The following is a 72,089-nucleotide window of genomic DNA, read 5'->3' as shown; positions in this document are numbered from 1 at the left end:
ACAATAACATTAAAATGTTTTTATATTCTTTAAACTCCTGACAGTAGAATAACTTATGTAAATGGAAGGGGCAAATACCGAGATATACCATGAAACCACCAGAATCCTGGAACACAGGATCTCAGGAACCTTAAAGCTTCCACTAAGAAAGAATTTTAGTTTTACCATTTTGACTTTGAGTTTTGTGTTGTTTTTATCTCAAGTGTTGTCTCGAGTAAGGGATATAGAAGTCCCAAATAGAAGAAGAAAATTATGAAATGTGATGAAGTACAGTGTGGTTATTTTAAACCACTTCTCATTTGAATTTACAGAACAATATCTGTATCATGATATAAACAGTTACCATGATATAAAATCACATATACTGTGATAGAGGATTCTGTCCATATCTCCCACATCTACCTAAATATTAGGGAAAAGGTCTGTTTGTTTGTTTTAACATGCTCTTTAGATAAGCTGTTTATGGTGATTCTGTTAAAGTAAGTCTGGTGAGTTAACCAGCCAAGGATCAGATGGTAAACTTCCCTAAAGGCATTTCCAAAATAAAGTCTTGGAATAATTGTGTACTTGTTTTTGTTTTTGCTGTTTAACCAAAGAGAGAAACGGTGTGACCCAAAGAACCAAGATTCACTTCCCGTCTCCAACTGAAGAATTGATAGTGGTTTCTTTTCAAAATTTTTACCATTTATTTTTAGTTGCCTAATCACAGACATAAGGCACTGTAACGGTTAAAGTTACATTAAACCTATGTCACCCACATGGTTTAAGTTTAAAGTATGACCTTGGGGGAAACAAAGGTTGTTTTAAAAAGCACTGACAGCAATCTATTTTGTGACTTAGCTAGGACGACTTGCTGTCATAGGAGGTGATGCAGCTTTTCCACTCTCCGTCATAGAACAAGATGAAGGCCGTCCCAGCTGAATCTTGGGTAATCCTTTGTTTTTCCACCTGTCTCAATGGAAGTAGTAAATGTAGCACTCCTCGGAGAGTGAGCTCTTCAGCTGAGCCCTGTTCATTACCCTGCTACTGTGCAGGGAGCTGTCTGGTAAATGGCTTTATAATGGCTCTTTGCTTCCACTGTGATGTCCCTGCACATTTCTCTGAATTCTGATGCTTCTTGGTGCAAAGAACCGTGTGACTCAAAACTACTATTAATCTACCAATAACACACTGAACCTTTTATACTAACATCAAACCTTCTGCTCCATTTAACTGCACCTATTTTCAGCGCAGAGCTGGCTAGGACTATCTGAATATTCATATTAATTTGTTGCATTGGTATTGGGAGTCAGTTGCCAAAGCTTTTTTTTCTGCAAAAGTAACCTAACAGAGTGTGATCTTACATTAGCAACTCAATATTAACACTGATCATTTTGTCCATGACTCATTTTACACACACACGTACTATTTTGCAGCAGCATCATTCTACTGCCATCTACCTCCAACTCTCCATCATTTCCTCATCCACCCACACAGGTGAGCCACTGAACCCCTTTATTTGATGTGCATAACCTGAGATCAGCCAGGTGATTATCACTGGCTATTTATGAATCTGTGCTGCATGGGAAATATGCAAAACACATAGTAGTCACAAAGAGGTCAAAATGATGCAGCCTGACCACTTCAAACGCTCACATAAAATAAACAGGCAGTTCAATATTTCTGGCTTTAAAAAGGCACGCTGCTCTATGATGATAAGTCATAACACAAAGGCAAACCAGAATAACCGCCTCACAGTTGTACGCCTCTGCGAACCAGTCAAGTTGCAGTTATCCTTCACATCCATGTCTGTCCAGACTCATATGTAGCCATGACAGTTGACAGTGCTTCAAATATGGATGTTGCCGCATGAATGAAACATGAATGCTTCACACATCTTCAACCTGGCAGCACAGAAGATCTATACAATCAGCACAGCTTCAAGGTGTGCTCCCAAGAGTAGTGTCAACAATTCAGTATCTGACCAAATGTCTCCCCTTCTGTTCCTGAGTTATTGCGTTGAGTAATGGCCAGAAACATTATTTCACAGAGAAGTTGACCTTTGGTCTTTTGGATATAAAATGTCATCACTTCATCATTTTATTCCATTAGATATTTGTGCATAATTTTGTCATAATTAGTGTATTAATTTTCATATTATGGCCAAAAATGTGTTTTATGAGACCAAAATCTTATCAGTTTATTATTAAGTACAAGAGTATGTTTGCGCCATACTTGAAGAAATTCCTTCAAGGTGTTCTTGTGATGTCGCATTCACAAAAATGAGAAGGACAAGGTCATAATGAGCCTGACTTTGACCTTCGACCACTAGAATCTGATCAGTTTACCCTTGAGTCCAGGTGCAAGTTTGTTCCAAATACCCTCATGGGACATAAGGACAGACAACCCAAAAACATTATGCCTCTGGCCATGGCTGTCGCCAGTGCGGAGGCATAAAAATTGAGGCAACATAGATGCATTTCTTTTATTTATTATTTAAACCCACTAACGGAGCATCAGTATTTCCTTTTTACTTACTTATGTATTCCAACACATAAGAGGTTGGTGTGATGGGCCAAAAATACATAGATTCCCAAACATTCATTAATTATTGGCAGGCGGCCATGATAAAAACATCCCCAGCCACGTTTAGATTTTTTATTTCTGGAACTGGACCGTTTATTTGGTGCACCGCTAGATATATAGGTTTTGTTATTATTTGCTCCACAGACGGAGCAGCAGAATGGCAGGCACAGTGAAAGTGAAACTTAACCTTCAGTGTGTTGGGTCTAAAGTTCGCTTTTGATTGAAAACAGCTGCTCGATCCATCCATCAATGTGATCTAATCAGCTCTAACTGGATCAACTGATCAATTACCCACCCTGTGACTCAAAACTCCACAAACTGCTGCCGAAAAAAATGAAAAACAGAAGAGTTCTGCCTGTTCTGTGTTCATGGACCTGCAAAAACTTCACAGGCAAGATAAAAAAGAACAAAATAAAAAACAAAAACAGCTACCACATATAAAGTGTTATTCTGTGGGAAACACTGAAATATGTATTTGGCCTCTTACAACTTGTGTGATGGACATTTGCAACTAATAGAGTTGTGCACATTTAAACTAAATTAAATTTAAACTAACTTAAATGATAATTGTTGGTCTTTTATGGTTTTCTGCCTTACAGTGTTCCTCATGAATGTGGAATAAATTTAGGACCAGCACGAGCTTCACAGTAAGCTGTTTTTTTGTTTTTTTTTTAAGTTTTGAAGACTTTGAAGTAAGCAACGGGATGGTGCTGCAGGCTGAATTCCTGATTGACTTGTTATCATTCAGAGGTTATTGTATAGGGCTTAATGCGGTCTCAGGCTGGCTTGCAATTTGTGTTTGTTGAAAGCTGAGGTAGTCATGCCTTTTCTCACAGTGTCAAAATGACAGTTTGACAGTTAAAGTACTGCATTCATTCATGAACATTTGAAAAGAAGATAAATTTGACTGGAATACTTTTGATGTCATGGCATAACACGTCTACATTGTCCTGGGGGCTTCAATCTTGGGGATTACCGAGGCCATTCATTTACTGCTGATAGTTGTTCTCTTATATGTACATGTTTATTATTAGCAGTAGTATTAGTATTATATAGTAATGCCTTAAAAACACATGGTTACTGTAATTAGTGAAATGTTTCAATCACAAATATAGGCCTTTATGTGTTGTTCTGTCAATTATTAGTGATTAAGATCATTTTTCAGTGTCAGAGTTTCTCATAATGATATGCTTACACTATAACAAGGAAGAGTCTACAGTTATGCCAGCAGCTCCATAAGGTTGTTATTTCTGATTTACGTCATTTATTCTATTGATAGTTTTCATACCCTTATGTACTAAGCCGAAACATTGTACATTATGAAACAAACACTTTCTGCAGAATGTTTGACTTGACAGACATCCAAAGACGACAGCATGGCCATGGGTGTTTTTTATTTCCCCCGTACTGTAAACTGCTTGTCTCAATACAGTCTAGACAAAAACAAATTCTATAGAAGAACTTTTCAAATATAGCCATAGCCAAAGCCAATATCTACCATTCTCCTTTAGGTTCAACTTTCCTTTTACTGTAATGAAGTCGGATCATGGTGTTTTATATCCCAAAGCCATAAGAGAGCCCATTTCAAAGGCCTTGATTTATTCTACTGTTGTTTTCTGTCTTTTCCAGACGATCAATAGACGCTATCAGGTAAACAGATATTACTGGCATGTGTCTAAACTGAATTATAAGGGTTTTGTAGCTCATTGATTTCAGACAAATGGCATTTTGAATAATGCTGAAGAAATCAAAACATTTCGTTTTTATCTCAAACCAGTCTTTGTGTGTTGTAAAATGCTTTGTATTGGCACATTAAATTCCATTCTACTTTTCCTCGGTATGGATTACAGAGTCCTACATCCTCACAATACAAAACATGCACAATTTGATTGCAATTAATTTATATGAAACTAAATACAACACGTTTATACTGTGATTATGCTCTCGATCAACACCACAACCACATTGGTTCTGTCTTACACAATGTCCTCTTTGCAATCGAGAGTGTAGTCGCTTTTATTCAAAGTTTTTTACATCCTGCCTCTCATTCACCCTCATTCACACTCACACAGTAAATAAAGCTTGTCTCTATGCAAGGCACTGGCTTGGCCATTGGGACGATTTTATCAGATAGTGATAGTAGAGATTAGGGTTGTCACGATACTAAAATTTCAAACTTGATATCGATACCCAGGAAAATATTCAATACTCGATACCATTTTCGATACAGCAGCAAAAAATTAAGAGGCATGTAATTTTTTAAATAAAGATCAGAACAGTAACATCAATGATAGATAAATAAATAAATAAATAAATAAATAACAACCAGAAACAATATCTGTCCATACAAATGTATTTATCTACAGCCCTGTTTATTTTCTGTGCTTCTGGTGAACTGGCACCATATTTTCGTTGCTGATCAAATGGAGTTGGTAGTTTAGGCTCAGGATGCTCCTGTTTCTACCTCACTATGTGATCAGAGAACCAGGGGTTACGGGAAAAACCAAACGTTTTTTCAGCTTCAATCTGTGACTTTACAGTTAACAGAACTTTTCAGACACACATAATTGTGTTGTCCTGTTAAACTAACATTGTCTATTAATGTTACAGACGAGCATGACTGACAAAGTTTTCTGCTTAGCTCCCACATTAACGTTAGAAGTTATATTTTAGTTTGATGCTAGCGACACCACCTGCTCAGCTGCTAGTGAGGGGAGGGGCTGTACCTGCAGTCTGCAGCATGCTGTGTTCACTTCACTAAATATTTCCAAAGAGCGCTTTTTCCTTGACCAAAACTGGCTGCTCTGATCCTCCTTCAGCCGCGCTGGCCACAGAAATGTGTGCATGCATGCACAGCGACGACAACAAGCCGGGTTGCAGTGAGGGCTCTGTGCCTGCCAGACGCTGCCTGCACAGCGTATGTCTGTCGGACCTGTCACACGCACCCGACAGGCGCTGAGGTGGCGTGCACTGTTAGTATCGATACTTTTGTAAATTAGTATTGTATCCGGATACAGCGTTTGATTAGATACTTTTCAGAGTATCGATACTTTTGAAAACCCTAGTAGAGATAGGACAGGAAATGAGGGCGAGAGAGATGCAACAAATGTCTAGATAGCAATTAAATGGGCTGCTCTGAAATTTGGCCCACAGATTCAAGTTCCCTCAGGATGAACTGAATTCACTTTGGTGAATTCTTGAATTATGTTATTTTGCACCATCATTAGTAGGGCTGGATATCATTTGGTTTTCCAACATCTGTAACACTGTACATCAACTGTACACACATTGCGCTGCTACGTTAACTTCATGCTCTTCCACACAATCTGACACCAGTCGTACAGTGATCTTAATCGTCAGGTCGAAATTTTAATGATTCAAATACTGTAAAACTAATAACAATCCCATCAGCCTCAGCTGCTTTGGTGCTTACACCGTGTCCTAACTAGATGCAGCAAGCCTAAGCGACCAAATCAGTTTGATAGCATTGTTTTCGATTGGACTGTCCCAGCTGGCACCCCATTTTGAGCAAAACATTTGTCGGACCTCCTGTTTCCATTTTATTCTTGACACTCGTGATGAAAGTGCCACAGTGAACAAGGTTTGGCTGATTCACGAGGTTGAAATGAGGAGTTATCTATACAATACCTTTTTATTTCACAACAAAAACCCTAAATATATGGGCACCTGGCTGGCGGGAGATCGCCAGGGAGCTGAACGTTTCTGGTAAGTATTGTGTGTGATGCTCAGCGGAGCTTACTAGCAAGCTAGCTTGTTTCACAAAGTGGAGATGGTAGTATGATATAGTATGGTAGCTACAACAATGATATCCTTAACTTACCCGTGATATTACTGTGGTGAATATGAATAATAAGGCAGTACATACTAACACATCTTTTCAGTGGTTAATCTGAGACTACAACTGCTAGGTAAGTGGATATTAACAGATCCAGTGTGGACAGAGAGCGTCCCACGGAGCACAATGTGGCACAGTAGTCAAATGCTCGCATGCCTTTATGACAGTGGTTCCAAACTGGTGGGTCTCGATCCAAAAGTGGGTTGCGGGTCCATCCTGAATGGACCACAAGTGACTTGGTGATGTGTCAAGTTTGTAAACTTTGCTTTGAAGTACAATATCTGGTACAGAGCTTTTATTTTGAAGTGCCATTTCCTGCTAAAGAATGAGTGACTAACAGACAGCTACTTGACAAAGACAGCAAACTAGGTCGAAGACATGGCCAAATGCAAAGATGATGCTGAATATCTTAAACTGTGTGGACCTTGAAGTCATGACTACGGACAAATCTGGATCCCATGGCTGGACCAGATGGGAACCACTGCTTTTGGACACTGTGTTAGACCTAATTAGCAAATGTTAGCATGCTCACCAGTAAAGTAAGATTGTGGACATTACACTTGAATCATATGTCTCAGGATCATATGCAACTACAGGGGTAAACTTTAGGTTTTATCTGGGTTTTGTTGTTTAAAAAAAAAAAAAAAAAAAAAACTTCTGGACATATGCAAAAATACAACCCATTCTTAACTGAAGGATGTGTTGGTTTTGAAGCAGCAGCCTAGCCCCCTTTGCATAATGGAATTGGCAAGTTATTGATGCGCTATTTTTACTTTTTTAAGTACACATTCAATATTCTGGTTGCACTGTACAATTTATGTTACTTGGTGAGCTGCAAGGATTTACTCCTGCCTCATATTTGGATTTTCCGTGCAAGCTCATAGGCATCATTGGCTTTAATGAAATATAGGCCCGAGCTCTTTGTGTAGGCAGAGGAAGAAAGTTTCCAATTTATAATGATTCCACACTGATGCATATTTCCTTATAATAGTCACAGAGAAGAGTGCAGAGAAAGGGAAGTGACAGCAGAAGATAACTCAGATTAAAACCACTACAACTGCAGCTTTATTTGAGGGTAAAGGCACATAAACACGATTTACCCACCACTCAAAATCTGAAATGCTGCTTGCTTACAGGCATCAACCCCAGAACATTTATGCATAGCTTACAGGGGTAACTTATGCTCGTTTCCACTGGATCATGGTATTCCCAGTGACCACAGAGAAGCCTATGGTGGAAATAAAAAACAAACTCTCCTCTGCATTTGAGCTGGCAATGGGTCATGTCGGCCTTAACTGTTAATTTGAAATCAGGATCATTTCATTAGAAAGCATTGTACTCATTTCAGAGGATGTCTTTTTGTAACATAGAAGCTGACGCATGTTAATTAAGTCCTAAAAATATTTTTGTTGCTTCTTTTGCAAACTGCAGTTCATCTAAGTGTCTGCTTCTGCTTCATGGTCACAAGTTGTCATCTCTCACTTTTGATGTCCAGCAGAAGGCATTTAGTGTATATGGCCTATTGATACAATGATAGCCTGCCTTGTAATTTTTTACAGTTTTACAGATTTGTTGCTCACTGTAAACACAACATTGCTAAACGAGAGAGAGCAACAGTGGTCAAGCGAGCTAGAGAGTGAGGAGAGAGAGGGAGAAGCATCTATGAGAACAAAGCAGTGAATCAGAGAAATAAAATGTTAACTGATTGGTTGCATCCAAATGTCAACCCTCTGGATTTACCGTACGTACTGTGTATGTGCGCACTGTGCCGAGTTCACCCTCATCATGGTAAGTTTGCGAGGGCAGAAACCGCAAGTCACTGATACACAGCCCTCTAGACTGTTTTAATCATTGCCATGGAAACGTTATTATTACAATAGTCATCGCAGTCATATTCTGTCTGCTCATCTTTCCCTGGAGATTAAAAGATAAAAATCTCATAGGGTTGATTTGTGAGTGAACAAAATAAATTTCTGTATGACATATAGACTACAGACATTCAAATACAGAGATGTTTGTGAATAAGGACCATGCTATAACTAAATGAACTGGATAGGCCTATGAGTTACAACAAAAGATCTTTTTTTTGCATGTCATTTCTGTCTACATGGTCACGCATTTACAATTCTCCTCTGCTCTCTGTTTCTCCCATGAGTTCAGGTCTAATGCGCACACACATACACTAGGGATGGGCAGCACAAGCAAAAACACGATTCGAAAATCATGGCAACTATTCGACAATTTTTTGAATATTTTGCTTTGCTCTGCTTCAGCCCACTGCTCTATTTCCAGCACGGCCAGTGCTCATGGCGGCGCTGCGAGAAAAGCCTTTTATGTACGTCTCATCTCGCAGGATCAACTCCGGTTGTTTCAAATTTTTAATAAGACAACTTTGATAAGAAACTCACCCGTGAAATTCAAGTTGTTGCTGCCTCAAAGTTTTTCCTCTTCCTTCTTCTGTTATTAGCAGTTGGCAACCGTTGGCAACTAGTGTAGGTACAGCCACCTAGCGGGCTGGGGTGGGAAATACATGTTGACGGTGCCGCTGTGCGCCGCTGCCAGTGTGTGTTGGGGGGCGGCCCTTGACGGCCACAGCGCTGCGCCGGCGGCGGTGTGTGTTGCACTTAATAGTCGCATTAAAAAAAACAATTTTTCAAAAATAAAACGACTATTCGAAATTCGAAAATCGTGACCCATCCCTAACACACACACACACACACGCACACACACACAGACAGACAAACACATGCGTATGTACTTTTCAAATAATTGTACAGTTCTTATATTGACTGCTGTCATTAAAAGAAACACAGTGAACACCATGATTCCTTTAAATGTTTGTGTCGGTGTCCGTCTGCCCCACCCCAAAAGCTGTAAACCTAATGGAAACACTGAACCGTCTCATTGTGCATTTTGCTGACGTTTATGGTGTGTGGTGTTTTGCCGTGAACAGGGCTCAGCTCTTGCACACACAAGGGAGCTGGAGGAGAGACAGACGACGGAGAGTTAAAGAGCTGACGACCCTACACTACACTACACTCTGCGTTGCTGTGCACAAAGCCTTCGCAAGTAAAAACACCTCTGTGACAGCTACGGTAAAACAAAGGACTGGATCAGGCTCTATGTAGCTCAATATAGCCTATCCCCATTTGCTATAGGCCCCAAAAAAGATTTTTAAGAATGGTTCTGGGCTGTCCTACTGGGAATAGTGCAGGCGTTGTATGTCTTGACAGCAACTTACTGTAATTTTTTTTTTACTACTGTAATTTACTGTTAACACAATAGCTGTAGTGCTACTGTAGATTAATGACCTCAATGTGTTCCCAGTATGAGGACATAGAGTAAAAATACTATTTGCAAGCACTGAAAGCTATTGTAAGAGCAACATTTGTTTACTGTTCTGCCATGAAAAGACTCAACACATTAGTATGTCAAAACATCATTTTGAGTACACAATTAGAGACAGACTGATTTAGTGTGAAAGACTATTTAACTAACGGTGCTAATTAAAATGCTACATGTTGTTAAAATCATGTATAGTGTTATTTGTTGATCCCTGTTGCACCAGTATTCTGAAACTATTTTTTGGCTTACAAGCCTTGGCGGTCTACTGAATGTGACACTGTAATATACAGTATAATGTACAGCACTGCATTTGACTATTTATGAACTGGAGATAACAAATTGTGTTTTGTATATTGCTTGACTTCTCATCTGGGATAATTTAAATGTTTTTCAACTATCTTCAAATGAAATCATGGAGCCGGAACAAAAAACTACAGATTTACCATAACCACACTCTGCCCCCCCCCCATCTGTAGGACAGACACAAAGGTGCTGACGCATCTTAATGCCTCCTCGGCTCCCCTTTTCAGGTCAGTCATTATCATATTGAATTTGCATCAACTTCTCGCTGTCCCAGAGCAGGAGCAGCAACTTTCTTGCCATTCCATGCATGTTCTCTCTCAAAAGCAAATCCTTGCATTAATCTTTGCCCACTAACTCAGAGGTTCTGTCACTCTTTGCCTTTGTCAGTGGAGGATCTGCTATTCCCATGAACTTTTAGTGTATACAGCAGACAGCATTCATGAATGAAAATATTTATGAACGATAACAATACAACTAAATAATTTATGTCATTTTTTTTATATGTGTGTGTGTGTGAGAGAGATGTGTGACGTGTGGTAATGCAGACACAATTCACATATTTTTTGACTCAGGGTGAATTTCACTCGAGGATATGATAATTTCTCTGTGTAAACATCCATACATCTGCGTATAAAACTCACTAAAAATCACATTTTAAAGTTTTCTTCAGCATCAAATTGATCTAGTGATAGTTACCCTCTGCATCCATGATTACACAGCAAACAGGAACTGCTAATAGCTAATTCTGCATCATTCATTGGTGTCAATGGTGCATTTGAAAACCCTGATCACAGTCCCCATCACTTGCTCCTGTACTGTTTCCCCCTATACTTGCATTACCTACATTTATATCCAGAGTAATGTATAGTTACTGTTAACTGATTTGTTCAACACTGCTTTCTTTTAATACAGATCTTGTTCACCATAAATCCACCTGTCTTGTTTGTAGGCCAATATATTGGCAGAGGGATACTGGCTCACACAGTATGTTGATAGAAAATAGTATGTAAATAGAAACTGCAGTAGTTAGGTGTTAATTTCTATGTAGTTTATGATATTTTTTCTTCAGTTAAATATTTTTCTTCAGTTGATGTATTTGTTTTATCTATTTTAGATCATCTATTATCACTGTGTGTCAGCTTTACTGTTAATGTCACCTTTAAATAATTAAGTTTATTTTTGCACTGTACAAATATTGTAACAATAGTAATCAAGTGTAAAGTCAAAACCCAAAGCCAAATGTTAATCTTGAGTAATTTGTAAAAATTGCCTCTTCATGAATGCGTTCAGCCGAATCACAAATATAAAAAAAAAAAAGAAAAAAAAAAAGGAAGGACTAAATTATCTTATCATACATTATGCTTGGGAGAATAGTAGTGGGGCTTAGAGTTTTGGATAAATTTAAAAATTATTCACCTGTTCTTAGCAGATTTTTTTCATTGGCTACATGTAGCTACTGTTAATAACTGTGTTGCAAGTACAAATGTTGCAATCAGGGGTGCAAGTATCATAGCTATTTAAGTGTTTCCCCTTGGAATTTTTCCAGCAGCAGTGCTGAAGTGCGTTGAAGTGTGTGAGTTTTATTTCACACCACTGGAAGATATTTAGCACATCTGCTGACATGAGCAGGGCTTTAGGTGCACACTTGAACACAGATGTAGGTGTTGATTTAGCTCCTAAATAAAATGTGCTGTTAAAATTACTCCTCCACATGAGAGCAGAAATAAGATTTGACATCTAGTGTTTCAATCAATGTTTTGACTCTGCTTGTTAAAAACAAAATAACAGTTACTGACTGTTTACAAGGAAAACACAGATACAATTTACTTACATGAAAAATGTATCCACATAGTTCCAGAAGTATGAGAGTAATGACATCGAAACCAAAAACTGTTACAATTGCCCCTGGTCTCCCCTAATTAACCCTGCATTTCCAGTCCCAGAGACAAAATGAATCAAATTCTGGAGGAACGCATGTCCTGAATAAGACCTGGTAAACATCAAGATGCCATATCGGTAGTGTGGGCTTAATACAGGACAAAACAAAGCTTAATGTAAACATTGTCCAAAAACAGTGGAGTGTACCGCAGCCTCTAAAGAACTGGTCAGTGTGGTGTGTGTGTGTAGTGAGCAAGAAGAGAGAGACAGTGTACTGTATTTGCACATCAGGATAGGCAGGTGAGCTGGACATCATATTAGCAGTAAACCATGAATGTAACATTGAATGTTCAGTGGGAGCTACAGGTTGTTACAACTGCCAGAGCAGTGAAGGTATTTTAGGGGCACAAAAAGAAACGGTCTCCCTGCTCTTCTGATTGGCCTTCAAACTATTTAGAATGATTACAGGCCAATTACGATTGCTGATCAATCTGAACACCATTATGTGGGGGTGTTCATTTATAATCCTCGCTCATCCTCGACTGTGGCTGCTTAAAGGCATAGTGCACCCAAAAATGAAAATTCAGCCATTATCTACTCACCCATATGCCGGCAGAGGCCCTGGTGAAGTTTTAGAGTCCTCACATCCCTTGCGGAGATCGGCGAGGCCAGCGGCTAGCACAACTAATGGCTGACGACGCCCCAGACTAACGTCCAAGAACACAAAATTGAAACCACAAAATATCTCCAACATGCTCATCCGTAGTGATACAAGTGTCCTGAAGCCCCGACATAAAAAGTTGTTTCGAAAAACGTCATCTGAACTGTGTTTTTAGCCTCACTGTAGCCTGTAGCTCTGACTGCTTCTCTGTGCTCCGCGCTCACGTGCGCGAGACCAGCGAAAGCATGAGCTTTGCTTACCTGTGTTTACATCACGTGACACGCGCACCGCAGGGGGAGACAACAGTAACCACAGTAGCTAAAAGATAATTTGCACTACGGTCTTTTAGCAAAGGACAGGCCAACATGTCTGAAGACTTTGAAACTGAGGAGGAACAGCATTTCTTTGTTGAGCCGTATTTGTTTGAGCCCGAGTATACGGACGCGGAACTCAGGCTACTGGACGAAGCAGCCGCCGCAGCTCATGAGCCTAACCCTCAACCAGCCGCAGAATACCCAAGTCGAGCACCTGGTGGTGTAGTTATTTCAAATGCAAAGCAATGCCAATGGATGAGGAAAGTCTTTGCTGCTCAGACTGAGAATTGGCGATGCCTGCACTTGAGAATATGGACATCAGTACTGACAAGACTGCTGCTCTTCAGAGACCCTGCATCACCGATCACCCTGAGCACGAACACGTGAGCGCGGAGCACAGAGAAACAGTCAGAGCTACAGGCTACAATGAGGCTAAAAACAGAGTTTAAATGACGTTTTTCCAAACAACTTCTTATGTTGGGGCTTCACGACACTTGGATCACTACGGATGGGCATGTTGGAGATATTTTGTGGTTTCAATTTTGTGTTCTTGGACGTTAGTCTGGGGCACCGTCAGCCATTGGGTGTGCTAGCCGCTGCCCCCGCCGATCTCCACAAGGGATGTGAGGACTCTAAAACTTCATCAGGGCCTCCGTCGGCATATGAGTGAGTAGATAATGGTTGAATTTTCATTTTTGGGTACACTATCCCTTTAAAGTAGAGACTGTGACTTAATTGCATATGGGGAGATTTTTTTGCAGCGGGGCTAATTATGTAGCAGTGGCAGAGCACTGGTGCAACATGCATATGGGGGAAAGACTTTAGGTCCACCATGGTCATCGCCTTATTGCTTTTCTCAGTTGCCAATGATAACAAGCTGCATTTATTGTTGTTACACTTGACACCTGGGGTCGTATTCACAAAGCTTCGTTGTACAAAGTGGCAAAATTCTGAGAAAATTCTCTGAGTTCTTCCTTTTTCTTAGAATTTACCATTAAAGTTAAGACTAGGTCCTTGTAAAAGTTAAAAGTTATTTACAAGGCATCTTAGCCTTTAAAAGATCCTACGGTGAAGAAGAAGGAAGGAAGACTTTTAAGAGGTTAAAGAGTTTCTTAATCAGAGGAGAAAATGGTGGAAACACAAAGAGGTCAGAAACATTCTCCAACGCTGGATGTGAGTGACTAAATGAAATGCTACAGATTCAGTCGTGCAGGGATAATATGTGTGGTTGATCTCATTAGGGATACTCACACATCTACCACCTAACGCTATAGTGCTAGAAATAAAATTATCACAATACTAAGATGTTTGAAAACTGAAAAAATGCAACAGTGCAGCATTGTTGACTTGGTTCTGTCTCAACCTTCCATCAGCAGAGTGATCACACTAACAATAACAACGCTTTCACAGTCAGCAGTTCATTTCATTTCCACTGGGTATCCTCACACTTTGCGGGCTGATAAAGGGGTGTGTCTGTGACAACCAGTCACATATTTTAAAAGAATACATCATACTTAGCAATGGAGTTGACCGCAACTCCTCACTAAGGTAAAAGTTTCTGTCCCTTCCTCGTTCACAGTTGCTCTGAGAACTTTCCTAAATCACTCCTAAGCTACTCCTTACTTTAAATTTTTAGTCTAAGTTAGGAGCTCTCTGAGAGTGAATGTTTGTGATTATGCCCCTGGTGCCTAACATCACCTATTTACCATGTTTTGCCACATGGGGAGGCACTAAAGAGCACTTGAGTTGTCCTGGAAAAGAGTGCTTGGCTCTCACAGAATTGCTCTCAAGAGATGAAGACTGAAAGCAAAAATTAGGCTATATCACACCATCAAGATGCATCACATACCATTTGGGATGATGACATAATGCCCACGTCGGCTGATTTGAAAATGCAAATAGAAGTACAGTACATTTTAAATGTTGTGTCAATAGCATTTTCATTTTCACTAATCTTGCATTCGCACATGGGAAAATAACAAACATATTGATTATTGAATTTTAGCTTTGATGTCCTGCATTATGTACACACAGATAATATTTCAGGTTAATTTAGGGATTTCTATTAATATAGTCAACCTTGGATTTCCATATTTTAGTGGTTACTGCTTAACAATAAAATGCCACAGTCAGCTATATATCAGCCAATGTTTAATGTATTGCTCTCAAACAACAAACAGTATTCTTTTAAAATATTGTTTGGAAAAACTGTACAGATTTTCACTCCATTTCTGGATAAAATGATGAGTTACTGGAATAAAGAAATGGGAAGATGGTGTATAAAGCTTTCTTTGCTGTCGATTCAGTCCAGTCTTGTTCCAGGACGATAGCTGTCATTAACTTCCTAAAATGGCTTTGGGCTGCTTTCCCTAATATTGTTGATAACATTCATTCGTATTCTTTTGCATTACCCCTTTTACTCTTTGATTAGTTTAATAATTGTTCACAGAAGCTTACAAGCCAACTATCTTCTCAGTGGTGTTTTTCATAATGGACTGCAATGTACCTTTTTTACCGCTGATACAGACAAGGAGAAAATACAGACTCACAGCCCAACAGGAAGACATCACAGTCAGGTCTAAGCAAAGTTTCATCTGTCCCTTCAGATGGTGCTTTCATGGGGATTTTCAGAGTAACCAACCATCAACAACTTAATCCAAACAAACCACAACTGAGTCTATTTCTGTGACTATGATCAACAATCCACTCAAACCAAACTGTTCCAACACGCACACATTCACAGTAAATATAGGCCACAGCATAGCATATTCATAGCACAAGCACAGCACAATGCATATCATAAAATAAATAATTACTTACTTAGTTTAGCTGTCACTCCCTCTCAGGTGTTGGCACAAGAGGTCAGGGGGGAACAATAACGTTACCAAAATGTCTCCAGTGTCAGGTCTCCTGGCTTGACAGTCAAACCGCTACATTCATCTGACCGTGGAAAGTCTTATGTTATAATAACCGATAAATGACTCTGGAACAGCTTCCCACCTTCTGTCCTCAAACAGAGTAAAATAATCATTTTTTTTACTCCGCAACATGCGGTTGGTCCCGAGTTTCCACCTGTAGTTGTAGTGGCTTAGCTTTCTGTGGTTGTAGCAGCATGCTAACGCCGTTAGCCTGCTTTTGGCTAGCAGCAGGTGTCGCTGTCCCGGTTGCTGCTGTCTTTGTATCTGTAGCGGCCACTTTTTTCTTTCCCAAGTCGTAAACTGAGGTTCTTTTTTCATTTTAAACTCCCTAAAGTACTTTACACAGCCGCAATTGGCGGAGGACGCCAGGTGTTTTACAAATACAGGTGTATCCATCTTAATTGAGAAATCCAAGATGGCGCGGATTATCTTCCTTACTTGCTGCCTCTAACGGCCGGAAGCCACACTGCAGTTAACTGTGCTCTTACGTCAGCCTGTTGCTATGGAGTGTGGGTGTAAAGGACACTGGTTGCTCTCAGTTTCCCAGAGACTATTTGGAAGACACCAACCAATTTTTTATATATTAAACTTACATGTGTCTGCTAATTACACATACTATTTAAAAATGATTACATATAAAATATTGGTCATGATATTTATTTGAATGGAGTAAGTCAGATGTAGCAGCTGACCTCAACCCTGGAGAAGTTGCAACATGATGGAGGGAAGGTTGCAACATGTTTAGAAATACATTCAGTTTAATTATTTAGCCCTTCTTTTTGTCTCCATATGCATAGTATCCTCTGGGATACTATCCTCATAGTATCCCAGCTGACCTGGCCTCTCGTCCAGTGTCAGCTGGGATAGACTCCAGCCCCCTGTCATCTTGTACCAGGATAAGCGGTTAAGGAATGAATGTAGCTATTCATTTATTTAGTGGTAGTTATTGAATTGTGTTTGTGGGGAACCCCTCTGTTACTAACCCTCCTCCTCACTCTTCGTATACTGAAAACAAACATTAAAAGTTCTACTTCTAGATGATTTATTCAGTATATGATAAAAAATAACGGCTGACTTGTTACTAATGGACCATTACAATGGTAAGGTTACTGTATATTACATCACTACATTAACTCCAATGATTATATAACTCACAGAGAGTTAATGTAATTTTATTTTTATTTTTTGTATGGGCAACAACATGCAGATGTAGCAGACAACAGCTGACAATTTTATTATTTGGGTAAACTAGTCTTTCATGTAATCACAATGACTTGTGCAAGTTGGAAAATACTGTTGTATGGTCTGTTTTTATATGGCTGCTTAGCTTGAGGACAGTTGCAGCAACTTATTACAATCATCCCCACCCTATCAGCCTTGACAGAACATTATGTCCTAACTAGACACACCAAGCTAGACACATGCTGATTATGTCACCTAGAAGTCAACAAAACAGTGACTCAAACTAATTAAGTTTTGATTAATTCATGTAAAAGGCAAGGACAGTATGTATGACAAAATTACAGCTCCTGAAAAAATGACTTTCATACCTCCAAAACAGTCTTTTACAAATTATTTTGGCTGTCATTCTGAAACAGCTGATGTCATTTGAATACACAAATAATGAGGAAAAACAAAAGTTTACTTTGTGTAAATATGTCATTTTGGCAACAGTCATTGTTGTGTTGTTGTGATGGAGAGCCAAATGATGATGGAAATGACAATTTCATTGTTATATTACTCAAAATATTGTAGCAATACATTTCTACAAAAATGTGTTTTTCTAATTTCTAATTTCTGATTTTCTAAAAGTTTCCATACCAAAATGGCCAAAAAAATGAATGAATTAATAAAGAGGACTGGGCTACGTTTAACCTCAACTGTTTTTTAATACAGTGAACATGTTTTGATAAATGTCTCAAATGCAGTGCTTGTTAGTATGATTGGCACATTGGCATATACCAGGGGTCCTCAACGTTTTTCATGCCAAGGACTCCTTAGTTGAAAGAGAAATGGAGCAGAGACCACCTACTATATATATGTACAAAATTCAGCTGCGTATTAAACTAAGCGGTTGGAGGCTGGAGGTCATATCAACCCCCAGGCTGCAGTCTTGACCTGTAATTGTTTTGCAGGGAGGTGGAGGAAGAAACTCCACTTTCACAAAGATAAGTTGTTGCAAAATGCAAAACATGTTGGATTCATGTTAATGTGCATTTTCAGACATATTTTGATTTCTGAAAAGAAAAATGCTCAAATAATTATCAAATGATAATTTGGCACCTCCCCCTGCAGTAACTCTGAGGACCCCCTGGGAGTTGCAGACCCCCTGTTGAAGACCCAGGGTCCATACTACTGCAATTAAAACAAAAAAAAAAGTGACAGAGGAAGCTGTTGACTTTCAGTGGACCTCTACACAAACTAAGAATAAAATAAATATCAAAAATTTAATTGTTAAGATGAAATATACTAAATACAAACAATAAAAACACAAGCTGAGCAATGCAGCAGCTACCAGCTTACAATAATTATGTATACATAATACAGAAAAACAATATGACTAACTCATACTGCAGGATATAGTCTCTCTCTGTCTCTATCTGTCTTTGACCCTTTGCAATGAGGTTATTTGTGGTTAGAATGAGAAGAAAAATAACAAGATTTTAAAGTTACGGCCTTGGAAATGTTCTGGCACAGTAGCACCTTGAGTATGCAAACAGTCTACAGTCAAAATGCAACATGTCAGGATGAAACATCACACATCAAAGCAGACAGTAGCAAGAGTATGAGTCATCATTTGTTACAGTCGTATTTATTTTGGCTGGTACTTTCCTTAAAGCAGGCTGTACCTGCTGCATTTTCTAAAGGCTTTAAAGCTAATTTTCTTCCAAAGGTCTTTCAAGGTAAACACCTCCCAAAACACTGTTGTACCTGTGGTCAAACGAATAAACACCTGATTCAACTTCGTCATGCATCAGCAGCAAATATGCTGTTCTAGAGATAAGAGTACATTTTCCCGTTCAGAACAAAAGCAATAAAAAGTTTAATTTGCTATAAAACTATACAGAAATGATGTGGACATCAACAAAAGTGGTCGTACATTCAGTTCAGCTTCAGAGAGAACAATTTTGAGGCTAATGGCACACACTCCCACATGGCTAGATGATAACTTGAAATGTGTAATTTATGCTTTTATTTCGCAATTACGTAACAACCCTGTCATCATTTAAATGTCTTGAATAATAATAATAAGTAACTCTAACTGGGCCTCGGACGGCAATGCAGGCCTTCATGTGTTGATTGGATTCAACAGCAGTTTATAATATTTTCATGCATTAGCTGAGAGTACTATCCCTTACATTTGAAAAGGCACTACAACAAAACCACTTTAAAGGCAATCAGAAAGGCAAAACACAATCAGTTCAGATTTTTCCCACAAGTCTAATGCCCATGTTGCCCCCTCTCTTTGGCTCCTTTGAGTTGCAGTGCAGCTCAGACTCAGAAGTTACATTAAAATGCAATAATTGAAGAATCTCCCAGGTGACTGGCACTGCAGAGGAAGCACTCTCAGTGTTATCCCAGCCCACATCCTGTTGTGATAATGTTTCAGACCTTGGCAGGGACAACACACACCAGGCACTGGGAAGGAGAGGGCAGAGGAGGTGAAGAAGCTGAACTATGAGCTGTGAGGCTGAGGGAACGATTAAAGAAAAATGTATTGTTTCTTTCCTTTTTGAAATTTAATGACATGCCTGTAACGTAATGTGTCCTTTGCTTTATCCTGTAAATTCATGGTTGAGTTCACATCATGGAGGAGAACTGAAATGTTCCAGTGGCATGCTGACTTTAAGTCCCTGAGAGATGAAAATTGCAGCTTTAAACCCGTTGTGTTTAAGTGAGAATCTTTGATACGTTATCTATAAAAGGATGACAGCAGGAAAGCAGTTCTTAACAGCCAATAAATGCCCCAATTGTTGCTGCAGTTGCTGCCTTCAATTTTCACCTTTTGTATTCCACTTCATGCATGCACATATTGGTAGTTACGGTCATAATCACGCACCCTGATGACAGGATGATAACATTTTAGCTATGTGGAGCTCATCACTGTCTCCATCCTTCAACACAGAGAAAGTCCTGGACTCACTCGCCTCAGCATGGCGCAGTAATATAAAATTATAGAGCAGCATACTTTTATTTTCCTGTTGTTTTAAGCATAGAAAAGACAGGCAACAGGTAGGTAAATAAGAGTGCGCATATACCTGCATACTGTCCATATCTTCATGCATCCTGCAAGACTAAACAAACATAAGTAGATGCTATTTTTTTTGTGTGTTAACATGCTTATTATTCGGATAAAGTATGTAAACACTGGCCACCACAGCTTCTTCTATAGCGTAAGGGGAGACCTCTGTGTCCACCCTATGTGCAGTTCACAGAAGAGCACTGTAGGCAAACCCTCCAGCTAATGATCTCAGATTTAAGAAGCATGACCCTAATGATTCACTAATGCAGTCTCTGCACCGAGTATAGCATTACTACATACAGTAGCTCTCACTCATTGTGTAAAATAGCTAATATAATATAGTACAGAGAGTACTTTGGCTATGTGGACAGACATATCGGGTTGATGCCACAGTGAAGGGGGTTGGGGTGAGACTGAGGCTAGTTGTGCAGTATACTGCAGACTGTTAATTGTTGGAGAACATACATTGTTCATTTAAGATGCAACTTATGAGGAATTAAATGTTGAAAATGTGCAGCGTGTTTAAAAATCTTCATTTAACACAGCTTTAAAGTAACCCAAACCCAATAAGAGATGACTTATATTAATGCTATATTTCATTATTATGCTTAAATACTATAAAAGCAACCATTATTTAATACAAAGACTGTGTGTATGGACATATTGTGCAGCAACACAAGTGGTGACAGAACTGTTTTGGCTGTCACTGCGGTCAAGATAAGTAAATTGAGTGAAAATATTCAAAAAATGTATCTTGTGTTAAGAGTTTTAGTTGGAAGCTTTTCAATTCAAATTATATCTGGGAAATAATGGAAAGGAGATTAGCTGTTGATGTTGCTGCTGTTGATAACAGTAATGATAGTGGATGTAATTGAAAACTGGGTATTCGACGCAGCATCACATCACTCTTCTCACACTGGACTAGACCCCGGGGAACAGACAAATGGGAAATATGGGAAACAACTGCTTCATGTGAAGGCAAATCAGATTGTCGTCACTGTCCATTTCACTCAGTCTACCATCCCCACTCTCCTAACCCAATGCCGAGCCATAAAAAAAAAAACCCTCACGCACCCCCACCCACCCTCTTGCAAATGATGCATGCACATGCAGAGTTACAGCAGCACCTACTGGCGGTCATAAATAAATGCAATAGATAATTTCCTCAGCTCTGATAAGGTGATGTATTCATGGGAAAGCTTGCCACAAATGAAATGAAATGCATTTCATCTCTGTGCTGTTATGTTTTCTGTTACATTCCTCTCTTCCTCTTTTTTTTGCTGTTCATGCTCATTGTCAGACCTGGTCCTTCTCTGAGATAAGATAATGCAAACTTTGACAGCTGCAAGAATGGAAATGACAGACATGGCACTCTGCATAGTAAATGTGATGCAAAATGAAAGAAAATTAGCAAACTTTTTCAAAATTTAGAATAACAATTGCAAACCAGCAGTGTATACGGACTATTTATCGATTACAGTATGTCGTTTTAACTCTAGATTATTGCATCAAAGCCTTATGCCTCTTTTCAATATTAATTTAATGTAGCCGCAACCCAGTGTCCATTCTGTATGTACTAGAGTTTAGGAGTATGGCACTGTGCATTACAGGTAGGCTGCTCTTAAACAAACATAATAATCATTAAGAACACATATCAACTTACATTATATATAGAATTTGAATGAACTGTCACAGGACAATAGCATAGAAGTGTTTTCTTGTTCTTTATTGTTCATATAAATATGTGGGTAACTATGTGTCCATGTTTGGGGACACACATATTCATGGGTGCGAGCAGGTATGATTAGGCATGTGGGTATCATGTGTATTGATCTCTGCGTGTACCTAGTTGTTATATAATGTATTCTTGAACTTAGATTTAAATGTATGGGTTTATTTATCTACATCCTATGAAACAATGTATAAGTAATTTGCTGATTTAATAAATTACTTTTATCTTATCTTTTTTGGTCCCTTCATATGTTAAATAATACAAAAATACAAAGAAAAAAATGAATAAATAAAATTGTCACAGAATCAGTATAGATGTCAATTTTGGGGGTGGGGGGTTGTGTCCCCCTCAATATTTAGATATTTTTAATATTTATGTGCAATATATTGTTTGTTAGGTTGTTTCCTTTTTTCCCTTCTAGAATTACTTGTTATTTTATTTTATTTTATTTTATTTTATTTTTATTCAATTTAATTTAATGTATCTTATTTTGTTTTATGTTATGCACCGGAGTCCATCTCCATATTATAAAAATATGTGCCTTGTATTCATGTATGCCCAGAAAATAATATATGTGTGCCATTTACCAAGCCTTCAAAAATAATAAAAACTTGAATTAAAAACATGAAGGTAGCAGAGGACTTTAATTTTGACAAAATGAAAGTCATCTCCACCATAAATTTATGCCAAAAAGGCACAAATTAGTGCAGAAAAATGTGCCAGGCGGCAGGAAACAATGCATTTGATGCTCAATCTTCCTGGGGGAGGACCCCAACTCCCCTCCTACATATGTGTGGAAACAAAACTTACGCCCTCTGGGACCTATTTGCATCATTACAGTCTATATGAGCTGATCATACTTTGGCTGATGCTTGCTTATCTCCCTCCTCATCTAATCAGCAACATCAGTATGTGCAACAAACCCTCATTCCTGTAATAAAGATGATGAGCATCAATCTGTTTTCTCAAGTGCGCCACTCTTCAGTTTTCAAGATCAATTAGCATCACATGTGCAGGGACGGTGGAGTACTGTTTCCTTCCGTTTGGAGAGAGCATGCTGCTGACACAGAACACTGAGCTGCGGTCACGATCTCACATGAAGACGCTGACATGAATATAGCAGAGATTTAACAAGCTGAGATAATTCCAGCTAATATCAAGCACAACAAACGGATAAACAAAACCCTTTGCTCTTTGATAGAGCAGTAAATCCTCAGATGTGTTTCTTCTATCACAACTGCTTCTGAGTGTCCACCCGTTGTGTTCAGAACTAAATGGAAAAGAATTAAAGCATCACAGTGGAGGTGTCCTTGGATGGATGTATAAAGATGTTTTGTACACGTTGTGGCGAAGTGCTTCGATAAAATTTCAGAGCACTGAGGACACTCTCATTCTTAATACTTGCAGAAGTGAGCCAGAGGATTTAGGATTGAAGCAAAAAAAAAGTTAACCCCTATTGTTCTGGTGGTGTAATAATACTACCAGATGGCGCAGGATTATCCTTTAATTTCCCCGATTAAGATAATAACTTGAAAGTCTGTGAAGTTTATGCCTCACATAATGTTCCCCGTGCTCTTAATAGGCATCTCATTAAATCCTCGACTGTGTCCTACACCTCTGCACCTAATTTAACTTTTAGATTTTGTGATTCCATCACCGCCCTTGTTCCGCATATAGTGCACCTCTTTGGGCATTTGGCAGGAAATTGGATTGGAGTGAGCATGTGCTGTAATACGAGATGAGGCCTACACGCCAGCTTCTTATTATGCTTTGCTTTCAAATGTGGGAAAAGAATACAAAAGAAAAACAATTTTCTATTCATATATGCAGCTCATGTGTGAAAATTAAATTGTCACAGGCCATCCTTCATCACTTCAATACAAAAGGCAAGAGAGTGAAGAGACCTGCCCTTGAAACACAGTCATATTTTGCATTTGTATCAGGCGGCTGTGGCTGCTGCTGCTATCTTTACAGGAGAGGACAGGGGGATGAAAGAAATGAAGAGCAGACAGAAGCAGACTGTTTCTATATCTGTTACATTTTATTTCACACATTTGCCATTTAAATGCTCGTCATCCCGTTGAGTTAATGGCTTACACATGACTTTTTACATTTCACATACCATAGCTGTGAAATCAAACCAGATGTCTGCCTCCCAGCAGGGCAGGTACACTGAGTGGCAACCGACAGCACAATAACTAAATTTACCTGTACCTTAAAAAGATTTACAGCTCACCTGTGTGTGTGAATTTGTGTGTGTGTGTACACCTTAGACACAGCTTCTGATGCTTTTTTAGAGCCTTTCTTTAGGACTTTGGGGCTCTGTTATTGACATGAATGCAAGGGTGCAGGTTTCCTTTCGAGATTGAAGGGGAAACACACAAAACTCTAGGTCTAGGGGTCCTCTGCCAGAAAATTTTGAGCGTCTCACAATTAATTTCCTGAATTTTGGTGAAAATGTATGCACTAATTCCTGCCTTTTCTGCATCCACTTGTGGTGTAAATGTCATTAATTTGTTCAAAATAAATTCCTCTGCTACTGTCATACTTTTATGGGGGGGTAAAGGGACAAATGCACACGCTCTACATATTGAAGGAGATGTGTTCCCTGCATCCCCCTTGAAAAACAAACCTATGCATGAATGACAAAGCCGTTTGACAGTGTGACAAAAGTACAAGGTCAATAGCAGCAACTTCACAGAGAGGCTTTGGCTTCGAGGCCCCCTGAATCCTTTGGCCCCTGGGCCTGTGCTGGGCCCATTTAGTCATCAATGCAACTGAGGACCCAAGGTCGTGTCCTCTGTATTGTTTGTGGGAACTGGGAGGGTTTTAGCAACTTTTATTTTGCAATAAATAAATACACAAATACATAAAGCAGCATTTAAGACACAATTTATTCAAATTTGACCCTTCAAGGTCAAGATCCAGATCGGTCTTGGTCTCGAGGCTGGTTTTAAGACCTCTTTTTGGAGGTCTTGGTCTCAGACAAAGAGGTATCTGGATGTAACTGCTTGACCAATCAAGACCATGACAGCACAGATATCACTAAATTGCATGTGCAAAAAGAAGTGTTGAATAAAGATGGTTAAGCTGACGTCAGCTCCCTGGTGTTTGTTTGCTCACAGAAAACAAAGGAAAATTAAAATTAAATTCACCTCTGCAATGCATTTTAATTATTTTATCAAGACATTTCTCATGATGCACTTAAACATTCACACATATATACAGTACAGCAATAAAAGAGATGAATGAAGATGAATCTTAATTTGTTTTCTGTGGGTGTTTTTATTAGAATGTGGCTCTTTCAGATCAATTTGAAGAGTGCCTGGTTTGCATGTTTCATATTTTATTGTAAGTGTGTCATGCAGTGGAACTGGCACTAGTCTCGACTCTGTCTCAACCCCTCAAAGTCTTGGTCTTATCTGGGTCTTGATACAACCTGGTCTTGGTCATGGCTTAATTTCAACACAACACAATAACTAAAGATGTTTTGAGACTTGGTCCTTTTCAGCCCTCTAAACAGACTCAGAGCGGTGACTCAGCATCGTCTATGCATATGTGAACACTCCAAAAGAACTCAGACCCCTCTGAAGTGAACCGTACTCAGACCACCTGGCTTCAAGTCCATGGTGTGGTTCACTTGACCTGTACATTGTGAACACAAAGCCCTCCATGTTGGCTTTGCTCTTTGCCATTGTATTTAGCCCTTTGGATCACATGGTGTTGCACTGGAGAAACAGACGCAACCCCGTCGGCCTGTAACGCTTGCAAGGCTACAGGACGAGAAGTAGTTTGGTCCAAGTTTACCACACGTCTCCAGATGTGGAATGTAGAATACATCAAACTGCAACAGTCTACAGCACAGAAACATGAACGGTTTCCTCCAGTTTGAAGATCATCTGAAAACGAGGGGCTTCATAACCACACTGCAGAGCCATGTCAAAGGAAAAAAGTAAACTGCGTCATTAAACATTATATATAGTGAGAACAGAAAGAGGACTGAGGCTCCATCAGAGAAAGAGAACTGAGTCCTCTTTCAAATGAACTGACAATGTGGACACAAAAAGAACTGAGCCCCATTTCTGTTGGTCCGGGTTTTGGTGCACTTTAAGAGGACTGAGTTTGGTCTGTTTAATAGGGACTATATGTGAAAACACCCTCAGTAAGTGAGTATCTAAATAAGTAAATAAAGTATTCAGCATTTCTCCTCTAGAGTGTTGTTCCTGGGAGTTTGAACAACTCTTTAAAAACACCATCTGGATAATACTTGGAAAGTATTATAAAGTCGACAGAAAATCTAATAGCACAGGCATCTAATGTCTGAGTGCCTCTAATGTGTCTATTGAACTTTTATTTCATCTTTTTTTCTATCTTTATACCAACTTATGTTATTTTTTTATGTGTTCTTATGGTCTTCACCTTGTTTAAAGGTTTTAATTGCCTGTGTGTGTTTGAAAAAGTGCTCAAATAAGCTTGTCTTGCCTTCATGTGCTGCCCTGTGCACAGTGTCACAGTGTCACACATCATCAGGCCACCAGAGGGTCGATGAGACTCTGCAGATCTTCCACTCGGTTTCACTTCAGCTCAGAAAAGTTTGCCTGCAGTTTGGCAGTGGGCGGAGACCTTCCTCTCCACTTTGACCAATAAGCGGAACTCGTCAGTGATGGAAGGTCGGTTGCAGAAGTGTGCAGGGTCCGGTGATAAACTGGGTGTCAATTAGAGGAGAACTTTCACCGGTGAGCAGCTGCAGTCAGCACAAGGTGACTCAACAAGGAGGAGACTAAATATGTCTTTTTAAAAATCAGATTGCATGAGTTTTCCGCATGTTTGTTGACTTTAATTGAACTTAATTGGTGATCTCGGTGGTGTGGCTGCATGATTAACACCTTTAACTAAATGTGAGCTCTTGTGCTGTTTCATTAGAGTCGTGCCTTTGGCTTGCTGAGAGGAGAGACGATGGAGTGGCGCCAGCAGACCAGTGTCAGCTGTGCAGACGCGTTCAACGAGGCTCAACGCTGGATTGAGGTACACAGTTCAATTTCATCCCTGCTTTATTTCTTTATTTGTCTTAGAGCCTATTTGTGCTCCTCTTCACTCACTCCTGTGCAAACAGCCATGAAGATTTGGCCAGGCAGTCAGTTAACCCCTGGTGGAGACAGGAAATGTTTTAGACAGTGAGACAGTGGCAGACATCTCAGCCATGAAATAACCACTTGTGCATTGTTTGTATATTGGGACTTTAGCTCACTTTAAAACACTTGGTGCTCTCGTGTTTTAAATGACTCTGACTCAGCGCTCATAAAGTCAAATTTACAGACTAATCTGTGTGTTGAAATGCAAAAAATACCCTGATAAGACCCAGGTAAGCCACCTGACGCAGAGAGCTCAGTGTGAGAATTGTGTGTGGTTGCACAGATAAAAAATGATTTGACTGCAGGAGCCTCAGAGGGGAATGCACATGGAGGGAAGGCAGATAATTAGGTAATGCTGTTTGTTCTTTAGTGCCCGTCCACAGAGATGTGGTGTAGGCAGGTCTTTGCCATGCGCACATTGTGGAGGATGTGGTTTTATAGCAGTGCATTTTCTAGGTTGTTACAGGCTGCTCCTGTCCAAACACTGTTGGAGTTGTAATCCTTAAATCATAACCAATGAATACAACTTGTAGACTGTGGGCACTGAGTGTTGACCAACTCTAAATGGGACCATTAATGTCAATTGTGTCTGAGAGGATCATTATGAGAATTCTGTCCAGAGCGCTCTTGGCAGTAAGCCCATGCCAATTTTACCCATCTATTTCCCTGCACTGATGGATGAAAGGATGGATGAGCAGAGATGTGTGTGTGTGTGTGTGTGGGAGACAGGAGGAGAGCAAAGCACGCTGCTTTTAAGGAAATGGTATTGTAAATGGTGTCATAATCGCTCCCTCGTGCTAAACAACATTGGGAATGTGTGAGCACTAATATTCAGTGTTACAGATTGCAGGATAATACGCTTCCATGTATTCAAGTGTCCAGAAATTGTTGCTGTTTGTCATTAGCACAGTACCAGCGGCAATTACGCCTAACTGTTTTTTGCTCAGTACCTACTGAACTCCAGAAGAAACAAGGATGGATTGGCCTCTTCTACATTATGTAAACAGGCCATTTAGACTGTGGTGAAACAGGAGCAGGTGTTGCGTGTGGAAGTGTGGTTTTAATTTCTTAAAAGCCCAAGATAACATCTTCAGATGTCTTGTTTTATTCAATTAACAATCCGAAATCCAAAGATATTCAGTTTTCTTTTAAATATGACACAGAAAAGCTTCATATCCTCACATTATGATGCTAGAGCCATGAGCAGAATATGAGACAGTGGGCCTCTGGGCACAGATATGCAAAAAGGCCCCACCACCTCTCTTACATAGGAGCGAGCCACAGACTTTGTGGTGGTTTTTGCGTCTCTTTGTGGTAATTTTGTGGCTCTTCAAGTTGGTTTTGTGCTGGATTGGGGTTTTTTTGTGTCTATTGTTAGTCTTTTGTGTCTCTTTGTGCTAATTTCTCATCTTATTTTGGTTGTTTTGTGTCTCTTTGAGGTTATTTTGTGTCTCTGAGTTGATTTTGTGCCTGATTGGTTTTTTCGTGCCTCTTTGTAGTCGGTTTGTATCTTGTTGTGGTAATTTTGTGTATTTCTGGAGTTCATTTTGGTTTATGTCTCTTTGTGGTGAATTTTTGTTTGTTTGTGGTAATTTGTGTCTCTTTTGGTTGGTTTTGTGCTGGATTGTTTTTTTTTTTTGTCTTTTTGTGTCTCTCTGTGGTAATTTTGTCTATCTTTGAGTCAATTTTGTTCCCGTTTTGGTTGTTTTTTGTCTCTTTTGTGGAAATTCTGTCTGTCTTTGAGTTGATTTTGGGCCTGATTGGGCTTTTTTGTGTCTGTTTGTAGTCTGTTTGTGGTAATTTTGTGTGTTTTTGAATTCATTTTACATCTGTTTTGGTTGTTTTTTTGTCTCTTTGTAGTAATTTTTCATCTCTTTTTTTGGCTGTTTTGTGTCTCTTTTGTGGTCATTTTGTCTGTCTTTGTGTTGATTTTGCGCCTGAAAGGACTTCTTTGTAGTCTGTATGTGTCTCTTTGTGGTTATCGTTCATCTTTTTCTGGCTGTTTTGTGTCTGTTTGTGGTAATTTTGTGTGTCTTTGTGTTGATTTTGTGCCTGATTGGGCTTTTTTGTGTCTGTTTGTGGTAATTTTTTGGCTGTTGGGTGCTTCTGTGGTAAGTTTTTATCTCTTGAGTTAATTTTGTATCTGTTTTGTGTCTGTTTGTAGTCATTTTGTGTCTCTTACTGGTTGCTGCTTGTGAAGTTGTGTGACTCTTTGCAGGTGAAGGCCAGGGGGCCCCTGACACTATGGGCCCCTGTGCCTGGTAGGCTGGCAAAGTAATCCATCCATGGATGGAACTAAAAAACGTTTTTTTGTTAAAAAGATAAGATCATCATTCCATTTTTTAAACTAGAAAAGCACTCGGAGAGCGCAGACCTCCGCCAAGCAGCTTGGATTTCCGGCCATTTTATTATTTTATCCACTTCACTTCAACCGATCCCCACCAAAATTTTATCATCAGTTCCTTGTCCCATTATCAACCTTTCCTGAAAATGTCATCAAAATCCCTTCAGAACTTTTTGAGTTATTTTGCAGACAAACAAACAGACCAACGCCGGAAAACATGACCTCCTTGGTGGAGGTAAAAATACTTGCAGCTGTAAATGTGACATTATTCTATAGGCGATATGATCGTACTGGATCACACACAGATTCAGTGATGATGCCTTTAACAAATGAGGCTTTATAGAGAGTTTGGAAGTCACACTTAAGAGCACATGGTTGAAATCCATTGTATCTGTGGTTTCATAGGGGCAGTTATTTATTGAAATCACCAATTAAAGTTCTGGTGCTGTAGAACAGACAGTATCTTGACCACATGATTGTGTTTTATTGTGTTAACCTGGCACTGCATTGTCTGTCTGATTCCACAGAGAAGCCTCCGCTCCGTGCCCGCTGCCCAGTTCTACCAGAAATGAATTGTGATTGTGGATTCCTGGGGGGACTAATTAGTGAGAAGAATAGCCTTTTGGGGCCCTCTGTTAGTTATGGAGCCGAACCTTAATAGCCCCATTTTTATGTCCTCATTACAAAGCCCTCTTTGCCTTGTGCTTGCCTCTGCCATGTAAAATCATTTAGGTTATGTTGTATTCTTTGTTCTGATCAAAAGCATATTTGCTATTTTTTTGTAGAATGCTTGTCCATATACATTATTCTTTTATAGCCCGCTTTTTGGCTCGGTAGATTTTCTGTGATTATTTGTACAGAGCTTTGCTTGTGTGGAGTAGTTGGAAGATTTTTCAGCTTAATCTTAACAGCACCACGCTCACTTAATACACTTTATTTTACTGTCGAGAACAACTCCAGAAACTTGGGAATGCTTGCACTGTGGACTAAAAAATTACTTTAATTAACTTCAACCAGGACCTTGTTTTTCTAATTCTTGCCATACCTTTTTTCCTAACAGCCACTGAACAGCTTTATGTGTATTTTACCAGGAGTGTATAAAAGACCAGCTCGTTTCTCAACAGTTGTACCAAACAGTTTAATTAAAATACGTTTAACGCTGTAGAAAAACCACACTGGAGTTTATGAACTGAGTTGCTTTAAATCTAATTTTCATGGTTTTGTTTTTTCTCCAGTTCAGTACTGCTATATACTATGGCACAAGTACTTATGTCCACACTAAAGTGCTGTTAGGGACATACTGGAGCAGGTGTTAGGTATAGCAGGGCAGGATTTTTGAGAGTGATGTCAATATTTAAGACTTTAACAAATCTGATAGATTGTCCATATTCTTTTTTCTCCTGAGAAATATATAGCATAAACATTTTGATAATGTAACCTCATTGTTTTGTTTTTTTTTGTTTTTTTTTTTTGGTAAGAGTTGTGATGATACCTACAGAGATGGATATTTTACACTACAATAAATTTGTCAGCAGTGGGTCCCTCAGAAATTTTTCGTAAGGGTGGACGCCTGGGGCTTCAGAAAACCCTAGGGTGGCACACCAAAAGCTAAAGCCGTGACTGAATTTAAGTAATTCGGTTATGCTGAAGAAGTATATAGACGAGTTGAAAACTATGTCAAAAAGAAGAGTTAAAGGAATGGCACACTGTTATGCTTTGGTTTCTCATTTTACAGTTAAATATTGACAATTATTTGATGTACGTAGACCAATATTGGCACAGTTAACACTGTGAGTTCCAGAACAGTACTGTTTTTAGGTGTTAGGTGATTAATTGTTCTTCTTCCGTCTGTCCTTTACAAAGACAAATACGCAGCTTTAATTTAATAATAATACACTGGATTTATATACCGCTTCTTTGGATGCTCCAACACGCTTTACAGAGAACAAGAACAACAAAACAAAACAAGAATGAAATGATCCATAAGAAGGGAAACGATGCACAGAGGGAGAAGAAGAACACAGTTTTTAGAGGTTGTAGGCAGTTTTAAAGAGGTGTGTTTGTGTTTTGAGGGATTTTTTGAAGGTGGAGAGGGAGGAGGAGTCTCTGATGTATTTAGGGAGAGAGTTCCAGAGGGTGAGAGCAGCAATGGAGAAGACCCTGCCCCCCCAGGTGTGGTGGTTAGTCCTGGTAGGGGGACAGGACGTTGGCATCAGCAGACCTGAGAGCGTGGGAGGGAGTGTGCTAGCGGAGGAGCTCAGACAGGTAGGGGGGTCGCCAGGTGGTGGAGGGTTATAGGTGATGAGGAGTTTGAAGTGGATTGCTGGGGGATGGGGAGCTAGTGGAGGTTATGAAGGATGGGGTTGCGGTGGTGGTCATGGGTGCGAGAGTGTGTGAGAAGACGAGCAGCTGAATTCTGGATATATTGTAGTTTCTTGAGAGTTTTGGATGATGAACTGTAGAGGAGACTATTGCAGTAGTCCAGTCTGGTAGTGATGAATGCATGAATGAGAGTCTCTGCAGCTGAAAATGAGAGGGACGAACATATTCAGGTTATATTTGAAGGAGTACATTGATTGGAAAGGACAAAACCTTTACTGGGAACAAGTCTTGTTAAGTTTAGGAGAGACTTGTGGGTACCCATAGAGCCCATTTTCATTCAGATATCTTGAGATGAGAGTTCAAGAGACCCCTTTAAAAATGGCAATGCCTGTTGTTCCCTCGCAAAAATGTGTCCTCAGTTTTGAGTGTTATTTAGCCGTTTTCCTGATGAGCTATGGTGACATGGTTGGTACCAAAGGCTGCCTTAGGCTGTCTAGTTTCACAAGATACCACTACCATCACGCTAGCTCAAAAATGAGCACAACACAGCCTCTGAAAGACAGTAATGGTGGACAAAGTCTGACAATTGTTCCTAAAAACATATCTTTGGCATTTCTGTATTTCTTGACTGTCGTGTATGCCAATACCATGCTAAGAGATGTAATGCTAATACGAAAAGCTAATATCGGTCAATATTTCAGGCTCTAGTAAAGGATATTTTTGATGTTAATTGCTGTTTGTATTTACATGCCCATTCACTGAAATGTCAGTGGATTATTTCTAACCATACCGGTGTTTTTCAGGAAGTGACCGGAAAATCGTTTGGTTGCAACGACTTCCGTGCGGCCTTAGAGAATGGAGTCCTGCTTTGCGAGTGAGTAATGATGCACCGACCTTTTTATGATGTCACATTTTAATTTCAGATGATTAAATTCAAGGTAAATGACCATGCACACCTCTGGTTAGAGTGTAGTCAGGATAATTTGCTGTCTTAGTTCCAGCAGCAGCAGCAGCCCTGGACCCACTTTAGAAGATCCTAAGATCATCTTACATTAACATACTTTCAACTTAAGGTACATGCGGAAAAAAAGCACAGGCCAGTCACCAGACCTTCAGATAAGATTATTTTTTCTTCTACACAAACGTTCCCTCCAAAGCACACTCCAAATAACTACTGACTCTTATAACATCAGCTTGTGGCTACAGAAGCTCAATGAGGCCAACAAATAAGGCATTGTGGAAGCAAGTCTAGGCTGGCAGGTTAGCCCTGACGTCTGATGATGGAAGTTAGCTGAAAGCTCTTGTTTTTTGTCTAAGATGCAATCAGACTGGTTCATAAGCAAGTTTTTGTTGCATTTTTTTCTTAATGTAATTTCTTTGTTGGAAGTTGAAATCAATGTTAATTAGCTCAGCCCTATTTAGCTTCTGTTGTGAAATGGGACCCTGATGATTCAGTATATATTTGTTCTCAAATATGTGCAACATAAAGCTGTAATATTTGTATAATGCTGATTATTTCCCCCCTCCTTTATAGCTTGATCAACCAGTTGAAACCTGGTATCATTAAGAGAGTAAACAGGCTTTCTACTCCCATTGCTGGCCTGGTGAGTATTAGATTTTAGCGCTCTGACTGTGTGTGTTTATGTGTGTGACAGGCAGCCTGGCTGTGTAGCACAGGCGACATGGTGTCGAGCAAGAAAATAAGAAGGCACCTGCTAGCCAGGAAGTTTGACACATTGTGTGGTTTCCTGTTTAAGGCACTGCGAGACAGTGTTGCTGCAGTCTGAATGATCCTGAAACTGCATTTCAGTGCAACAACCCAGCTGCTCAAAGTTTGTTTTATATATATTTTTTTTAGTCTGCATAAATATAAATGCAGATTTGTATTTTGGCTCCAGGCTGTGTTTCGATGACTTTATACAAGTATAATTGCCAAAACTGCCCAAAGCAAGGGCAGGGAAAATCAGTTACAACTTCCCATCAGGGGCCAATAGATAGACAAACAAGCATTCCACTACTGAGCTGTGAAGGTGGTGATGGTGGGGTGTGAGACGCAGATGCAGCAGAGAATCAGCACTTAACATCCTGAAGGACCACACTTGTGGTTTTGCATGTTTTAACTCAAATTAATTAGACTTTACATTACTGCTGACATTTTCCATAACATGGCTGTCTATTGATGTTTTTAAACCCCCAAGTAGCCATTTAAAGAAGTACATTCATTTAAACTCCTTAACTGACATTGGTAATTAATCACAGTAAACATGTAGCTTCCTTTTTATTTACGGTAGATTTATTTTCTTTACAAGGTTATCTGAACTCAGAATATATGTAATAAAACAATGTACATATTGGAAAATGTAATTAATCATTAGGGATATCCTTATTTTAATAATGGTGTGTGTATCGGGTGTATCAATTCAGATACTCCTAAGATTTTGACTGCAGCTTCCTAGGTAGTGTTGTCGTTTGGGATCAGATGTAGTGGATGAAATGGTCTCAATTTAGGCGACTCAAGCCAGGCTCAAACTACAGGACTTTGGGCAGATTTATCCCAGATTTACCCCTCTTGACAGTCAGAGGCAAAATCAGGTCTGGGACCTTGGTCAGCACTGATGTTCGGGCCAGATTGTCTGGTAATGTGACAGGTTTACAGATGCAGTCTTAAATCTCCTAAACTGCTCGCAGGCTCATCGGGGCTGCCCTGATCTGACTGATTATGGTTACGATTTCATCAGTACAGAGCAGCTGACGGTGTTGCCAAACACAAGTAAACATTCTAGCCCTGAGGCTCATGTTAGCTAGCATACTACTGTTGATGGATAAAACTGAAAAATTAAAATCTCACCTCCAGTTCTTGCTGAACAACAGACAACCATGTTGACTGCATCTCCCCAACTGGTTTCTCATCAAGAGTTGTTTAGCCTTCTGCTTTTGTTTGTCGCACTACATCGGTCTTGGTCACATGAGGTGGTGCATTCATGCACCTTCTGGCAGGATAATTTTAATAATATCCTGTAGTGTGTGAGGCACCATTATTTTCAAGTCTTGCTGTGTGTTCATGTTTGAGATTAGAGAGAAGAATGTCTGAAGTTTCTCCTTTGTGCCTGATGCAACTTGATTTTTAAAACTGATTTAGGATTTAGAGGCTGTTCTCCCATATAGTCCTTTTAAAACAAACTGAACTCAGTCCTCTCTCCGTTCACACTATATATATTGACGCAGTTATTTTTTTACTTTGACGTGGCACTGCAGTGCGGATATGAAGCCCCTCACTTCCAGATAAACTTAAAATTGGAGGAAACCCTTCATGTTTCTGTGCTGTAGACTGTTGCCGTTTGATGTATTCTACATTCCACATCTGGAGACGTGCAGTATCTTCCGTGGACCAAACTACTCCTCGTCCTGCGGCCTTGCAAGCGTTACAAGCCGACATGGTTTTGTCTGTGTTTTCAGGCGTCCCAGTGCAATAGCATATGATCTGGAGGGCTAAATACAATGGCTAAGAGCGTAATGCTGTCGTGTTTCTGTGTCCTAAAGTTTCTTAAAGGTAAACTTATTTTGTAATATGGTGTTTTTATTAGAGACTGTTTAACCAACCCTTCTAACCTCACCGCAATGTTTTGCTGCTGCTACTTTTAGATACCCAATGAAACCAAAAAACCATGTGAGGTTGGTGGTGGCATTTAGCCAGCTCACCTGTCCTCATTTGATGCTAAACCACACCAACAACCTCCTCTGACTCTCTACCAGTTTTCTACCTGCTCTCATTTTGCTGTCTCTGTAATTTTGCTCTCCAGGATAATGTGAATGTATTCCTGAAAGCCTGTGGGAAACTGGGACTGAACGTGTCTCAGCTGTTTCATCCCGGAGACCTGCAGGACCTCTCCACTCGCGCAAACCTCAGGTACAGTTGTCATACTGAAGCAGTGTCATGTCAGGTTAAGTGTATGTGTACAGCTTTCCAAAGCTGCATGAGCTCATGGCAGCACAGAGGAGAACACTTTTGCTTCTGAAGGTCAGCTAACATGAGTAATGTGACAGTGTCTGCTCATTTCTAAAGCTTGCTGTATCAGCTGTGTTGAGCACATTTAACACTGAGGTATTTTTATAGTAATACCTGTGCTGATAAAGGTTTACAGTTTGAGTCTCACAGCTGCTTTGCATTCCTAAAGGTATGAGCTTTGCCTGATGACAAGCTACTGCTTTATAAGAGATGATAGCCTGTCTAAATTCTGATAAGTACTTTATTAGTAGAGCATTCAAATGAGAAGGCTTAAGAGATGTCACTTTCTTTTTTCCCCTAGCAGCTCTTGTCTTGTTTACAGTGCAAGTGATGTAACTATATGAGCAGCATTAGGAGCATCTCTCCTCTATAGAGATATTTATTTCATTTTTTCCTTTCGTTTCAGGCGAGATGAAAGCAACAGAAGACTCAAAAATGTAAGTTTAACCAGAATTGTGCTGTTTCAATTTTATAACACTACCACTGAATTTACCTACCATAAAACTTCAATTAAAAGAATAGTCCTAATTAAACACCCAGTCCCTTCTACTAGCCTGGTGTGGCTACATATTTTGGCAAATAAAGGCCTGTCTCAGTTTGACGCCAGGTCTGGTTGCCAAGCAGTTTATTTTTACAGAAGTTCTTTGGATGTATAAAACCGTCTTTTTGGCTACCCACTTGAGCTAACATTAGTTAGCTGTTTAGATCACATATACAAATATAAATGTTTAAACTACTGTCAATATAGAGATGCTACATATTGTTAGCTTGGTTAGAGTCTCCATAATTTCAATCATTCAGTTCATTTTACTGAAACCATGAGGAACATAGAATGATTCAGAGACAACTCTCCACTGCTGAAGGGGCCATAAAGTCAAAATTATGTGTCCAATTTTTAGTTATTCATATTTCTTTAGTCCATAAAGGTCCTCAGATGAAAAGAATTAAGAGTTTTTCGTAAAAATTAATGTAAGTTGTGAGTATAGTTTAATCAGGATGTCGAGTGCAATAATCCTCAGGCGCTGTAACTCTCTATTTCTGATGCGCTGTCTTCTTGGAGCTAGATAAATGAATGATTTATTATTAATATGTTGTTGATATATTACCTGAAGCCTAATTTCTATTCAAGTAATATTCATATTGGTTTAAATTAGGGTTGGGGGGAAAACAGCATAGTATCGCAATATTATTTTTGTGTGGCAATATTGTATCGTCACACAGTGCCAAGTATCGATTTTTTTTATTATAGAAATCATTAATTTTAAAAATGCAAATTAAACTTAAGGTGGCCTACTAGAATAATAGAATAATTTGCTTTTTCAGTTCACTAGATACATTTTTGCTGCTGCAAAAAAATAGCTGAGGTGAGAGGAACAGACTGAAAACTTTATCTTATTAGATAAAACAGATTGTAAAGTTTACCTTGGGGGACATAATTTATAGCTGAAAAAAGGTAATAAATTGCTATATATTACAATATATTTTATTGCAATACTCAGCATATTGCAACATATTTAAAATCACCATAATATTGTATCGTGATAATAAGCCTCTGGTGAGTCCCACCCCAAGTTTAAATAAACCCCATGTTTGCTGAGCAACAGTTCTGTGTAAAATGAATTAAAGGCCTGTCCCAAATATCAGCCCGTTGAGTTCAGTGATGTAAGCAAATAATAGCCTGGGCTATAAATTGAAGGTTTATGGTATAAATGAGATGGTAAGTAGTCAACATCCTGTTTATCAACCCAGACACCACTAGCTTAAGCACACAGGTTCCAGCTCCTGATGCTGCCAGCATGAAGAATCAGGGTGATGACGGTCAAGAGGGTTGTTTTGATTTATTAAGTTTCAGGCTGATCCCCAAAAACCTGGCATTAAACCCAGATAGTCTGCACTAAAATGTAGACTTATATTTCATCACCGTGCCTTTTAAACTGTATCTGTAGTCTTGTCTCTCCTGCACAAGCATGTGTGTTTTATATGTGTGGAACGTGTGAGTGCTGTACGTGTGCACGCTTGTGTGCACTGCTGGTATTTTACATGTTTCCTAAGCTTATGAGGTTGTTTGGTTATCTGGGAAACCTCATTTGAGTCGCACAATAGCCGACAACTCGGACCCAGTAATGAGGCTGTTTGTCAGAGCACTCTTTCTTTTGAAATGGGTGTAGCATTTTTCTTTGAATTAACCAATTAGGGTCAATTTGGGGCCATTGAAATCCATGTTTCCATGTAGGTTTCCGAGCACATAGACAAATAATTGAAGCTAGGTTGTTTCTAACAGTAAATTTTAATGCTGAGCCTCACTGTTTTTACATACAGCAGTGATGCAATGGAGAATAATGTTGACATGAACTGTTGCACCCTAAACATTCAGATTAAGTGAGAATTGGTTGCTTTATTTGGAGGGATGTTTTATAAGCCTGTTTTATTGTTACAGTTTCTAAAGCTAATCCAATATAAGTCATGTTCTGTGAAAGTGTCTGCCAGAATCATAGACTGTAAAAATGATGGATGTAGCCACTGTAATGTCACCCCTTCTTTTGCGGACTCTAATTTTGAAGCCTTGAGTTTGGCATTTTGGCCGTCGCCATCTTGGGATTTTGTTTTGGAGCCAGAAGCGACTATATTTGGATGAGCGGTTGGAGCTGTGGAGGAGCGAGAGGTGGATCTGACTCAGACTGTAGCAATGCCTCGCAGACAGCTTGACACTCAAGCAGCCCCGCCTTTAATTTTGTGTAAGTTTAAGCCTTAATAAAATGGAAACAGTTAAGATTAACCTCGTGAATGTTAAAGAGACCAAAAATGTTTTTTGTACCAGGATGTAAACATGTTAATTTTTTCTGTAAAGTTGGGCATATTAACATGTGGTACCATGGGCATTTACTCTAGCCTCTTTTACACTGCCTCTTTAAGGTGGGAATTAAACGCAGTTATGCCACATCGTCATTCTGTATAAAAGGTACAGTCACAGAATGGGGGGGACAGAGTTGTCTCACCTTTAAGCCCACATTGGAGGTAGTAACAGCTCTAAAACGATGTCTGTATAAACAGGAACCTGGGAAGAGGTCATCATGGGTGGCATGAGTGTGACAATGTGTTAGGTGTGTAATCCACCGTGGGAGATTTAAAATGTAGCTGTTAGCAGCTAACTCAAAGAAGAACAGCGGCAAAAAAATGTCTGAATTGGGAGCTCCTTACCTTCCGATCAGAGGACAAGATCAGCTGCCATGCAACAGTCCATAAATGATTGTTATTGCCATGTTATGCCATTGGTATTGTTTATAAAGCGCTGTCAATGCATATGTTGTATGTCGCACAGAGGCTGACACTGTTGTGGTGCATGTCACGCCTGTCACGTCTCTCTGTGTAGAAAGGGTTTCTGTTTTGGAGCCGAACTCAAATGACCATTCAGTGAACTGTACTTTTTGGCAGTACTATATTGGCTTCATTTGGCCGCACAGCACTGATGTGGATTAGGCCCATTGTTGATGGGACATGATGAGTAATTTAAGGGTTCTTGAATAATTTACAATAAATAAAATCATACGTGGCTGAAAACACCATTAAAACGGATCAAGCCATGATGAGCTGTTATGTGCAGTGTAATAATTTCCTTGGCATGAGGTAGGTGGCAGGCTATAAGAGAATAATGAACACATCCTGTCTATGTGCTAAAGACTTGCACGTGCACTTAATGCTTGTTGACTCTCAGGTTGTAGAAATGAGGGAAAACTGAAAACAACGTTGGCTTAAATGATTCAAACTGGCTCTGATAGCTGAAAGCATTTCCTTTTTTTGCTCCAGCGTATTACAGTGGCTCTCTGTACATCATTTGTGCTGCAAAATGTGGAAAGCAAACCTTTTGTAAAGTTATATTGATACTAAAATGATTTCTAGAACTCCGATATAATGTCTGTATTCAGTGAATGTCTCCAGTTGACCAGTAAGGAAGCCACTACAGACACTGATCAAGCATTATAGGGAATCCATGCAGAGGCATTTATTATCACTCAAAGTCCTCATCTTCTTCATCTAACTAGCATTGTGCCATAAAATATTTATTAAATTATTCATAACTCTCAAGGTCCTACTTTTTTATTCCTATCTGCCGACTGCTCTGTGATGACTTTGTTAAGATACAGATATAGAAATTCTGACACGTAGTCTAGTGGATAATCCCTTTGCAACACAGGCTGCTGCTCTGCCAGGGAGAAAGGCCGTCTGTCAAAAAAAAAAAAGAGAGAGAGAGAGAGAAATTCCTTGCCTCAAGGCAAATGAAGAATAAATCATGTCCAGAACGCGTTGCTTGCTGAAATAATAAAACACTAAATGCCAGGGAGAGGTCCATATTTCACAGGCCTTTACTCACTGTCTTTACTAATGCCTGTCAGGTGTGTGTGTCTCACTATCAGCAGCGCTTGGCACCATGGAGAGTGTTTAAAGCTGTCTTATGAAGGGCATCATGCTGCGCTATAGAAAGGGAAAAACAAATTCCCTAGATGTCTTATTTTGGCAGACTTGGTTTTATGTAATTTTTAGCCATGTTAGCAGCATCCAATGCCTTCTCATCTAGCACCATCCTCATGTGCCCAAATCTGCAAATACCAGGAAAAGAAATAACATTAGTGCTGATTAGCTAATATTGGCATGCTAACACTTAAATAAGATGGTGACCATGAAATCTGATTGACATCATCATGTTAGCATTGTTGTTTTTATCATGCTGGCATTAACATTTAGCCTAAAACATTGTATGTCAGTGTTGTCACAGCGCTGGAGTTTCTAAATTTAATGCACTACCTTGAAAAATATATTCATTCGATAGCATTTTTAATACCACAGAAAAACGACATGACATTGAGAACATTTTTTTTTTCCTTATGAAAAGATGAATATAACAAAGCTATAACATGACAACACTGACCTTTCTTGGGTAGAGCAGAGAACAGCACAGAGACAAAGAGCACAGCTGGTATCAGTGTATCGATACAGGAGAAAATGAACATTGAAACAGTTTCAAATATTCAGAATTCATATGCATTGATAAATCTATATTTAACACTACTGTACATATACAGTTATACTGTATGTATTATCCCTTTAACAGCATCTTTGTTTTCTTATGTTTTGGTTTCTAAAAACAAGTTTCTGAAATGTAGCACCCCTCAGCAGTTTCTCTTTGGTCTTTCACAGCGTATCCTCTTCTCTGATTCAACTGAAAACATAACGTTGTCAGGCACAGATTGACATGCATCTGTCAAACCTGCTATGAGACGGGAGGAGCTACAGAGTGGCAGCTTTTGACTTTGACTTTTGGAAAATCAAGGTCTTGCCTGCAATGCTGATGGCCATTATTGTTGTAGTTGTAAGGAAGAGGCTACCAGTTAGGTTAACCTTGTTCACTCCCCCTTTATTTTAGTTAGATAAGTTGTTTAGAGTTGTAGCAGCTGGGGGTGGTTTTTGTAATTGCTTCAATGAGAATTAAGCTTTTTCGCTCGAGGTGCCTGGCGTTTTTGCCGGAGCGCTCTGAACTCAAGTTGAAAAAACTTCAACTCAGAGCAAGGAAAGCGCCCAATGTCATCTCAGCTTTTTTTTACCATTGTCCAATGGGATGATTTGAGAGGCGTGCCTTCTGTAGTGGTCACAACAAGTTTACAGTTGGTAAACAATGGAGGAGAAACTGGTGGTAGTGGTTGCTGGATACCCAGAGCTATACATCTTGACGATAGACAGCAGGTTGAACTGCCCCCGAGTCATCCTAAAATATGCCTGGAAACAGCCATTATCGAGGCGAAGCTCCTGGACCAACTGGTGGTACTCCCCGAGATCCACACACAGATCTCCATTTCCCCGTGCCCAACAATCTACGTGCTGACTGTCTCTCACCTTCAACCAGAGGGTACTTGCTGTAGCTCTGGTTGTCCATTTTAGGAAATAGATACTAATTAGTGTTGGGGGGGACCTGCAACTACTACAAACACAGACAACTTTGTTTAATGTATTCATCTAGAATTAAACAAATGTTTACGTACCTCGGCATGCTTTACAGGTTGGATGACAAATTCTTGTAGGCTGTGATTGGAGTTTGTGTGCGGCAATAAGAGCAAACATTTAAATCAATAAGAATCATTCTTCATTTCAAAACTCTAAACATAGACTTGAGGTATGGCCATGGGTGATCTGGAGTTCTGAAGTTAAAAAAAAATCAAATGTAATGAGTTACGAGAGCCTTCAAAGACATGTAGTGGAGTCAAAAGTACAATATTTGTCTTTCAAATGTAGTGCTGTCAAAGAAATGCATTTCCGAAAATAAAAAAACCCAAGTAAGGGAGGATACTCAAAAACTACAGTACTACAGTACAGCACATGAGTAAATGTACTTTGTCACTGTCCACATGTGACTCTGTCTGCTCTTTCTCAGGTTCTCATCACAATCTACTGGCTGGGTCGCAAGGCAAACCTAGATGCTTTCTACAGCGGCCCTCAGCTGAACTTCAAAGCCTTTGAGGGGCTGTTAGGGTTGGCCTTGTCCAAGGTAAGCTACTCTTCTAGGATTTTAACACTGTGAAGGTAATGTATTTATGTTTGTATTTAACATAAACATTGCCTTTTAATCCAGGCTCTAGATGAGGGCAGTAATGTGTTTGTGAAAGACAGCTGGTTCCCAGAGAGGACGAGCTACAAGACGGAGAACTCTGCAGATGGCACCGACTCTCTAGAGTCCCGAGTCCTCCGCCCAAACAGTGACGGTATGTTCACTGGTGCATCTCAATACAATCCTGTTTTATGACTTGTGCATACCACACCACCCAAAGTGTGATCTCTTTTTGTCATTTGTTTGCTGTAAAAGAAAGTTAGTACACTGTGACCAATAGTGACCCCTTTATTATAATGCAGCATGATCCATACTGTGATGTCAGAGCTCTTTTCTCTGTGCAGGCTAACCCTGCTGAACAAACTGCTGTTGCAACCTTTGCTAGACTGGAGGTCATCATGTCCTCACAAACTTTTTTTTCCTGAGATGATTTACTTATTACCGTCAGTGTGCAATCGAACATGCCAGAACTGAGATGTAACTTATGAATTAGAATAAACTGATGATGCGCCATGCAAACATGTTATTGTGCTCGATCAACCAAATTCAGTTGGATCAACAACATTGTGATCCCCTTACGCATTGTGTCTTCTGTCTGTACTCTGCCGTGCTCGGTCTCAGTGCACGTCACTGACAGATTGTGACAAGTTCCACACTGTGGTGATAAAAGTGTGTGTGATGGGAGAGGGCAGAATACTTGGCTGTGTGAAGACTCGGTCACCCACTAAAGGTTCTCCTCTGTTATCTTCTGAGATTTAGACTCTGTCTTTTATGTGTACTTGGCTCAGTCAGTTTTCTTTTAAATTGATTTTACCTTATGTTTCCTTGATCTTCAAACTTTAATCTTTTCTGTTGCTCATTTTGCGCGTGTCTGTGTTGTCTCAAGGTTGTGGAAGTGACGCGGAAGCTGAGCAGGTGTTCAAGATGGAGAACACACAGCCCTCCACCCCGCAAAACAAAGGTTGTATTCAGGCACCACTACTCCGGGGAAAACAAGGATGGGAGGCGAATGGAAGGGGCTCCACAAGTCCGCTCTCCAGGTACTGTGAATGTATCAGCTGCTGTACACAGAGAGTTCACTTACTGCCACTAACTCACTCATTCACAGCTGCAAAAAGGACTGTCTGCAGTTTATTTCATCATTTTTCTTTTGTGTTGGTGCAACATTTTCTTTTCTGTGTTTGTTTTATGACCTTCTTTTATGTGAAGTTTGAGTTTGAACCTACCTGGGAAAATATTGTTTCATTCCTGAGTCTAACAGTAACACACAATATTTTTGCTAAGCTGCTTTATTCCTGATGTTGTATGTGGCAAAAATGCTATAAGAACTGGGTTCAATAATATCTATAAAAAGGAAAAACATGGATAGTTTTTGTTGAAAAATAATTTGTTGCAACTTTTACGCTTGTTAATGAATTAGGGACTGATCTCCTCAAGACAGTTTGGTGTTTCTTATGTTAGATTTTTTTCTTCACTCTAAGCACAAATCAGTGATATAGAAAGGCACGCATTCATAGTTACTTTCACACAACACACACAAGATGGTAATAATTCTCATATTTCATATCAGAAGTGACACTGGCACCTTTGTAGATGTTATGTATCAAGCACGTCGTGACAATGGCGAGTATGTTTCTCTTGTTCTGCCAAGACTGCCCCTGTGGTTCATGAGTGTATTGCATCTTGCAGATTTGTGAATTTCTAAGGACGTGCGCAACCAATCCTCCGAATGGACACAAGTTTTGCAAGGCAACCTTCATTCAAAAATGCATAGTTAAAAGCAGGTATTAGGGGCGTCGTGGCTTAGTGTAGAGCAGGTGCCCCATATACAAGGCTGTTGCCGCAGTGGCCCGGGTTTGACTCACTCACTCACTCACTCCCTCTCTCTCTCCCCCTTTAACGCTTGACTGTCCTATAGATTAAATATCTTTAAAAAAAAAAAAAAAAAAAGCAGGTATTTGTCTTGGCCCTTATTCATTTTTAAATACCCTCATACCTTCCTGAAATTTCAGTGGGGTATACGGTATATGACAGTATTAGCATTTATTACCCAACACCTGTTCCAACAATTACCAACTCTGGTTTGGTTGAAATAAACCCTTAATTTCTTTGAGTTAGATGTAAATATATGCAATTGCTAGCTGGTTGTTTCATTGTCCTGTAACGTCATCCCCACCACTCGCAGTTGCCATCTTTCTTCCAGTAGAGACTGACCTCTGGTGGCATGTGATGAGCACTACAATACATCCTCTAACCAGCAGCTCTCTCCAAGTTTTAAGGAGAAATTTGCCACATTTTAATTGGATATCCAGTCACTGTTGATGCTAAATGCGGTCAGTAGACACAATAAATTTCTCAGCGCGTGCTGCATTGACACAGAAGCTGACTAAATACACTGTAAAAAATATCTTCATCTGTAATCCTCTGCACTCGTAATAAATGATGCCATTTTGGTGAACATGCAGCTATTTTGCAATGCCAGACGAGAGTGATGATTTTGTTTTGAATGCACCTAGAGCATGCCCCCTGGATGCTCAGAGGTGGAGACTAGAAATACAAGCCAAAACAGTTTCTTCAAAGTGTCGCTGACTCCTGCAGTTAGCCAGAGAACAGCAGATTTTGAAGAAGACCCCAGAGACACAGACTGCACTATAAAAAACATGTTGTATGTCACACTACACCTCAAATTTGGATAAATGAAGTTGATAGTGAAAAATGGCATCAGATTTTTAAATACACTGGTGTGTCACGAGTGAAACCGCCCAGGCCGAGCGTGGACCTGTAGTTATCTGTTTTTAAACAATAATCTTGTTTAAAGACTTTTTTTTTGTTTAGAGACTTTTTTTCAGAAGTAGACGCACTATTTGATGCGGCAGGCCAGCGTGTTGTCGGTGCTCTGCTTGGCTCTGTCATTACTCAACCACACTACCCACCACTCCACTGCTTTGAAACTAAAAAACGTTGCATAAGCCTAACCTTATCCACAGAAAACTGTGACTTTGCCTCCATGCATTAATCATCAGCCATACTTCTGCCTTTTAACATTTTGGAGCAGCTCAGAGATCATTTCTGTGAAACTCTGTGTTACTATTTTATCCAAAGTGATGTCTGTGTGATCATCATAAACATCCACGTGGGTATACCGCTCTTTGCTGCAGCATTGAAGATGCCCCTTTCTCTCCTCAACCCCACCTCACTGTGTGTCCTCCCGAGTGTGTCATCGATGAGGAGCTTTTCCTGAGAGCTCTGTGTGAGGAAGACTCAGAGGACGATTACACTGACGCAGACCCTGTCCTAGATGACTTGTATTTCCGGCGTTTGCAGCAGACCCTTCATCAGACATCTAACAACCCCGACTATGACCGCTTCTTACCCCGATATTGGACCCCTGAAGAGGAGACCCGTGTGCGTACGATTTACCTCGGCTCCCAGAGAAGGCCCTGGTATCGTAAAATGCAAGGCTTAAGGTCTGTTGGCTGTTTTTACTGCTCTATGATGCAAGGTGTTGCTGATAGTGCAAGTGTGAAAGCTTTAAGATTTACTTAAAACTAATGCAAGGTAAAGCTGAAGCTGCAGTTTTGTGCTGTTGCTGTTGGCTTTAATGTGCAAAGTTGTTGATGCATTGCTTGAGCAGCAAGTAATCCTGGCAACTTTAAAGAAGGAAAAAAAAACATGAAAAACATTGCATGGCTCTGTGTGCACACAGGAGCCTTACTTACTGTAACTACTGTGGTAAAATCTAATGTAGAACTAATAGAGTATCTTTTTGTATATGGTCCAAATATAACCTGCTGTGTAACATGATGGCATGTGGTTAAATATCTTCTGTTGATATTTTTTTCTCTGCTACATCTAAATCCAGCTTAACTTCACTATAATACAGAGGCCCAATCCCAATTCATATTTTTACCCCTACCCCTCGTGTTTGAGTGCCACCTTGTCCCTAGGAACACAGTTACAAGGGGTAGTGGTTTCTAAAATGAAATTGGACTACCGTTAATACCTGATATGTCATCAGTATGCTGGGGTTCACTTCAACAGACGTGAATAGTGTTGGCGCACATTGCAAATATGGCATTTTCTGCAGTGATGATTTGACTTGTGTGGGCTCATAGGCATCCTTTTGTGGCTGTCAGGATGCTGACAATTCGTTCACAGCTGAAGTTTCACGCTATAAATCGATCAAACAAGTTATCCAAAAAAAATAAAAGAACACTGGTTCATTACAACGCCACCAGTGGAGCTCTCTAGTCCAACGTCGTAAGAGATTTTAGTCTTAAAATAACAACCTCAGATTAGGCCCCACCCACTTCCAGTTGAAACTCCACCCAGTCCTGGTCTAAAATCTGCCCATTCCACATACAGATACATTTACATAAAATGTATTTAGTTTAAACAGGTACGGACACAGATACAGATAATTGTGCAGTTGCTCATCCCTATTATTTAGCTACTGAGACATTGGCATAGTAGGAGTCAGGCCTAAGTTAATTTTAAGACAAGAATCTGTCAAGACAGATTCTGCAATTTACATTGTAGAATCTGTCGGCAGCCCTGTGTGAAAGACGACTGGGGGGGGGGCTTTGAGTCTGAACGATGCTGCGCTTTAGCTAATCACAATGGAGGGGCGTGGCCGAGACGTGCAGGTGTCCCCAGGAAATGTGTACCTACAGAAACAGCAAGCTCCGCGTCCATAGCGACCACTCCACCCAAAACGCCGTCTCGTCAATGTGAAAAAAATATTTTTTGCAGCGGATGTCTGAGTTACAACATGATTGAGCTAACTGGAGTAGTTTCATGTCGTATCCAACAACAGGAGGCTTTTAACAGATAATGTCCTGATGTTAGCTTTGCTAACTGTCCCTGTCAGCTGCAGCCACTGATGCTTTCTAGACATCGTGATTTTCCATAACTGAATAAATACCACACATAGCAACACAAAACTGCTTTGCTAGCTCAATCATGTTGTAATTAAGATATCCGCTGGAAAAAAATATTGAGTTATTACCTTATTTTCATACAGTCTATGGTTATTACAGACACCGCTAAAGGCTAACGTTAACAGCTAATGGTTAGCCCAGCTAACCTACGATAACCATGTTAATTACAAAACGTGCACACAGAAATAGTAACGTTTGTTCAGTCATTGTGTTTATAGACTTAACAAACATCAGATTAGTCTACACGGTGATACAGTGACGTGAAAAATGTGATAAATAGCTAAACTCTGCGGGTTTTCTACCCGAAGTATTTGTAAACAACACTGCGATTCCCTGGGGGCACCTCCGGAAGTGAAGGGCGTGATGCCCCTGCACTTCCGTTAGTCGAAAAACTCCGGGCTGTGCCTCCAGAGGTAAAGGAAGATTTTTTTTTTTTTTTTTTACTGATGGATTTCCAGATTGGGCCTAAGTGGTAGGGGCAAGGGGTGTTTTGGGATTGGGCCTACATCCGAGTTTACTTGGCACCGAAAAATAGCCAGCGCTACTTCGCAAGAAAGATGACATAAGCTAAAACTACCAAACCCAACCTCTTGCAAATGTTTATCCTATGTTTTTATCCTTTAGAAGACTTCCTGTGTTATTTTTTTTTAAGCCTGCAGTTAATAGTATTGTACTTAAGTCATGCATTTTTGTTTATTTTCTTTCACTGTAGCCATAAAGGTTCGGATTCTTCAGAGGAAGTGTTTGACTTCATTTCCTGGCTTGTGACATCTGCTGCAGTACAAGGCATCTCTGCTACGCCTGGACAGCCTCAAAACCATCTCTCTGATAAACTCTCTTTCAAGCCTGAACATTCACTCCTGTCCTAAAGATCCACACCTAACACACACACACACACACACACACACACAGTCCCTAACACACTGTACAGACTGTTCGCACAAGCTCTAACACACTACCCTACTTGTTACCTCGTTTGTGTCCCACAGTGGCATAGAGCACTTATTTTTGCATTTGCAAATCTCTAATCTGTCCGCAAACTACTTAACATTGATAGGCAAATTTTGTCCTGTTTATCAAATAGATGTTTCATGAGGTCATCAGTTAAACTAAATGTGCTTTGAATTCGTACTGTTACTGATTAATGTTGTCCTAAATACTGCACGTTGTATTGTGGGACATGTACTCTGGCACCTTTTTTATAGTGCTGACGGCGTGATGATTTTCTAACAGCATCGTGCTGAGTGACTCAGTAGTTCACAGTAGTTCAACAGATGAGTCATATGTCGTGTCATACCTTGATAGCCATAACAGAATCATGCTATTTCTAGCACCTTTTGTGCCAGCACTAATTTTAGGCCGATCGTTGTTGAGTTTGTGCTTGTTGAAACACAATGTGTGCTACCTGATGACACACAGCTGTGTATTCCCCTTTCCCCCCTTTTTTTTTTTAACAGCTGAATTGTAACAAGCTGGAAATCCAGGTTGTCGGGGCAAAGGCTAACAGACTAGACAGGGTATCTTTTTTAAATTGTCACAAGCGTCTCTGGATGGTGTCATCCTGGACGCTGACCTCACTTTCTAGAGCTACATTAACAGCTAAGTTATATACGGATTCTATCACTTAAGAAATATTGCGAAGGTAAGGCTTTTTATCCCAGGAGGATACTGGAGCATTTTATTTCCAGTCGAATAAACTACTTAACAAGATTATCTTAAAAGAAATCACAATTGACTGCAGTTGCTCCTGAATGCACCTGCTGGAGTTTCAACTAGAAAAAGGAAATATTGCCACATAACACCTTTGCTGAGGTCGTTACACTGGCTTACAGTGAGTTTTAGAATGGATTTTAAAATTTTAATGCTTTAATTTGAGGCCCCCACACAGTGCAGCACCCCAGTATTTCTCTAATGTAGCTGTTGTGAGCTATGAACCAGCTAGACCCCTCAGTTTATCTGGTACAGGCTGTCTGGTTATTCCCCGGGTCTCAGGTAAATTGGTAAAACTGCTTTTAGCTTTTATGCCCCAAATCACTGGAACATCCAATAGAATTAATGAATGAAAGCATTTATTTCGAACAAAAATAAAAAACAAACAAGACAAAGATAACAGTGTCCAAAAAGGAGTAGATAGAAGTAAAACTTATGTCCCTACCCCTTTCTTACATTTCTTCTTTTAACTCATATAGTATTTCAACAAATTTCCAGTTTTTTTGCCACCCAATAGTAATAAACCCAGTTTATTTACAGTCCAAGTACCACCTAGTGTTACAAAATAAATATGCACTTCCCTAACACAACCTTTCCTCATCTATATATCTGCCAAAAATATCTTTTTGTGTTTTTTTTTTTTTTTTGTTTGTTTGTTTTTTTTTAATTGATTTATATTTGAGCTTTGCTCTTCTCAGTTGCAAGAACACATCGCTTTGAAATTAAATTCTCCTTAAATTATAACCTCTCGAATCATGTCAGGTGTGCTTCAGTGCTATCTCCCTTTAAGAATAAACTCAAAACTTTCCTTTTTAGGTGCACCATTCATTAGTCTTGTTGACCGCTCTTAATTATTCTGTTTTATTTTTACTTCTTTTGTTGGTTTTAACCCACATCTTCATTCTCACTGGTCGGTTGCTGGTTTTAATGTATTAATTTTTATTCCTTCTTTTTAAATGGTTTTACTTTGCGTATTTGTGTCTGTTTTAATTGTGTTTACATATGTCTAATGGTTTATCTATACACTCTTTACATAGTGATGTGCCTGCAACTTCTGTGGTAGCTCAGTGTTGTGCAGCATATTGTGCTTCCACCTGGTATGAAATGTCCTACATGAATAAACTTTGTTTTTGCTTTGCTAATGTCTTCTAGTTGACTTTCTGTGTTGATAAGGGTTTAGTGTGGATAAAAATGGGTCAATAAACTGACTAAAATATTATGCGTTAAATGCATTCTTCCTGTCACAATCTTCTGTGTGAGTGGTACAGTAGGTTTGTGTTACAGCTGTGGCACAAAAGCCACATGTGTCGTATCTGTGAAATAACATCGCCTCTTCTTTTGTCTTTAAGTGAGCTATACAATGCCTCTTTTCTAAATAATGTGTTTTTTAGTTTAGTTTTTCCTCTTGTCATGACTGGCCTTTATCATTTGTTACCATGCGGTTAGTTATTTTTGTCCTCCAGGTGTCTTTTTATATGTAAATGCATTATGGCATTTATCAGTCTTTTCTTTGGTTCTATAGAGCAAATCAAATCCAGGTCACACGTGAGAGACCAGTTCAGGTCAACCCTGGCTGGATTTGGTGAGTTCTAAAGTTTTGGGCAAAGCTATCTGAGACCGCTCCGATCATCACTGCTTTGCTGCTGCCTCATCTGGCTGTGCTTTTGTTTGTATTCAGTTCACCTACAAAGAAAATTATGCCGCAAACATAATATGCCTATTCATAAAGATGAAGCACTCGGTATACCTCCCACTATTAATTTCCCGGGCGGAGACTTGACAGTAGAATTTATGACAAACTACAGGATTGTTTGTAATCACAGTCTCGGTTCCTCCCATCAAATTATGTCACAGTTTTTGATATACCACCTGCTAAATGCTGCTGTAAGTTATTTGAATGTCACGTCTGACACCCTCTGTTGCCCACAGCAGTGCTATTACTTGTTTCAAGTCATGGCTGTTGTGTTATCCAGACAGCAACATCTGTTGCCATTTATAATGCTGCGTTACTTGACTTGCATGCGGCTCTCCTGCTCACACTTTGCTAAGGATTGTGTTGTTTGGATGCAGAATGTGTCGTGCTGCAGCTGTTAATCCTGTGGTGTACCGGCCTGTGATGTACAGTATTTTCTGGATGTGTGTGTGTGTGCTGAGCAGAAACTAGTTGTCAGTGTTAAATGGCATGTCTGTGTGCGCTGCATTGCAATACCTACTATTCATCATGCTACCCGACGCTGCTGCGGTGTTTTAAATACAATCTTTGCTCTGTATATTCATTTATTTCCATATCCTGCCTCTTTGTCTGTCTGAACCAGGAGCAAATCACTCAGCGACATCCCGATGGTTTACCCTGTGCGTAAAGTTCCTGATGGGAGCACCATTTATGATGTGGACCAGGACGCTGGCATGGCAGGAGAGTGGAATCAAGAAGACAAACGCAAGTGTAGCGTTGCTGCCAAGGACAGTGAAGCTCAGTGGCACGATGTAAGTCTGGAAGAATCTTACAATTAAAAGATGTTGACAAAACAATCTCACTACGAGGTCAGTTTAGCAGCTGTTAGTGCAGTATGCTCTTCAGCAGATGAAGTTTGCCTGGTTGTCACTGGAATTGTAGATGTTCAAATTTCTGATGTTCAAACTTTTATGTTGTTTTCTTCGCCATACACATCTACTGGTTTGGTTTCACTCGGACTGCGTCACCCCAGTTTGGTAGGGATTTGTGTCTCCATTAAAGCAGGGCTACCCACTTGAAGTTATGTCTTTATCTGATGACGACTTGTCTTGAGCGATGACTGATCCTCGGGTAAAGGTCACCTGTTATTTTGCTGTGAGTGTTTTTCCATCACTCAGCAGGGCAGGTGAAAGAAGTTTACCTGTTGGAGGTGAGCTGTTTGCGGAGATGTCTGCTGCTCTTCATCTCACATCTCACTGTGGCTGTTTCTGCTTTTACTCTTCCTCCCTGCGGTATTCGCAGACTTGTTTACATTGAAGAAAAGCTGTTAACAAAGTTTGGTTAATTCGGTGATAAACACATTTCATTTCCTCTAAATTCTTCACAATAAATTCCCTTGGTATTTTTGTTATTTAGAATTTTTTATTGTGAAGCAGCAAAATAAGGAAATGTTGAGGTTTTCATCAGCAGTAATTTAATACGACTCCTACACAACTGAAATTGAGCATAAAAACATCAAATAAAGTGAATATCTAAAGTATGAACAGGGTCTTAGAAGAGAAATGAAACTTTAAAAAACAGATTCAGTTAAAAGTTACGAAGAACCAAGAAAAAAAACTTCTTTCTTTCTGTTCTCCTGCTGATAGCCTGAGTAAAGTGTCACAACACATGTGTGTTTGATAGGGAAATACGTGATGAAAGGGATTAAGGGTTGGCTTAGTTGGCGAGATGTCTACGCTCCCCACTTGGAGGCAGCCGGGTGCGCTTTTTGCCCACCTGTGGAGATGGTCCATCTCGGGCACAGTTGGCATGTTTAAACTGATCTAGGAAATGCAAATCTGCAAGGCATGGCTTGACCTGGCAGGGCCAAAATTGCCAACGATAAACCCCTATAAGGACTTCTCTTCCATGCTGATTTAAGAATCGAAAATGTGTTCTCGAAGGTTTCTAGAGAAATGTAAATTTGAACATCTACATCACCATAACAAACTCATCTGTTAAGGATGATTGTGCGATATGATCAAGATATAAGCTCAAGAACGCTACCAAATAGACTGTGTAGTGAGTAGTTGTAACACTCTGATTACAGTAACACCAATGAATTCCTTAAATTTAAATTCTTAGGAACTGTAGTTGTCAAGAATAAACTTTCAATCTCAACAAGAAGATGGTTTCCTAGAGTATAATCAATTGAAAGAGAATGTGTTTTGAGCTTTAAAATATTGATAATGACATTATGTTGTAGCTCTATGCACATGAGCAAAGGTATCATCGGGTTGTTAATTTGTTTCAGGACTTGAATAAGTGGAAGAATCGTCGCAGGAGCACCAAGTCTGACCTCCGCAGGAAGTCCCAAGACAGAGAGCATGTCATTAACCAGATGTCCAATGGGTCTGTGACTAAGAGTGAATCACAAGTTGGACTGCTAAAGAGGTACGCTCCTGATCCAAATGTCATGGAAAATCTCTGACCTCCAAACTCTTTTGCCACCAACAATTAATTTAAAGTGTGTTTTAAAAGCTGCTGACCTCAATTGGTAACTGTTCAGTACGCCACAGTGAACTCATGTAATATGACCCCCCTCTGCGTCTTTTGTTACCTTTGCTCCTCTTTCTTCCATACCAATTCTCCAGAGACCAGCAGTCACCACGCAGACATAACCCTGCCCCTCGTCCTTACCCCACCTCTCCCCCAACAAAATCATCCAGCTCTGATCTCCGGCCACATACTCGGGCTCTGCTGGCCCGCAGCTACGCCACAGAGGCACCTTTCAGCCCCACGGCTCCACTGAGCTCCCACAGCTCACCTCACACCCAGGTATGTTTACAGTTTTGCTCTGTTTTACCTCCCTGATCTGAGCGTGTATCCCTGGCTGTGTTGAACTAGTATAAATGTGGTGGTGAAAATGTTGACTTATGTATCCTCAGGGACCGTCAGTTGGAGCCATGCCTGCCTCTGATGGGAACATCCTGGGAGAGGAGACCCACCTTGCCTCCTTGGCCTCAGATGGAGCAGGAGTTACCACACCTTCTCTGGACTGCCCCTTCAGCTCCCAGACTCAAGTCACAGCACAGGGCAGCCCAGCTCCTACCCAGCCAACATCTGAACTGGCTAAGCCTGAAAATGTTTTTACAAACCAAATCTCCACCCTGACCACAACTTTAAAGCCAAATGTGACCACGAAGTCAACCAACACCAGGGATCCACCTGGATCCATGTGGAGTCACAAGGAACTTCCATCCTGCGCTGACGCTGTTAGTCCGCCAGGAGGTGATCCTCAGGAGGACTTGTCCCACCAGAGCCACAAGTCTCAGGAAGAGATCCAGAAGACATCAGCGGAACCAGCTGTGGAACAAGGCAGAGGCCAGCAGGCTGCAGGCTCTTATAAGTTCCTCTCCAGAGCTGGGTCGTGGTCCAGCTCAGCCAGCCTTCCTCGTGGTTACCGGAGGTCCGAGGGCTCGTCTCGTCTCTCCTCTGCAATCACAGCCAGGCCCTTTGGGACCAAACAGTCCAGGGTGTCCTCACTTCCGAGACTGTGCAATGTGAGTTCATTGGGTATCACAATTACAGCACTGTTGCTCTTTGAAGGTAGATGAGTTAGACTAAGTGGTCTTAATTTTGACAACACAATGGTTTGAGTTCAAGGTGTGAGAAGGATGTTAACACTGTGCTACATTACAGAGAAAAACAAAACCGTACTAATGAACCTTCATTAATATAGGCCTATATTTTATCTACAAGTGCACGTCACACACTGAGCGAGCCGCCTGTTAATGACGCTGTGGGCAAAGCAGTAATGATTGTGCTAAGTGGCTAATGGGCATGTAGCTACTTCCATGTTTCAGATGATACGTCATGTTTGTAGTCGACCAATGAAGATGAGTTTACATATCACCTTGGGTTCATCCTTCACCTTCTCAAAATGATCCCACACTTTGGATTTCCTGCCCGACATGTTATTAACTAGCATGTGGAATAACCACAGGTACCAGCCCTGGAGATTAACGTGTCTCCTGTCTGACTGCTGAGCGTGGCCACTTCCTGTGTCTGTCCTTTCAGATTAAATTCCCACATGGTCCAGTCATATAGGTTTTGATTTATTTTGACTAGGACTTGACTTGGTCTCCTGTTAGGGGGCAGCTCTAACCATCACAGCTCATCTCATTTGTCTGTCGCTCAGCGCTACGTCATGTGCTTCATTGCACTGATTGGATGAAGTTCTATCCAGTTGTATTCAGAGGCAGAAGAAAAAATAGGAAGTGCTGCACTGTGCTGACTTAAGTTGAAAGGCATTGGTAGTCCATAAATTATGGTAATAAAAGACTTTTTAATTAACAATCAGAGTGCATCACATGCTTTTCAGAGTGCCAACCAACACCATGGACTTCCATTAGTAGTAAGCTGGACAGTTATTGTTTTTCATTCTTTATTGCGTCCAACAGCATATTGATCTACGGTCGTTGATAACAGCCCTTGAAGTGAATGAAATGAGGTTTCAGACTACCGGTAATTTGCATTTACAATTTGGTCTAGTGATGTCAGGCTAAGTAATTAGTGCACATTCAGGCACTAGCAAGAATCTATGTCAGCAGGACAGTCCAGGTGTGACCGACTCAAAATAAACTACAGCTCCCATGGTCATCATAACAAAGGAACGTGACACCTGGTGCAGCTGTGTGGCCATTTGATGTGTTTTTATTAATTCTTGGAAAACAATGCAGCTCTAGGTTGGTCTTTGTTTTTGTTTCAGCATCACATTGCTGTGTTTTCCTGAAAAACTACAAAACATTTCAGTGGTAACTTTTTGCCATACAAGTAGGCGTATATAAAACATTTAACCAGCCCTGTTAACCACTGTTTTTTAACAACCATCCTCCCCCTCTGTTGACCTCAGATAAACCTGCAACACTCTGTCTAATGGATTTTTCTTACCAACACTGTCACTTTTCAAAATCCCATCCCCATGATTCATTCAGGCTTTACACCCTGAAATGTGTCTAATTTTGACACCGAGATGCTCTCAGAAAGCTGGTGATTATGGTGATGGATACGGTGGTGGGACAGAGATAAACAGCAGATAAGTCCGTGTTTCTCTCAGCGAAATGTGAAATTAGTGTGTCTGAGCTTTTAGTATGTAAAGGACCTACCACCTGCTGATTTTATTTTGCAGTCTGGACGGGTCTAATTCTGTCTTAATGGAAGGTTAGCGCTCAAGAGGGTGCACTGGGACTTGTTTAGTCAGCCAAATAGGCTCGAGACAGTTAATGTAATGGGAGCATTTCCTGGGTGTCTGTGTGTGTTAGTGTGTGTTAGTGTGTTAGGGGGCATGTGCGTACTATATGTGAGTGAGCTTGTGTTACCTTTGTTTTCTTGCATCGCCCTAATCATTAATAATAGAAGCACTGATTGGGAACAGTTTTAACTCACTGCGAGGTCACACACTTATTTCCACACAGGTCTGTTGATTTGTAGACTGTCTGACATCAGCACACTCACCTGTCAGTGCTGCAGAGTAAATGCCGCAATCAGAGTAATCTGTAGCTGTCCCTCTGAGCACATCTTGTTTTTGTTCATCTCCAGGTCGACAACAACCAGGGTGTGCTGCTGAAAAGTGAGATAGAGGAATCTCTCTCTCCAGCCACCAAATCTTCCCTCAAGAGACAGACTGCGACCGCCCATCTGGAGACTCCACACCAGGCTTCACTCACACACAGGCAAGCTCACCAGGTGAAGCAGAATGGCACAGAGCAGGGAGAGGAGGTGAAAGCTGCCACTCTCTCCAGCCAGATCTCCTTCCAAACCAATGGCTACCACCATCAGCCCTACACCCAAACCCAGCTACTACCACAGCCTTATTCCAACCAGCAGACCCACTACAACAAAAGCTCGACCCTGCCATCTAAGGCAAGCGTTGACCTCCTGAAGGTATGTTGGATTGTTTTTCAGCATGCAGCATCCGTACTATGTAAATATTGATGCGACTTGTAATGTTTGAATCTAGGATTTGGTGATGTTTGATCGCACAGTACTGTTTTATAATTGGGGATTATCTAATCAATTTTACTTATCGGTCAGTGACAGTGTACTATGATCAATAGAAAAACTGACGAGCCAAAGTTAGATTAGAGAAACACATAAAAATGATTATTTTTTCATCCATTCGCCAAAGTGGTTATAACAGGGATCCTGCAGATCCTTAAAAAAATCTTAAATGCTAAAATACATTCAGTTCAATTCAATTTTATTTATAAAGCCCAATATCACAAATCACACTTTGCCTCAGAGGGTTTTACAGCAAACGGCATCCCTCTGTCCTTGGACCCTCACAGCGGATAAAGAAAACACCCCCAAAAAAATCCTTTAACAGGGAAAAAAGGTAGAAAACTGAGGAAAAATAGCTTTTTTCCTGCCGTTGCATTGTAAAATCTGAAAATAATTGGTAATCTCTACTTTTTAAATAATTTAATTTAGATCAGAATAGAGAAACTCATACATTTACTACAAACCTTTTTTGTTTACTTTTAGCAGGCCTTATAGTTGACACGTGGGAAAGCCAATTTTCATTGAAAATATTAATTTGGATGTGTAGTTTAAATGTCAAATGTAATTCTTCTCCACTGTGTATATATTATACAGTAATTTGATCCACTCATTTGTGGTTGGCATGTCTTTCTTAAGCCATTTTTACATGCCACTAACAACCTGCTCAACAAGTATTTTTCTCGCTTTGCACAGTGAAGCTCTTCTAGATTGCCAAGGAGCATGGCTTTAACATTGAAACAGATTTTCATCTCAAAAACTGCTTCCAGGACACTGTGGGCGCTTCTCCAAAATGGAGCCACAGTGGGACATATCCAGAAGATGTGTAAATGGTTTGTCAGAAAATGTGTACTTTGTGAGATGTTATGTGTTCGTTTTTTCCCTCTCTTTCACTCTAGAAAGCTTTACATTTTTTTAGATCTAACTTTTTAACCCAACCCCAAAAGGTCATGTTTTATGTTACAAACAGACAGACATTTGGGCAAAATGGCCCCTAACCTTACGTTATTGATGTTGGTTCATGTTTTTTTCCCTTAGTTTTTCTAATTGTAAAATTGGTCTAAGATTTAATTCCAAGTGGCATTAAAACAACTCAAATCTAACTTGACTTAATCTGTTGGAACCCTGCGTAAGACATTTTTACTTGGAGCATTGATAGACACCGATCAGTAGTTCAAGGATCAAAAGATCAAAAGTTCAAGGTTGAGTTCACTGTCATTCAAACATGTTGAAAACACAAGGGAACTTTGTCACCCAGGTCCAGCAGGAAACAGAAAAAATAACATTTAAGAAAGACCGTTAATGAATGAATGATAATTAGATAACCTAAAGCCCATGATAAATACAACACATTGTTTAAAAAAAAAACAAGCAGCATGTTAAAGCGCATTATAGTGCATCAATAGCCGCACACAGTCGCAGCAGTATAAAGTGCAGAGGGCAGACTTTAAGCCAGAGTGTCCACAAAATACATGCTCTAATTAATAAAAGCTATTTATAAGTAGCATACACTGTAACATTAATATTTTAGAGTAGCAAGTCAAATTTGGAAAATAATGTGGTAAATAAAGCCACAGTTAATATTCTTCCAGGGTCTTCCTTCGCCCACGCAGGTGAATCAGCTTCTAATCAGCAGAGTAAGTGAAAACACCTGTGTGGGTGTGCAGGGCCTTTAAACCGTATTAGCCCTAAAATGCCTAATGTGTGCATATACGCTGAGTCACCAGCTTATCTTCCTGAAGCTCATAATGTTCAGTTTTTGATGCTATGTATGAGGTGTTTTGTAATATTAACACTACTTACTGGAGTAAATGAAGGTTGAAGAAACACCTTTCAGTTTAATGCTGAACCACCAAATGCACAAACGTTAATGCAGCACTGCATCAGCATCTCTGACAACAAAACAAATCCTGAGCATTATGAACTTCACAAAGATGGCATTGGGCTGCTGTGGTGAGAGCACTACACTGTGCGTAATGAACTGCTTCCTCGGTGTGTATCACCCACTATATCTGTACAGCAGACCTCTGAGGTATCTAATTTCCACCAGGAAGTGCGGGACATTGGATCACAGGGTGTCACCTTTACGTTTGTGTGTGTTTCAGGTGGATCACAGTGACATGAGAGTGAGCCTGTCTCTAAAACCCAACAGCAGACCAGACTTTGGTTTCCAGACTCACTGGGACTCCACCGGGGCGAGAGTCAAGTACATTCAACCTGGTAAGACTTTTGCTGTGTTTATCTTTGGATTACTAAAATTGTGGCTCGCTGACTTCACATTTATGGTTAAGCTGACAGTGTCAAGAGTCTTTGGCTTGAGCCTTGTATTGTGAAACATTTTGGTGACAGGGCTACATTGTGCTCTCAGTGCTTTTTTTGTTATTTTATTTTTTGTGCTCCTCCAAGAGGGAATCTGTTCTTGCATCCTGCACTTAAAAAAAGAGCAGTAATTCAAGGTACTGACAGGTCTCAGGGCAGACAGACAGACAAATTGTCACCATCGAAACACAAAAATGATGTTACTGAAGGAGATTGTTAAGAGCCAAGACAAAGCAGCTTCTCATGTGGCTGGAAAAGGGCAAAACCTTTTCTCAATGCTAGAAAAGACAGATGTATTTATAGATTTTTAATACCCAAACAAATTAACACAACAGCATGCACAAATTGTGGTGTTAATGTTTATTTTGCATGCATTTATTTTAAATACATTCAGCAACAAAACGCAAAATGTTGCCAGTGATTTAAAGGAGCAGTGTGTTGGGTTTAGTGCCATCTAGTGGTGTTGATTGAAGATTACAAATAGATGAAACGTCTCCCATGTGCCAAGTGTGAATCCCAGGTTTCATTAAAGCCCCGTTTCCACGAAATACTTTAGGTATATACCTTTGGAACCAACAGTAAACCTTCAGACATGGTTCCTAGACCCTAGGTCTGTATAGTGTTTCCCCTGCAAACAGTACTCTTAAATGTGGGCAGGGTTGTTGTCACTCACTGCTCCGTCCAGCACTTACTGTATTTCCTCAATATCGGTGACACAGATGGAAGCCTGTGCCTCTCTTATCGTCCACAGAACGAACACACGCTGACATTTTCAGAACAAAATAGAACAGGCTGCAGTGAGAGTCTTTCTCCATGGGATATTTAAAAATAGAGGGTTTGTGCATTCAGTCCTTCTCAGGCAAGTGCAGCCCTCAAGTGAGGATTAGAATATACGCAGTTCACATAATCCAGTCCAAATTAATACATATTTTTAAACACTTGAAGGTCCACTCATCACTGAAAGTCTGTGTCATCCAAGAGAGACAATAAAAGCTCAGTTGTCATATTGAAATTTTGTTGTCAACTCATACACTGAGTAACATTACAAGTAAAGATCCACCTTAAAAGTCACCGGCAGTCGTCCCAGTGATTTATTTTTTTTCTCAGACTACAGCTGCTGCAAGGGAGAGCAAAACATTCTTTATTTTTATAGTTATAGATTACTAATGTAAAACTTGCCATGGTATGAATAGTGGTTGCACAACAAGCCACAACTCTGCTCTGAGCAGAGTGACCGTCTGCCATAGACCAATCAACGGACTGCAGTGTTCACAGCTGCAGCTTTTAGTACCAGATCTGTGTGCTAGGTACGTCAACAGAAGGGTGACCAAAAATGGGGATGGTATGGAACGGTTACTTTTGTACCATTCGCAACTTATCACAGTGGAAACTGAAAAAATGCATACCAAACTAAACTTAACCGTACTGGACTGCTTGGTGGAAATGGAGCTATAGTGCTCATTGTTCAGGAGTTTTTTTCCGGGAGCCAAATTATCAGCAGAAATAGCCTCCAGAACAAACCGATCAGATGATTAAAACTGTTCGAAAGACTGAATAAAGCAGTGTAATGTTAGAAATCTGTGCTTCTCCAACCCTACTAATGCCTCCTTACTGTTTTTTCTCTGATGAAAAACGTTCAGAGGGTTTTTACCAGGAGCCAAATTATCCACAGAGGTACCCTCCTCTCCGAAACAAACAGACCCAGTAATTTAAACCGGTAAAAAAAACAAATAAAGCAGTTTCATGTTAGAATTCAGTGCCTCTCTCATGCGGTTCAACTTGTTACAGAGGGACTGCTAACTATGATGGCCGAGGCAAAAACACCCATGGCCCTATCTAGAGCCTGTGTTTAGGATGTCTGTTCTGGGCTACTGTAGAAACATGGCTGTGCAACATGGTGGACTCAGTGGACAAGGACCCGCTCCCTGTGGAGACATAAACGGCTCATTCAAAGGTTACGAATATGCAGCAATTCTTATTCTCAGGTGATTACACACTAAAGAAAACATACTTACTATGTTATATTCCATTTCTGTCAATATATCCTCCTAAATCTTACACACAGGACCTTTTAAACTCAACCATGCATATTTGATTAGAAGTGAGAGAGGTGTCACTTACTCGCTGCTATGTAGTTTTGGCTTACTGGCCTACTTCTCAACTTGGAACAGAAACCTTGCCCTCAGTGCTGCAGCTCAGTTTGTGATAAACAAATCATTTCTGAAGCTGGCACCTTTTTTTATGTTTTGGTGTCCTCATATTTCTTCATTTCCCTGACACCTGTCCCTCCTTCCTCAGGCAGTCCAGCGGAGCTTTGCCAGCTGTGTGTGGACGATGAGATTGTGGCTGTTAATGGAGTTTCGGTGGCACACATGAACTACAACCAGTGGAAGGATAAAATGACATCTTCCCTGCAGACCGGCAGTCTGACCATGGACATTCGGCGCTATGGCAACAAGGGTGAGATAATGAGCCAAAAAAAGGCAGCCTCGTCTTTTACCACTTTAATTATTTGTGCTAATTTGACCTCTGACTTCCAACCAGAGATCACAAATCTTGGTCTGCAGTGTAGCTTTGATGGCCGGTTGTTTTCATTAGATTGGAGCACCAGTGAGGGGAGTCATCACAACCAGCAGGGCCAGAGCAGGGTGACCCTCAATCTGACTACCGCATCGCCCGTTCTGATGGGCTACCCTGATCACAAAGCCAACAGTGGTGCCTCTACAGAAACCGCAGTCAGGACAGTGTCCAAATTCAATGGGCAGACAGACAATGTGAGCAATGTTTTAGCCAAAATTCAAAAGATGGATGCACAAAGCCTCTGATAATGCAGCTCAATAAGTGGTGCTTATCAGGTGAATGTTGGTGTTCTTTCACCTGCCCAGGTTTTACAGGGCAAAGTCATGCACGGAGAGCTCGGTGACAACCACAAGACAGCCAGGAGTAAAGGTAATAGCAGGAATAAAGGCTGTAATGGCGCTGTCTCCTTTTTTAAGAATAACTCTTCACATATACAGTGTGCACCTAAGCAATCTCTCAACTTATCTGTCCTTCCTCTCCATGTAGATTTTGATAATATTAGTAGGAAAAATCAGAAAAGGAGGGCTGAATTTTTCAAAGAGAAAGGTAAAATTACAACTTGAGCTTAAACGCTTTCTCTAGCAGCTTTGGCAGCTGGTGCTTGGCTTGTTTAATTGCTGGGTATTCATTAAAAGCCAAGTTTAAGGGATAGTTTACCCCAAATCAAAAAAGCATATTTTCCCCTCTTACCTGTAGTGCTATTTGTCAGTCTAGATTGTTTGGTGTGAGTTGCAGAGTTTTGGAGATATCAGCTGTAGAGATGTCTGCCTTCTCTTAAATATGATGGAACTAGATGAACTCAAGAACTCAACAGCAACGTCTATTTCCAGAAATCATGACCTGGTTACTCAAGACTAACTCAACTAATCCACAGACCTTGTTGTGAGCAGTTCCATGTAGGAACCATTTTCATTCTACCGAAACTAAACCCACCAACCAAATCACCACACAGGAGGAAGTGTGCATCTACTCATGAAGGAGAGGCTCATGCTAGTGACAGTGCTAAATAAACATTAATGGAGTCCTCCTCGGCTGAGCTGTAATATTAGTTAGCGCAGTGATACTTGGTGAGCTAGCAGTAGATGCACGCTTGCTTTTGCACGGTGATACAGTTGTCCATTATAGTTGGGTAGAAAAAAAATAGTTCCTACATGAAACCCTGCTCTGTGGCTCTTTGAGCACCACAAGCCGAGTGCCATCTAGTTCCGTTATATTTGAGAGAAGGGAGACATCTCTATGGCTGGTATCTCCAATACTCTGTAACTCACACCAAAACAATACAGATTGATATATAGCCCTACAGGTAAGAGGAAAAAATATGTATTTTTCATTTTGGGTGGCCTGTCCCTTTAAGGATTTAAAGGCAGGGCTGCTGATTAAAGGAATCTGAAGATTAATGGAGATTAGACGAGAACTTTCACTTGCGTACCACCATTATATCATTTTAATCAAAGCAGCCTAACTACAAACTAGTGAAGATGTAGCGTTTCCAGACGTTAATGATCACCATATTTCTGAATCAAAAAGCTTTTTGTTTTTGCAAACTGGGACAAAAACATTGCTTATCTTGGCTCAGCTTTACCTAGCAACCACAGAGCTGACGGCACTGATCAACATACCAGATGTAGTGTGCGGCAGATGTTTATTTTATTGATTTTCTTATTTTAATGGCTTGTAGTTTTTAATTAGCAACTTTTTCCATTCGTTTGTACATGGACTGCTTTATAATGCTGTCCTCTGTGGTTGTTAATCTGACGTGTGTCCTGCTTCAACGGCTTCTCTCTCCAGGCTCTGCAGGATTCAGCTCCTGGGTTTACTTGTGTGGTAAATGTTTGCACTGTGCGGGGTGTTTTTTCTTCAAACTGTACTCTGAGCAACATGCTAGCTGTTGTGGAGCAGTACCATCAAATGAACACAGCAGACTTGTGTTGTCATGCAGTGTGTGAATACCCTTTGTTTATTTACTACAGCAAGCTTAACTCTCAACGCTCAACTGTTTCCTTTTCAGTGTGCACGGTACCTTTAGGCTGGGGATACGTTAGAAGAGTAGTGTGCAGATTTACTTCTAGACTTTTTGATCAGGTATTTTCTGTAAAAAGATGAGTGTAGTTAAGATCTGTAGACCTCTCACGGCACATGTGAACCATCTGACATTTGATAGTTAGGACCAAATATTTGTGCAAGTACTGCAGGTAAAGCTTTACAAAGACCAAAATTATGATTGCCTTCATTTTGTCTTGCACAGTTGTGTTTTAGTGGTCAGTTTTAGTTTTAACATATTTTGAAGCCACTGAGGCCTCTTGCAGGGCTGTATACTTGAAGAGTAACTTTGGTATTTTTCAACCTGGGCCCCATTTTTTTAAGTTTTTGTGTCTTAGTGACTAATGGGAACAACAACTTTTGAAACTGATCCAATATTGAGTGAGAGGGCTACAGCTGGCAGCCACAAAACAGGCTGCAATGTAACCACTTAGGATGTATGCACCCTCAATGCACATCACTGAAAGTTCCCAGATTATTACAAGTGTCTGACACCTTTTATGGAAAGCATCCTAACACGGATAGACTTTTTTTGTTAGAGTAGGATCATTTTTGCTTAACCAGAAACAGCCCCAAAATCACTATCATCAAACCCACCAAACTCCATTCAAATAAACAGTAATTTTAGCATGTATAGAGTCAGCATATTTTTGCATCTAACTGGGTGAATTAAGGGTTTATTTCAACCAAATCAAAGATAATTACTGTTAGAACAATGAAAAGACATACTAAGACAATGCTTTTGGGTTGTTTTTTGTTTTTGTTGACTCTAAATGAAGTGTTTTGTACGATAATAAAATTACTGTTTATTTAAATGGAGTCTTGTGGGTTTGGGGATGGCGATTTCAGGGCTGTTCCTGGTTAAACAAAAAGGAATTTACTCTTTAACAAAATGGTCTATCTGGGATCCTTTCCAAAATGTCGTCAGTCACCCATGATAGCAATAGGAGCCTGTCAGTGGTAAGCGCACACACTTTAAGTGGTAACATTGCAATCTGTTTCACTGCTGCTGCCCTCATGCTCAATTCTGGACCAATTTCAAATGTTGTTGTTCCCATTATTGCTTAGACACAATGAGAAAACAGGGTCCAGGGTCATAAAATACATAAGTTGCCCTATAACTCTTGTTTGCTATAAAGTGGCCTGCTAACCTACGGCTCTGTAGTCGATGCAAACTGTACAGTTTATGTTGATAATGTATGTAGGAAGAAGCTGCAAAACATTTGTTAGAGGTCAGCAGGATACACAAAGTAAAGTGTATAGTTTTAAGTGTGAAACCAGATGAAGACAAAACACAGGAAGCAGGAACAGATAATCCATTGTGTGATTTTCTCTTAATGTGTCCCCAGCCTTTGTGTGTGTGTGTGTGTGTGTGTGTGTGTGTGTGTGTGTGTGTGTGTGTGTGTGTGTGTGTGTGTGTGTGTGTGTGTCCTATACAGTTTTACACGCAGCTTGATCATCTTTAGGAGCCACTGTATCGTATTCTCTCTGCTGACCTGTTGTTTTCTCACACAGGAGGCTCAGAATCTGCAATATCTGATGTAAGTCAGCACACCACATGATCAAAGGATGTTTGTATGCATGTTCAAACATAACTTATGCGAGTGTGTGTTGAAAGAGTTTGTGCACGGCACTGTGATCATGTTTGAGCCCACAGTCTGTTTGTGCATCGCCAGCTCCAGGTGCCATCTCTCAGCCCCTCCTCATCCAGCTGGTCGTGGGACCGCGAGGAGGATCGAAGGCGTCAGGAGAAGTGGCAGGAAGAGCAGGAGCGCCTCCTACAGGTGGAGACTCCTCTCTCCAACTCAGAGCTACACAGCACACTCCTTCATGCACCTAATCTGCATCTTAAGTTTAAAGCAACATACAAATGTGTGTGCTTGTGTTTTTGCTTTTTTTAGGAGCAATACAGGCGGGATCAGGAGAGGCTTGAATCAGAATGGCGGAGAGCACAACAAGAAGTAAAGGGGGAGCTATACAGGAAGTCAGGGGTAATGTTGTGTGGTCCTCTGAGCCTTTTCCAAACTGCAGAACCCATTTTTAGTTATAATTAAGTGATCGTAAAACATATGTCAGATTTTCCTCTATAAAGTCAGTTTACATGAAGTACATTAAAGTGCATTAAAACGATGGCCCGTCTCTACCCACAGAACATCTAATCAGGATCTTATGAATTCACGCTTTCCTCAACTTTGTGGTAATATTAGACTGGTTAAAGTGTGAGATGGTGTTTGTAATCAGCAGCTGTGATACATTTGCGAATGCTGTGGTGACAGGAATCAGTACAACCTGCTTCCCTCACTTGCAGTGCTAATAAGATGCACAATTCCTGGCCTCTCCTTTTCAGTGCAGTTTTAGGAATCGCATAATTAATTTGAGGGTCCCTAGCCAACGTTAAAAGAATACTTCAACCTCCCCCAAATTATCATTTGTATATCAATTACTCCATGTTAGATTGAATTTGGGTTGAAAGCATTAATCTCACATGCCTCCACAGGGAACAATAAATCCAAAAACAGAGGAAATTCTTGATGAAACAGCAAAACTATATCAAACATATGTTTACAAACTCTTGCACAATTGTTACAGTATAATCGAAGTCTCATATATCCAGTTGAATGCTCAGTGCTTCCCAAACAAATGCATCTTTTGTTAAAACAGTAATATTTAAAACGCTTCCACATAAACAACGCAGGTGTTCTAGTCATCCTCGTGTGAGACTGTTTATGCGGAAATGTTTAAAACATTAAGCGAAGTAGTGAGCGTACAACTGGATAAATGAGACTTGGATTATACTGCATGAGTTTCACACATTTTAATATAGTTTACTGTTGTTAAATGTGGTCACTGTTTTCTTCCTGAATTCCGTGTAACACGGGGTGAGTAATTGACATTTGCGGGATGAAGTGCTCCTTCAAATTTCAGTGCTTTGCATCGTTTCTATTACATGCCATTTTCTTTTTCCATGCATTTAAAGCAGAACACATTTGAGATGACCAATGGAGGTGAGAGACCTGCCAGCGCCCAGCCACACGTGAATGGGTTGACAAACAAAAGCAGAGAAGAGGAGCGGAGCCCCGACAGAAATGAGCTGAAAGTGACGGGATCAAAACCTCAAAGTAAAGCACAAGGAGAGCAGCATGACAAGATTACTGAGCACGCCTGGTACATAAACTTTTTCTCTCCTTGTTTAAATATCACCAACATTGTCAGCTCTTTTCCATCCTCACTGAGAGGTAACAATGTTTTGTGTATGTGCAATCATGGTTTGGTTTGAGAATTTGTAGTTTAGCAACTTTTTAACGTGATTTGTTTTTTTTTCCTTTGACTTGTCATGATCTCTTCTACATTGCTGTTGTTGCCGAATCTGCCGGGCTTCCTTCTGCTTGCGCTGGGCCGTAATGCTTTTCACACTGTACATCAGGGCTGAAGACTCCTGTGGCTTTGCTCAGCTGTCTCCTGCACACAGGTCAGAACGAGATTAGGTTACAATGACTTGGGACTAGAAACGGTATCATAGATGCAAAGATGCTCTATGTGAAATTCAGAGCGTACGAGTTGTCTTCATATGGTTCTCAACATGGAGCTGGCTGAACTGGCTGCTAGAGGCTAACGGTGCTAATTCCAGTGAGCTAACAGTGTTAATGGGGGGTGAACCAGTGGATGGGCTCTAAGTTTCCACGACAACAGCATCCCGATATCAGTTGTAAACACCGTTTTAGTGCAGTGCAAAGCTGCGGCGATGAGCTAGACCATGAAATACACACATGCACTAACATGCACACACATGCAGGCTGTCTGCCACAACAAACAACAGAGAAGCTCTGGTTTCAGCACACACACAAAGGGAGCGTGGCTTTATTCACTGCTCAGGACGCCATCACTTCACCATATCTTTACGTAGCAAATAATGGTTTGCTGCTGTATTGATGCTCTGAATTTCACATACAGGACCTTTTAATATTAGCTTTGGGCATGAAGGTGGTGGTGCACTATGTTTGCAAACATATCACCGTATTATTTGTTCTAAAACAAATAATATGATGCAACATAACTGGCTGTTTTAAACCTACCTTTACCTTTTGTGAAAGGATAACCCACCTTAAAGCCAAAATCAGCATGTAACCAGTTTGGTGTAGACCATAGATCCCCTATTTTTCTGGGGGAAAATAATGAATACATTTAAAAATCATTATTTTAGATATGTATTGTTTGTAGAATATTGTGGACTGTCTGTTTTTACCCACAGGGCAAAGTCCTTATCTACCCCAGCATTAGCTGGCCCCCACCAACAGGCACGAGGTTAGTCGGCCTGCACTGTCATAACTTTCCCCTCTGTTTTGGTGATGCAATGGGCTAAAACTCCCTAAACTTTGATTGGTCCAGGTGATGAGAAAAAAAGACTAGGACAGTCCGCATCTAAGGCTGAGATAGACAGGCAGCAGATTCTGGAGGAGATGAAGAAAAGGACTCAGCTTCTGACCGACAACAGCTGGATACGTCAGCGCAGCAGCAGCTTTTACAAAGAACCGATCTATGTTGGGGTTCCCATGAAGAGGTGAGTGTATGTGGACCGAGTGGGACTCCCATTTGCCCTGTCTTTTCTTTTTATCCTCTCACTAATGTTTTCTTCACTCCAGGTATGAGTCTCTGGACAACCTGGACATTGTGCGTCAGTCCCCGCTCTCGGCCGCTACGTTCAGCTACCCTCGTCCACACTCAGCTGCGGCAGGTTACTGCGCTCCGAGTAGGAACGCCTCTTCCCGCTACAGCACTGGAGCACTGTTATCCCAGAGAAATACATTTGACTCCTCTCATCCTGGCAGGTACTTAATCATACAAACGTAGAACCTGTTTCTCTTATGTGTGTTGTTGTGTGTTATTTTCTGTGTCTTCTCATTCATTGTGGCCTCACACTGTTAACATGTGCTGCCCCAGGATGGTCAGTGGCAGGAGGACTTGCTGTGTGTGTGAGCGTGTCCTGGGTAGTGGGGCAGCCATGGTCATAGAGGCCCTTAGTCTCTGCTTCCACCTCGCCTGTTTCCAGGTGAGAGGTCATGGCTGCGTTAAGGTGCGGTCACAGTAGCTCCAATCCCTGCAACAATATTACACAATCTCACCAAAACCCAAAGCATCTCCAGCAGTTTTTATGTTTGGTTTAGGTGGAGAAGTTGGTGTACTGATACAAACAAAATGTGACAAACTGCAATGACAAATAAATCATGAAGTACATGAAGCATGTGACTTGTTTGTCCCTCAAGTTTTTGCTCCACTGAGGAGATGACAAATGGCTGCAGATGAAAACATTATAGGTGTGAACACAAAACAAATAGTCAGGTGAAGTCAAATTTATTTACAGAGCACATACATTTTTTATTATGATTAAAACAAAAATAAATGTATAAATAACATACATATGCAATAATAGATTAACTGAACAAACCGTTTCCACCATGTTCTCCACACGGCTTTCTTTTAATTACAACATCTCATTGCACCTCCTTGTTCTGCATTGTTTAATGGCAGCAAGCTGGGAATTACTGCCACCAGCTGTTTTCCTGATGCACCCAACTCTTAATACTGCATTAACAGTATTGTTATGTCAACATGGAATCAGGGAGACGATAGTCGGCAACCACATATCATTTTAGTGGGTAGAGCAGGCGGATAATTTAGGTGAGGTTGGCAGAGAATATCAGCAATGGTAATGTCACACAGCGTTGCCATTTAAAGGTTTTTGTTTTTTTTTTCTTTTTTCCTGAAGTCGAGGGACAGGGCTCCACCTTCAGGTGATGTCACACCTAAAGCTAGAACAGCTGAGATACCGCAGTCAGGGCTCTATCCAGTAGTGATGGCCAAATGAAGCCTCATGAAGCATTTTTTAAATTTTGTGAGCCCACTAGATGGCGCTTTTTGTTCATCAAAAGGTTGAAAGCACACTGAATTGCCATTCCTTGAGCCTCTCTCTTTTAGCCACGAGTGCCATCTAGTGGGCTCAGTAAATAAAGAAAATGCTTCATGAGGCTTCATTTGGCCATCACTACTATCCACCCCTTCCTGGACCATTTTAACAACCTTCCATGTGTTCCAGGTTATATTCAGTTATCTGCTTATTTACTTAATTATTTTAATTATTATGTTATTTATTTCATTTTTTCTCTTATTTATCTATTTTACAGCTAATATTGATTGTACCATTGATTTGTTTTTAGTTATTTACGTCTTACTTTACCTCACCTACTTCTTCTATTTATTACTGTTTGAGCTGTTCGCTTTTGTACAGATTACCTGAAGAATAAAATAAAAACAGTTAAAAAAAAGTTTAATATTTCAACTTCATGCTGCCGTCTTTAGGGTGTTCGTCTTTCGTCAACTGTCTGCCTGATTCAGTGTGAGCACAGCATAATGGAAATGCACTTTAATTAGCATTTTCTTTTGCTGATTTTGAATAATTTGTTTAAATTTTGAGCTACATTTGGACTGAAGCTTGACTGGACATTGCTTACACCCATGATCTTTCTGCCCAATATATGTTACCTGCATCAGACCCGTGACGTGCCTTCCTGTTTCAGTACATTGTGGGAAAATTTAATCAGACTGAAGACTAATGTGACCGCACCTTTAACAAGATCAGCAAGAGTCATTTCTGTAGTTACTTTATAATCAGCTTTATAGGCCCCTTTACAATGCTAGCAGAAGCATTTCTGACACCTTGCTATGTTTCTGTCTTTCTTAACCAGCTTGTCTCCTAGTCTGCGAGAGGCATCTGGCCTGGTGTTGTAGTCCTGTGGGCTGTTTCTCTCTGTCTCTAGTTTTCTGCATTTGATTGGTTTAGTGGAACGAGTCCTATTGCTGTCGTGCTTTGCTTTTAGGTGCCTGTTGTGAAAACGGCACACTTAGTTGAAGTATGCTCATTAGCACATAGAAGAAGTCACTTCTACATCTCTCTGCTCTACATGAGGTACAGACGCACATAGCACTAATAGAATATTTATATACTGTACGTGTTTCTACGCAGACACAAAGCTTAGTGTTTCTCTGTGCTTGGGTGGCGGACAATCTGGTGAAATGATTTAGACACAAAAGGCCCACGTTACAGGTCAGCTGGATTTCTCTTAAAAGTCCTCGATTGTCTTCTCACCTCTCCCTCCCCCTCTCAGTGTGTGGGCTGCCACCGACATCTCGGAGGAACTGAGACTGGAGTCCAGGTTCGAATCCGAAAAGGGAGGCCCCACTGTGAGCCCTGCTATTTCAGACTCAAGTGTGAGTATTGGTCTTTGCAAGAGACAATGACTTCAGTTGGTCCCCTTAGAAGCAAGTCACACCTCACAGTTTCTGTACCTCTGAAACAATACAACTGCTCGTTTATCGCTGATGAAAAACAGAAATGAATCCTGATCATGCACTTTAAACTAAATGTGCATGGACTGGACTTGATCAGTGTCCAGTGAACTTGAATTTTATTCGCTTGTCAAGTAAAACTAATTCCTGAATAATGTTTTTTGACATTTTAGTCCCTGGTGCCCCCTCCATGTGACCAGCATGCCGTGCTCCAGATCATAGAGTGAGCAGCCGAATCACCGGGAACTTCTTTTGGAAAAAACTATGAAAGCAGTGGAAACATCAGCCGCACAGCCGAGGCATGACTCTTGTCTCCTGCAGCAATTGCTGATACAACGGTGCACTCTGTTGTGATAAAAGGTCTTTTGTGGATATACAAGCAAAGTAGACTTAAAGGCTGTTTTTTAATCAAATATAATTCATGTGGTACTTGTCTTTCTGAAGAAAATGTAGATTTAATATATGAAATAAAGTGATTATGGAATTATAGTGATTGATTAATGCTTTTTTTCTGATGCTAGTGTTGCCTTTTGTCATATATTTGTGTTGTATTTGATATTTGTCCAATAGCACATTAAAGATATACAATTTTTCTCGTTGATGTAACTGATGAAAGGAGACACATTTTAACTTGTACTGATGCACTTTCTGATCTGTTGTAATCTCACCAGGTGCACTATGGGATAAATCACTGGTACATGTAACGTATGTATTTCTTGCGTGGAAGTGGGAATCTTAACTGGAATGTTTTTGTAAATAAAGTGCACTGAACATAATCCAAAAGTCTTATTTGTTGCTCCGTTGTGTACCACATGGTGGCAGCATTGGTCACATAGTAAAACTGAATCATATTGTGGGTGGAAATGTCATTTGAATATGCCCAAATTATATGAGCAGTGACATGTTTTTCAGTGTGTGTAATTTGACTAATATGTCATATTACTTCTATTTTGGTATTTTATGACACTGAAACCAAATTACAAACACCTACCAGTGTGTACTAATATGACTTCAGCTGAGAGCAATGACATCTAGTAATAAGGTCTCAGAATTAATAGCAGCTCCAGAGATGCAGCACAGTTTACATGATGTGTTTTATGCTGTCAGGAGAAACAGTTCCTCTGCCTGTCCTGATTTTGCGATGGAGTTTAACCTTTAGTTAATCTTCCAGTGTGTTGTGTGATGCAGCAACATTTATATGGGTGGGAGACTTCACGTAAACATGTTAAGTTAC

The 72,089-nt window shown here is 40.3% G+C and overlaps 1 protein-coding gene across 8 annotated transcripts; it reads left to right on the top strand.

Moving 5' to 3' along the window:
• The first annotated feature begins 26,461 nt into the window (after nucleotides 1-26,461).
• lmo7b (LIM domain 7b) lies at nucleotides 26,462-71,631 on the top strand. Of its 8 annotated transcripts, XM_049598239.1 has the most exons (31): nucleotides 26,462-26,575; nucleotides 26,739-26,840; nucleotides 32,417-32,487; nucleotides 33,148-33,217; nucleotides 35,414-35,520; nucleotides 36,026-36,056; nucleotides 42,041-42,154; nucleotides 42,239-42,368; nucleotides 43,101-43,254; nucleotides 50,387-50,446; nucleotides 51,180-51,348; nucleotides 52,830-52,969; nucleotides 53,170-53,353; nucleotides 53,464-54,078; nucleotides 56,117-56,461; nucleotides 58,681-58,795; nucleotides 61,193-61,354; nucleotides 61,493-61,668; nucleotides 61,780-61,843; nucleotides 61,961-62,020; nucleotides 65,030-65,055; nucleotides 65,191-65,298; nucleotides 65,416-65,505; nucleotides 66,492-66,679; nucleotides 66,939-66,983; nucleotides 67,764-67,816; nucleotides 67,901-68,072; nucleotides 68,155-68,340; nucleotides 68,453-68,561; nucleotides 70,675-70,777; nucleotides 71,029-71,631. In XM_049598239.1, the coding sequence occupies exons 2-31, from the start codon at nucleotides 26,772-26,774 to the stop codon at nucleotides 71,049-71,051; spliced, it is 3,939 nt and encodes a 1,312-aa protein (XP_049454196.1). In that variant the 5' UTR covers nucleotides 26,462-26,575; nucleotides 26,739-26,771; the 3' UTR covers nucleotides 71,052-71,631. The 8 variants fall into 8 exon arrangements, with proteins under 8 accessions (XP_049454196.1, XP_049454204.1, XP_049454179.1 ...); XM_049598188.1 differs by lacking the exons at nucleotides 26,462-26,575; nucleotides 26,739-26,840 and adding an exon at nucleotides 30,826-31,556; XM_049598195.1 differs by lacking the exons at nucleotides 26,462-26,575; nucleotides 26,739-26,840 and adding an exon at nucleotides 30,827-31,556 and having other exon boundaries at nucleotides 66,495-66,679.
• The last annotated feature ends 458 nt before the right edge of the window (nucleotides 71,632-72,089 follow it).

The sequence above is a fragment of the Epinephelus fuscoguttatus genome, linkage group LG2, assembly GCF_011397635.1.
Source record: "Epinephelus fuscoguttatus linkage group LG2, E.fuscoguttatus.final_Chr_v1".
Lineage (NCBI taxonomy): Eukaryota > Metazoa > Chordata > Actinopteri > Perciformes > Serranidae > Epinephelus > Epinephelus fuscoguttatus.
Note: the sequence above shows the minus strand (reverse complement) of the source record. Positions and strands in the feature narration are given on the sequence as shown.

What these genes read in the sequence shown, in the direction of transcription:
- lmo7b (XM_049598188.1), top strand. Translation starts at nt 31,401, where the DNA reads ATGTATTTAGGGAGAGAGTTCCAGAGGGTGAGAGCAGCAATGGAGAAG. An exon ending in AATGGAGTCCTGCTTTGCGA is followed by an intron (nt 32,488 to 33,147) that starts GTGAGTAATGAT and finishes CCTCCTTTATAG; the next exon opens with CTTGATCAACCAGTTGAAAC. An exon ending in TCCACAAGTCCGCTCTCCAG is followed by an intron (nt 43,255 to 50,386) that starts GTACTGTGAATG and finishes TTGGTTCTATAG; the next exon opens with AGCAAATCAAATCCAGGTCA.